The following is a 72089-nucleotide window of genomic DNA, read 5'->3' on the forward strand; positions in this document are numbered from 1 at the left end:
AATGCAGTCTTACCACCAGCAATGACATGGATGGAACTAGAGGGTGTTATGCTAAGCGAAATAAGTCAATCAGAGAAAGTCAATTATCATATGATCTCACTGATATGAGGAATTTGAGGAACAAGCCAGAGGATCCTAGAGGAAGGGAGGGAAAAATGAAACAAGATGAAACCAGAGAGGGAGACAAAAAATAAAAGACTCTTAATCTTAGGAAACAAACAGGGTTGCTGGAGTGGAGGGGGTTGGGAGGGATGGGGTGTCTGGGTGATGGACACTGGGGAGGGTATGTGCTATGGTGAGTGCTGTGAATTGTTTAAGACTGATGATTCACAGACCTGTACTCCTGAAATAAATAATACATTATATGTTAATAAAAACAAAAAGAAGATAATATTTTTGTTTTTAGGAAACATTAAGGGAAAAATTAAGGGGGGTGGAAATCGGAGGGGGAGACAAACCATGAGAACTATGTACTCCAAGAAACAAACTGAGGGTTTTAGAGGGGAGGGGGATGGGGGGATGGGTTAGCCTGGTGATGGGTACTAAGGAGGGCACGTATTGCATGGAACACTAGGTGTTATATGCAAACAATGAATCATGGAACACAACATCAAAAACTAATGATGTACTGTATGGTGACTAACATAACATAATAAAATAAATAAAAAAGAAAGAAAGAAAGAAAAAGAAAGAAAGGAAGAAATAAATAAGAAAGAAAGAAAAAGAAAGAAAAAGAAAAAAGAAAGAAAGAAAGAAAGAAAGAAAGAAAGAAAGAAAGAAAGAAAGAAAGAAAGAAAGAAAGAAAGAAAAAGAAAGAAAGAAAGAAAGAAAAAAGAAAGAAAGAAAGAAAGAAAGAAAGAAAGAAAGAAAGAAAGAAAGAAAGAAAGAAAGAAAAGTAAATAAAATAAAAGAATTGTTTATTAAAATAAAGAGGATATTTGAAGGGAATTTATAGGACCACAGAATTTTTTGGCATTTCCCACATTAGTCCTCACAAAAAAACAAGTGCATGGTCAGCAAGGGAACCCTTTTTTTTAAAATTTTATTTTATTGTTATGTTAATCACCATACATTACATCATTAGTTTTTGATGTAGTGTTCCATGATTCATTGCTGGCATATAACACCCAGTGCTCCATTCAATACATGCCCTCTTTAATACCCATCACCAAGCTAACCCATCCTCCGACCCCCCTCCCCTCTAGAACCTTCAGTTTGTTTCTCAGAGTCCATAGTCTCTCATGTTTCATCTCCCCCTCCGATTTCCCCCCCTTCATTTTTCCCTTCCTACTATCTTCTTCTTTTTTTTTTTAACATATAATGTATTATTTGTTTCAGAGGTACAGGTCTGTGATTCATCAGTCTTACACAATTCACAGTGCTCACCATAGCACATACCCTCCCCAATGTCTATCACCCAGCCACCCCATCCCTCCCACCCTCCACCACTCCAGCAACCCTCAGTTTGTTTCCTGAGATTAAGAATTCCTCATATCAGTGAGGTCATATGGTACATGTCTTTCTCTGATTGACTTATTTCACTTAGCATAATACCCTCTAGGTCCATCCACGTCATTGCAAATGGCAAGATCTCATTCCTTTTGATGGCTGCATAATATTCCATTGTGTGTGTGTGTGTGTGTGTGTGTGTGTGTGTGTGTGTGTGTGTGTGTGTGTGTGTGTGTATACACATCTTCTTTATCCATTCATCTGTCGATGGACATCTTGGCTCTTTCCATAGTTTGGCTATTGTGGACATTGCCAGCAAGGGAACTCTTTGGAGGTTTTTGGGGAAGGGGTTTTCAGAAGGCAAGTCTGGAATTTTACTTGTTGAGCTTCAGAAAACCATAAGCCAGCCCCAAGCTGCCACCAGAGCAGAGCCTAAGCAAGGTCATATGTTAACTGGCACATGACACTTTGAGTTTGCAATGGCTTAGAAATTCTTTCCTAACTTGGCCCCAAAGAAGTCTGAAGGTAGGACATTGACAAACTGTTGTCTATGGCAGAGGAACCTAAAGAGTAGGGCAAGCTACATTTGGATGCATGGCATTCATATGGACCAAGAGGCTGCTATAGGAGGTAGCTGCATTAGCATTATTTAAAAAATAATAATTGAAATAAATTCACATGACAATTTTTTTCTGATTTTTTTTATTATGTTCAAGTTAGCCAACATATAGTACATGGCAATTTTGAGGATCAAATTATCTTTAAAGCAAGAGAAAGGGCCACAGTACTAGTAATCTTGAGTAGAGACTCCAGACTCAGGCAGAGGTAGGGTTGAGTCCCATTCCTTGTGTGAGCTGGGACCAGTAAGCTCCCCGAGCTTCAGTTTATTCACCTGCAAAATGTAGATAATATGTCATATGATTATTGAGAGGATTATCTTAAATAATATACATAAACTGTTTAACACTGTTAATATAGAAATATTTCAACAGGAAGAAATATTCCCATTAATACTAAAGAATTCAGAGAAGAAAGACAATAACAACAAAATGTTCATTGGATTTAGCCAGAAGGTCATTAGTCTTCCCTAACCCTGGTCTCAACTAATTTCCTTTCTCTAGAAGCAAGCATTTAAATTTTTAGTTGTTTCATTTTGTGTTTACTTCCATAGCTCTAAGCCAATGTATTTATTTATTTTTAAAAGATTTTATTTATTTGAGAGAGAGAGGAAGGGAGAGCACAGGCGGGCTGGGGGAGGCAGAGAGAAAGAGAGAAGCAGACTCCCTGCTGAGCGTGGAGCCCAACAGGAGGCTGGATCCCAGGACCCTGAGATCGTGACCTGAGCCAAAGTCAGATGCTTAACGGACTGAGCCACCCAGGTGCCCCTAAGACAATGTATTTAATACTATTTTTAATTTGGGGCTTTTATAACTAAAGCCCCATTATTGAAGACAACGGACTAACCCCTACGTCCTCCTCCCTTACTCTGGATACCCCTCCCCACAATAACACTTTCTTTTCCCTCATCCTCCCAATAGAGTTTTATCGTAATTTTTAGTTGGATCGATAGATGGTGTTTTAGACATTAATAGCTAAATTACTATGCCTGTTATAATTGTATCTTCTTTCAACCATTTCTTTTCCTGGAGTCGTATACCTAAAAGGAATTAATTCCCAAATACCCCACCATGAATGCAAATCTCTCAATGTCTGCAGACTCATAGGATAATACATCAGTTTCATTTATTTTTTTCTGGAGACATTCTTTCTGGAACCCTGTATTGTTGTTCCAGTTAGAAATGATTACCCTCTAGGCCTTCTGAGATCTGAATTCACTCTTCCTAGTGAATTTACTTAATTTACTAATGCACTAACTTCTTAGAACCAGTGCTTCACCGTGTCCAGTGATACATCCAGCTGGAGGCACTTCCAATTCTTGAGACTTACTGACTTCTACCAATGAGGATCAGCCTTTTCCCAGGCTTCTAGCTCTATCAGTAAGATTTACACTTTCTGTGGGCTGCTAAGTTTTTTACTACTTACCCGTTTGCTTACTAACATTTGAAAAAATGTGACACCATTTTCTCTCATATTTTTTGGATTTGTAGATTTATAACTTTCTTCCTACCTCTTACTGTCATTTTTGTTAGGTTTCATGAGGCAACAGAATTAGATGTGTTTAATCTGCCAAGATTAGCCATCATTTAAAAATTATATGTTTTCTTACCAGTCTATTATACCTCTGAAGATGGGAATGTATCTTATTTATTTTTCTGATTTCACTTAATGGTATCCGGTACCACAGGGGGACATTTCTATTGAATGCTATTGGGTCAAAGGAGGGAGTGGCTGTAGGTGATGCATTAGGAGGGAGTTGAGATATATCATCAGAGGAAATTAAATTCCAACCTCAGCAAGAGACAAAGGAAAAGCCTCAGACATCTGGTATTAAAGATCAGAGCAGAGGGAAAATGTGAGGACAAATATATTAGAAACTGAGGGTCATGTAAAGTTGAGGTGATATATTTATTAACTGCTCTTCATTGTGTTGAATCTAGGAAGGATATTGCTTTGCTTTCTCTTAATAAAAGATTTTTTTTCTGGTGTTTGTATAATTCCAAATTAAAAGCACAAACGTAGCATATTTTTCTGTGTAGGCTTCCTCTATGATTATGAACAAAATGGTTCTGCAGATAGCAAATATGCAGGAAAGAAAAGTATTATTCCTAAGAAATCACTCTGAAAATGCTTACTATATAACCTCAGACACTTGTGCCTATACATGACTAATACATAACTGTTAGAGACCCATATGGACAGAGTCTGTTTAGTGACAGTAGCCCAACTAACCACGCCAGCATCAAAGCAATATACACACATTACAGTCTTCTCTTCTCTTCTTTACTACTGTCAGCTCACTCAACTCTGCTCATTTACTGCTCTGCAATCATTTTGTAAATTAGGTTTTTACCTGAACTTCTTAGAGAATGTCTTTTAGATCAATCAAACCACTCAAATTGAACATATGTGTGTGTGTGTGTGTGTGTGTATGTGTGTCTGTGTGTGTTTTAAAAGGAAACAGTAGCACTGCTTCTTATTTTTTTCAAAAGGTGAATTCTAAAGGCCTACAATTTCAGGGAAATCTAATCTCACTTTTTTTGAACGAGTTTCACAGCAAATAATGAACACCAACAATCTATGGCAAGTAATTCCCCCCAACACTTCCGTTTTATCAAGAGTTATAAAGACATATTTTTGGTATGCTGGATTTTATCTTGTAACCTTGGAGCAGGAAAAAATAAATTCCACAAAAAGCTAAATAAAAGATCTTAGCATTTCTCCAAATCCAACTTCAGTGGCTTGATAACAATATTTCTCCCGGTGTCATTTCCTCTAAATTCTGAACCTGGAATGATCAGTTATCTCAAGTTTCGTCTAGTATATTCATTAATCCAAACAAATGTTATTCTCCAGCAGCCATTCATTATAACTTGTTTTAATAAATAAAATAGTAGATGACTTAAAACTATATATAAACTTTTTTTTTTCTTTTCTTTAAGCCAAGGGGACTGGGGCTGTGGGCTGAATGTGCCATCGCAGTAACAGAGAAGCTGACTCAGGGTATCAAGGGTCTATTCTGAGCAGGGTGCTAGACCAGATGCTTTCTACATATCTCCTTTAAGTCTCACAACAACTGTACAAGGAAGGTATCATTAGCACCATGTCATGGCTGAGGCTCAGAGAAGTTGGGACACAAAGCTAGGATCACAAAGCACATGAGGGCTAAGTCCAGATTTGAAACTAGAGATACGGGTCTTTGAAGAGCCCCCACTCTTCATCGGTAAGGACCTGTGCCTCCACGCCAAGCTCACGGGGGAGCCCCAAGAGTTCTTCAGAGCCCCAGCCAAGGAATCTATCTGCCCTCCTGGGCTCTGGTGTCTGTGATAAAGAGAGACAAAGGGTGTGAAAGTGTTTTGAAGACTGTTAAGCACTATGCAAATGCAAGCTGATTGCAACTTGTTCCCCTGCCACCCCACCACCCCCAGCACAAAAGCTCTCCCAGTGAGTTATGAGGTTGGATTTCTGCATTTAATACTTCTTTTTTTGAGACATAGCTGACATATCACATTCTATCAGTTTCAGGTGTACAGCAGAATGATTTGACATTTGTACACACTGCAAAATGATCACCACAACGTCTGGTTAACATCTGTCACCACACATAGTTACAAACATTTTTTTTTTCTTATGATAGGAACTTTTAAGATCCACTCTATATAGAAACATTTTGATAGGCCAATGAAGCCTGATTCAATAAGATTTGAGCTCTTGCTATGAGTTTTAGGAAAAGGGTACGAAAACCGTACGAGCAGGAGCTAATAGGGAGCAGAGATGGTCAGTGGTAGCAAGGGAAAACCAGAACACAGAGCACCTCCTGGACTCTCTCCCAGAGCTTGTTGCTGTGAAGACTGAGAAGCAAAGGGGCCAAAGATGAGCAGCTACAGGACTTCCCAGTGAGATGGTCCAAATTTTCCTTTCTGCTCAGCTGCTAAACTCAAAGTGACACCAGTGAGGTTTTTTTCTTCATCGTCCAAGACCGGAACCGAAAGAGACATATTCTAATGACCAGCCGACCTGAGCCCCAGTGATTCCACATCTGGTTAGCTGCCCCCATAGCTTCTCGCTCTTCCTATCTGACTGTCTCCTTGTTAGTATGGACCGGCTAATCTGAACACCTCCTCCCCTGCCAGCAATGCCACCTTCCACGTGTAGCTCGTGCCTGCTCTTTCTGCAAACCTGAGCACCTTGATCCATAAAGCCCAGGCCTTGACACACACTAGGGCCCACAGAACAGGCTCTTCACTCTTCATCTGAGCTGTGTGCAACACAGCAGCACACACAGGCAGGACTCCACGCTGCCAGGTCAGCATCTTACCCAGTCACAGTGTGTCCTGTAACAAAGAGCAGATGGTGCCTGAGATAAGCCAGAAACACAAGGGCATTTTTCTCTGGTCTTTACCCTGAGAACCTGGTGGGACTCCTAGACGTAAAGGTCACAAAATTGCACCCCCTTCCCCACTCTAGGTGAGCTGCAGCCTTTATCCTCTATTAGAAGGCGACTCTAGATACAAAAGCTACATAAAACATCAGGGAGAGCCATGGAGATACCAGCAGACCCAGAAAGCTGCTCAATCCAAAACTGGGGTTTAGACTCACTGTCACCTCTTTTTTTCTCTCTGGAGGAGAGTGAAGGGAGTGAGCAGATACTGTGTCTTCTCACCCACCTGTACTTCTAGTTTCCACGTTTATTATCCCTGTGAGCCAAAGCCAAGTTTCTCCCAGGATGGGGGCCCGTGTGGCACAGTGGAAAAATCCCAGGGCAGCAGATGTGAGCTCTAGACCTAATCTGGCCACTTACCAACTGTGCCTCTGGGAAAATCTCCTCCTGGCTCTTCTGCTGATCCACTCTATGGCATCGAGCATCTGTTCTCATCTGTCGGCTTCAGTGGAAATGAACAGGTTGGCTCAATCCCCTCCAAAGACATTCCCAGCCCCAGAGATCATGAGTTATTCCAAGGTCTCTCCTTGACATATTTCCATGATATGTGTTCCAGATGCCCAAGTCCTGGTATGCAGGAGCCTCGGGGTCAGGGTCAGGCTGTTTTCTGCATCAGAGGCCAGTGGCCTCCACTGAGAGGGAAGGAAGCCAGGCGGTGGTGCCACCTGGCCAGGCATCCTGGAGCCTTCCCCAACCCTCACCTCCTACGGCAAGGTCCACTTTCCACAAAATGGAAAATAGGACATGGCAATGTCTCTGGTGCCCCACCCACAACCCAAATCATACAGAGTAGGGGATCAGGTGAGATTTTTGTCTCAGTCTCTCCCTCTACCTTAATCCATGCTCTCCTTCCCCTGGCAGGTGCTCAGACTTTCCAGAGTATGAAGATGGAGTAAAGAGGAGACCGGAGTACGTAACAATTAGACCAAGTCCGAGTGATTGCTTTCACCTCACCCACAGTATAGGGATGAGATGGGCTGGAGGGCACAAAAAGCGCTCTTTGAAATGAAAGCATTATCGCTATACCTGTCGGCATCACTAACACCCATCTTGAGATTCAACTTCGTGCTAAGCTTTTTATCTGCAATCTCCATTATCCTTACAAACATCTTTCTATAGAATAGTATCTCCTTTGAGCAGATGAGAAAACAGAGGCTCAGATGAATTAATTTATCCACTAAACCTTCAGGTAATATGGGATAGAAATAGGATCCAACCAGATCTAGTACACGCACCACAGCTGTAGGTCTGCCTTCCCAGAGAGCCTCCCGGAGCCTCCCCAAGACACTGGGAATGCCAAGCACATTTCCCTGCTCACTGTCTCCCTCTTGTGGCTTCATTAAGTATGCCAACTCAATGTTAAGGAAAAGAGGCAGGTTACTGAGGAGAGAGTTGGGGAAACTGGTTGTAAATCCATTACCTTCATGATACAAGCCACTTTCTTTCTCGGGGTCACAGTTTTCTCCTATTTCAGTGTAGGGAGCTCTCCAAGTCCCTTCTAGCTCTGATTTCTGTATTTCTAAGCTGCCTATTGTTTTCCCAGGTAGAGCCCACTCTGGCACCTTCACATTATATGTGTGTGCGTGTGTGTGTGTGTGTGTGTGTGTGTGTGTGTTTTATTTAAGCGACTCCTCAGCGAGGGTCTCCATGACATTAGCACTGTTCTAGCACAAAAAAAGGAACTGGTGTGTGCAGGGCTCTGAATTCACCCAGTTTATCACGCGTTCACAAGGGGGCAACCCAGAGCCTTTCAGGGCACTGCCTAACCTCAGGGAACTTGGTCAAAACGGCTGGTAAGTGCAAGATCCAGCATTGGAACCTAGGTTTTCTGGCTCCAAGCTCAAGTTTACCCCTTCCACACATACCTGTACCAGACTGAATAAACTTAGTAATGAAGGAGGCCGCAGACAGGAAGAGCATTTACGTGAATCCTGTCTTGGTGTCATCCAATGCGTTAAACATTCCCTGGAGGTGAGTCATGTGCACTGTTCCATCACATATGCAAAGTTGACTTAATCACTGAATTGCAGAATCGTTTAAGGGTTGATGCATGGCATAAGAAGGTGCTTGGCAAGTGGCAATAAAGATGAGTGTTTTTCTAAGCTTAGAGAAAAGCTACCCAAAGGAAACTGACTAGGAAGTCCCACGCGTAGGAAGAAAAAAAAAACACACAAAAACCAGAATTCAGGAGAAGAGAACTGGGTGAAGCAGCCCTCGGGTATAGTAATAGGCTAAGCCAATAGCAGAAGTTTTGTGAGGGGATATTCGGGGACAGAGAGTGATGAGGAGAGGCAGGGAGATGACAACAGTCACCATCACAAGGCAGGCACCAGAACTGTGTGCCTTTGTATTTCTGGACACCTTAAGATGGTGCACTGTTTTCCACACATGTTTGTAGTCAATAGGGAGCAGCTCTGTCTGAGATGCCAGTGTTTGAGGGTTCTCTTGCTCCTCCATCCTAATTCACCCCCCAAACCATGACACCCTTTTCCTTTTGTTGGAGGAAGAGTGAAACGTGCATCCTGGCTTATGCTCCTGAAACAACCAGCCCCAGGAAGGTCTATAATTTTAAGCCTGGATACTGTCCTCTATCAGATAAACTCTATAGGGCTTTCTTTATAAAAGGGGAGCTGGGCTGGATTCTGAGAACTGGACCAGTTTTCTTGAGGCCTAGCTGTATTTTTTTCTCCATGGTTTGCAAGTAATTTATTGAGTACATTCAATAGACATTTACTAACATTTTTCAAATACTATTTTCATATAGAGAGACAGGGCTGCTGTCTGGGATTTCTACTCTGTCTTACCATTCAGTTTATTTCAGCAACACACAATTGGTATCTTTTAACACATACTGTATTTTAATTTCTGATAATATGGTCCTTCCTGCAGCATTTCTCTTTTTAAAATGCTTCTGGCTAGATAAACTCATTCCATATGAACTTCAAATCATTGTCAAGTTCTACAAGAAACTTTGTTTCGGAAGGATATTTACATTTGAAATAAATTTTGGAATAACTGACCTCCAGAAATATGTTAATGTAGTCAAGGCTTGTTTATGTTCCGTAATCAAAAACGTGTATCTTCCCTCATATAAGTCCTTCGTGCTTCAGTGAATTCCTGATTATTTTACACTTTTGTTGCAATATGGACAAAATATATTCACTTCATACTTTAAAACTGGTTATTGAAGGTTTGAGAAGCTATACATTTTCATTGGGCTTGAAACGTTTTATAGTGGTAACAAATGTTTGTTATCTATTTCCCCCTTTATTGCAGCGTGATTAGTGAATGTGACCTGGATTTTTTTTTTTTTAATTTAATGAGGTTTTCTTTGGGATGAATTTATGGTGGATTGTCATCAATGTACCGAGTGAGCTTAAAAAGCATGTTTCTTTTGGGGTGCCTGGGTGGCTCAGGGAAGATGATCTGCCTTCAGATCAGGTCATGGTCCCAGGGTCCTGGGATCGAGCCCTGCATCGGGCTCCCTGCTCCGTGGGAGGCCTGCTTCTCCCTCTCCCTCTGCCCCTGCTTGTGTTCCCTCTCTCGCTGTCTCTGTCTCTGTAAATAAATAAAATCTTAAAAAAAAAAAAGCATGTTTCTTTTATACTGGTTTATTCAAGCATTTTATAACTCTATGTTTTTTGCTTATATTTCTCAAAACCTGCATGTTAAAAACTCTCGTGACTATTGTGTTTTTGTTAGTTCCTCATACCTCTAGGCAAATCTTTAAATCATTTTTTATTATTTTTTTTATTATGTGATGTGGTCATAAGGACTTTTTGTTGTCTAATGTTAACGCGGCATCCTTTGACCTTTTTATTTTGCACTTTCTGACCTATCTTTGCCTCTCCTCACCTTTGCAAACACTACTGTGCTAAAGACCTCTGGAAACACAAATGTGATTTTGTCACCACACTGCTTAAATCTTCCTATGGCTGCTTATTACCTTTAGGGCAAAGCTCGGTGCCTCCAGGAGGCATTCCAGGACCTTGCCTCCCTCCCAGTCGGGTCTCTCACTTCTCACTCTGTGACAGAATCATAACACGTTGCTTCTTGGTCCTGACGCTTGCCTACACTGATCTGCCCACCTGGAATCCATATGGCCACGAGCACCTGGCTCTGAGCACCTGGCTCTTCTTTGAAAGTACCATCTACACGTCACCTGGAAAAGCCTGTTCTTCCCCTTGTTAAACTGGCTCCTCTCACCTGTGTGCTCCCACAGTGCTCTGCACACAGTGCTTAAGCGCCAGGACAATATCTTATGCATCATGTGTCGCTGGTCTCCAGCATAGCTGGCACATGGCTGGCACCTCATAAATACTGGCTGGATAAGGTAATTACCTGTAAAAGGCAGCTCCTGTAGGACACTAACCTAGAGTAGTTGTAGCGTGGTAGGGCAAACCTGTAGGATTCTGCTCACACAGACAGCCACTGGCACTGAGGACTCCCTCAACTAATATTTGCTGGATGAATGTTGAATGGATGGACAAGGGCGTGACCACCTGTCAAACGCCAAATATGTAGCCTGTGTGAAGCAGGGAAGAGGAGCTTTGACAAACCTGTCTCCAGGCACGTCTTCACTCATGGAACAAAATCCCATCATATTAAGAGAGTAGTGAAGTGACAGGGAAGATGATCTGAATTTGGAGCAAGAACAAAATAAGACCAGGTAGCAACCGTAGGCGGAGTACTTACTTGGTATCAGTACTAGGCATCCTCTTAACATAGTTCTTCTGCACAATCTAGGGGAAATTAATAAATAACAAGTAAACGTCACAGCCTTTAATGGATTCCTCAGCTTAATATCAATTTTCTACAGCCTAGAAAAAAGCTTACCAGCTGAAGTCCCTGGAGGGGAAGCCAAAACTCCTGGTGGGAGGGGCGCCAGTTTTTTCCTTGGTTGTACTGGAGAAGAAAACCTTGACTGTTTCTCTCCAGCTCCTCTTCCCATGTCTTTCCCCAAGAACAGCTTGGTTTCCTCTCCTCATTTTCTATCCTTCATTTCTAGGGTCTAGAGTAAAGGATTTAGATAATTTATCTACCTGAAATAAAATCTGAATTGGAGAGACAGTGGTTTTTGTGACAGCAGACAAATCATTTTTGTGTTTCTAAAAGCAAAGCAGAGAAACTACACTAGTTATCATATAAAAAAAGCTTCAAACACACATATAAGGCAGAATATTTAATTAAACTATTCTAGATCCAATGGAATACGGGTATCTCCCATGTTTCAGAAGTTTGCATTAGGCCACTTTGCTTTTATGAAAGACCTCCATTAGTACCTGTTTTCACTAACTAACAGAAATTCAAAGAGGGTTTTTGCTTTTGCAGAGGGCTCTGTGGCTCTTAGCCTTGTGAGGTTTTTGTTTTAGTGGCTCTAGGAGGACCTCTCAGTCCGTTTCCCTTGTGCCACACACCAAGGACTGAAGGAAGCAAAAAATGATAGTCTGTATTCCTGACTGATCACACCTTAGACATTCGGATTTTATACCAAGGGTTCTTATTTTTAAACATTTGTTCTGGCCTGAGGCTTCAAAACTAGACTACCGAGAATCGCTCCGATTAGAATGATTGGAAACTTGGTATGTTTTTATGAGACTTGTCTTTCAACTATTTTCAGGTTTTTGAGACGAAATCTGTTTCTTAATATTCTCAGGCCTTTGGATTCAGAGGAAATTACACTACCAGGTTTCCTGTTCTCCAGCTTGCAGGCCGGACTGCGGGACTTCCCCGCCTCCATAGCCACGTGAGCCCTAAAAAAAAATAAAAAATAAAAAAAGGTTCATACACACATATAAGGCAGGATATTTAATTAAACTATTCTAGATCCAATGGAATACGGGTATCTCCCATGTTTCAAAAGTTTGCATTAGGCCACTTTGCTTTATGAAAGACCTCCATTAGTACCTGCTTTCACTAACTAAAAGAAATTCAAAGAGGGAAAACTGGAATTGATTGGCATCCTTGAGGGCGAAAGTCGAGGTTTCTTTTCCTCCGTCCACCCTCCTTCCTTCCGGTACTTCTGAGCTACTACTTTGGTGCTGGGAAACAGTGTCGTAGGTCTAGGTTAACTATGGGGCTCTAGAAACACAGCTTTTCATGGGATAACTGTTCAAAAGACTTGTTTCGTGCTTGTTTTCTAAATTTTGTGAATGTGGAGCTGAGGAAAGTTGAAATGCTGCTAAAAGATCTCCAACTCCATACGGACTCTGAGGGAAGCATCTCTGGGTGAGAGTTGGTGAGATCAGAAAATGCGGCAGGATGAAAATGGGGCTGCATACTGTGTCCTCAGATCCATTTTCCACTTTGGGCTTCCCAAGAGCCGATGACTTGTGCTTGGAGACCCCTGCGGTTTTGAGGCACTGACCACCGCTCTCTCCAGAGTGCTCTGGTTCTGGGCTGTCAGTCAGCGCCTTTGGTCCCTCCCACCGCAGTGATCGGTTCAGCATGGGCCACTAAAAACCCTCAGTGGCAACCCATTTGGGACCCCTCTCACTCTAGAGACCTTTTTCTGTATCCTTGCTTAATAAAACTCTATCACTTTGATCACTCTCCTTTGTCCGCAAGATTCATTCTTCCCTTCCGTGAGACAAGAACCCTATGATCCTGTACCACCAGCACATGGCAGCAAAGTGGCCCAAGGAAGGGCAGAAGGCACCGTGAAGGCTAGAAACTAAGCTGCCCATCTGGATGTTAACAGGACTCACCTAGCCGGAGATTGTTCTCCGTCTCATCTGAGGCCCAAAGACAATAGATAACACAGTGTTGTGCCAAGGGCAGAGCAGTGGGAGAGATCTGCCCCAGGAATACGCCACTTTTATATTAGAATTTTTATCAATGAAAGATTTTTTCTCAGAGAGCATTTTATTATCAACATTATTTAGAATGCTTGCATGTGGATGACATAAGGCAGTTGGCAATTTTGTAATTATTTTAAAATTTTCTACAGACAATTCTTCCCCCTATTGCCTGCCCTTGGAGGGACTATGCCCATCACCCCACCCCCATCCCAATGGAGTTGATAATTGCCCCCAACCTACAGAATGAAATGCCATTCACCCAAGCAGAAATTGCAAAAGAAATAGCCAAAAAGAGTTTCTCAACCGGCCTATAAAAGAAATTTAAATACTGAGTTGGAACTCAGAGAATTTCATTAGCCACAGGATATCACTTGAAAACTTTACAGAGAATTTCATTGGAAGAAACTTGTTGAGGTTCTATGGGGTTTTCCCCCCCTCTTCCCACCGTAGGAGAAGGAAGGAGGACTTCTTCCTCACCTCTAGTCTCAGAAACAGATGTTGCAATGGGACCATGTGGGGAACTTAATGTGGAGACTCACAACTTGGGGAAGACGGTAGACTTGAGTCTAACAGACTCCGAGGAACCAAAAGAGACTAAGGTTTGGGCTTTTAACTCTGATGGCTGGTGTATTATCTATCACTGTATACCAAATGACCACAACCTTACAGGTTTAGTACAACACACCTTTATTATCTCACAGCTTCTACAAGTCAGGGCTGGGCATGGCTTAACTGGGCTCTTCACTTCAGGGTCTCACAAGGCTGCAGTCAAGGTGTTGGCAGGGCTTTGGTCTCAGATGAGGCTTGTCTGGGGAAGGATCCACTTTCAAGCTTCCACAGTGATGACAGAATCCAGTTCCTTGCAGCTGTAGGACCAAAGGCTCCATTTTTTTTTTTTTGCTGGGTGTTGCCTGGAAGTCTTTGTAGGTTGTTGGTTAGAGCCTACTCTAAGTTTCTAACAGCTGCCCATAGTCCCTGGCCATGTGGAACTCCACAACATGGCTGCCTGCTTCCTCAAAGCTAGCAAGAAAGAGAACGAGACACCAGTAAGACATGCCACAATCTCCTGCAATGTGATCATGCAATCACGTGCACATAGTCACGTACATTCCGTCACCTTGTATATTCTATTTATTTAAAGCAAGTCATAGGTCTCACCTCTACTCAAGGGGAAGCAATCACAAAGGGCATGAACGCCAGGAGGCAGGAAGTATTAGAGCACCCTAGAGTCTGTCTGTCACAGCAAAGCAGGAGAGGGTTGTATTGGGAGGGCCTGTCCTTCCACAAGTCAGGCATGTGAAAGAAACCCAACCTGAGTGGTCTTAGACCTTGCTCCAAAAGGATACCAGGAGAAGCAAGGAGACCTTGAAGAGAATGAGGCTGGAGATTTTCGATGGACACCCAAGGGTGGGACGCAGGAGGAATCATGAGCCACTGGCTGAGTAAATGCATTAGAGTACTGAAGGGGGCCAAGCCAAGGAATCCCAGTGATGGAGCCCCGGGGCACTCAGCCCCTTGCAGCCTGACATCAGGGTGGGAAAGTACCAACTGATGTTCTCTGCCTCTCAGCACTCTTCATTTCTGCCCCTGACTGCAAGGAACAGAAATCCCTGTCAGCAAGCTGGGGAGGATGGTCAGAGAGAAAAAGAGAGTCCTCTTTCCTCCTTCCCACAATAGACATCCTGTCTAGAGCAGACTGACACTGACAGAGAAGCTTTCACAATAAATGACAGCTGAAATTTTATTCTTATGTAAAACAGTACATTTTAAATATTCAAGCGGCTAGAATTCTCTACTCCCTGAAAGCAACTTACCTGAGATTTTAAATCAGAAGCTGGGGACATCTAGTCCTACTGAGGATGTCTGTCTGGATAGCACAGTTGTGAGGAGAGAATGAGGTTGTTTTCTTTGAATTCTATGAGTCCTGCTTATTTAAGTACAAGTAGCAAAGATTTTGAAAACCCAAAAAGAGAAAGTGCTATATTATTTTTTTAATAAAGATTTTCTTTAGTTATGAGAGAGAGAGAGAGAGAGAGCATGAGAGAGCACAAGCAGGGGGAGCTGCAGAGGGAGAGGGAGAAGCAGGCTCCCCGCTGAGCAGGGAGCTGGTTGTGGGGCTCAATCCCAGGGCCCCGGGATCATGACCTGAGCCGAAGGCAGACGCTTAATCAACTGAGTCACCCAGGCTCCCCAGTGCTGTATTATTTTTGTGCTCTCCATGTTGCATATACTCATGCTTGAGAAATTGAGCCATTAAATTCCTTAACACCATGGGATGCTTGGAGAAGAACCGGGATTTTTCTAAGTGCCCATCTTAGAAAAGTGTTCTATCCCCAAATTCTAATTAAAGAACCATGGCTGTAAACCAGTTTTTATTTAGCTATTTTAACTAACTCCCTTTTTCTACTTAAATAAATGCATTAAAAAATAAATGTCATCACTGTACATTTTTGTGCAGTATTATTTGTTACAATAAAAATAACCACAAGTAAATGTAATTTTATATGAAAGTCATTGCATATTAAATAAATAAGAAATATCTGTAGCAATAAATCTAGTTGACTATTTAATGGCAAGAATCAGTATGATTATAACTGGTTAAGTGGTGAAGGGATTTTGTCTGAGTACCACTTACTTAAAATGAAGGCAACATTTCATATCAATAAGGTAGCTTTTTCAAAATTTAAGCGATATTAAGAATCTCAAGTCACAAAGATAAAATAGGATTTTATCTGATAAGATTTGACATGTGTCAGAGTAAAAAAAAAATCATCAGAGTTACCAAACATAGGAAAGAAAGGAAGGAAGAAAGAAGGAAGGAGGGAGGGAGAGAGGGAGGGAGGGAGAGAGGGAGGGAGGGAGAGAGGGAGGGAGGAGGGAGGGGAGGGAGGGAGGGAAGCTGAGTTTATGTGTTTGTACATGTGCCTGGTAAGGAAGTACCCAAGAGAGGAAATTCATTAAGAAATCACTGAGTGGGGAAAGTAAGGATTTTTCCACCTAGTAAGAAGGACATTTCATGGTGGTTATGTAAACTGAAGACTGAAACCTAGCACTCTGGATGGGGAAAACGAGTTGCTTAGAACAAGTCCTGCTGTTCAAAGTTTATAATCATTTATTAGCCTCAGTTGGTTGAATCAGTTGTTATGAGACACAATATTCAGTTTAATTTATTTCCTAGAAATATTTGCCTTTCACACTTAAAATTATTTGCTAGCCAAAATTATAGGAAAAAACTGATGAAGAAATTTTGGTCTTCAAAATGCCATTAAAATTTGATATAATGGAGAGGTGTGTGTGTGTAAGCGTCTAAAAATGAAATGTAAAATTCTTCCAAATGCATTTTAATAAAATCTGCAAATAAATGGTAAAATGGTTTCATATCCTTACACTGCTACTATCTGGTTTAAGAAAATAGGAAGAAATCTTCTCAAGCCTTAAATGTGTCATTTCATAATTTTTCAAATGTTTTCAGCTATATCTTCCAATGAGTTCATAACCAGCTTATGTGAACTATGCAAAGAATCCAGCTCATCAAGATGAATACACACACCTCAACAGAAATTACCTTGCAAATTCAACACTAATTGTAGCAAGATAATTTGCTTCTTCATTGTAGGGTCTCCCTATCTTTCTTACAAAATCATGGTGACTTTATTCAGGAATGGTGTAGTGCACAACTGAAAAAAATGATATTTTCTAGCTTTTCTTATGGATGGAAATGGCAATGTGACATGGTTCTGGCCAATGAGACTTAAGAGATTCTTGGGAATGTGTCAATTTCTACCTTCCTCTTTGTTATCTTTCTTCTGCCTCCTGATGGTGGAGCCCCAACTTGCTACTACCATACAGCTCCCATGAGGATGAAATCCTAGGTAGTTATGGATGGCTGAGCAGAAAGATGGAAAGGAGGAGCTCAAATGTCAAAGAGGACAATGAACCATGATCTGGGGAACCTCTCCTGGATAGTCTGCATCCCCTGTTTCGGGAGAAAAGAAATCTCAGTCATCTCTGTTCCAGATCATAGATCTGAGATGCACTTCCCTGTTTACTAACTTCAGGGTCAGCCTGGGCTGGGGAGGGTGAGAAATTGGGAAATTCCTGGACTTCACCCTTGAAGCAAGCTTAGTACCAAGAGTCATTTGCCGTCTAGAGCACTAGGACTCTGAAAAGGGCTGAGGATATTCCAGTCAATACACAGGAGCATGGATTTAGAATACAGGTAGAAAAACTACACATAGAGCCCAGAGATGAACCTAGACATGAAATACATTTTCCTATAAAGGGGGTGGGAGAAGATGTTGGGCAAAGAACACAGATTTTCATGAATTCTAATATATGAGAGACTTTATGCTGGGCACATCATATAGACTTATATACATGACTTAATATATGACTAAATCCTCACAGAAATTCTGAAAAACTCTTTGTTATCATTTTATATATGAAAAACTGGTTATTTTAACTGATTTCCCCACAAATTCCTTCTCAGACTCAGAAGAGGTGTGAGAGAATTCCACTGACCAACATCCTTCTTTGACAGTTTGTTCAAAGCAGGTCACAGACCCAGAGGAAGGTCTGGACCATGAGGGTTTTCCTCAGTGATGATGACGTTGGCCGTGGGGATGGAGATGATGACAAAGTGACGGACGATGGCCCTGATGCACACCTGACCCAGATGCCAAGAGACTTGGATTCTAGTCCTACTTCTTCTGCTGACATGACGAGTGATCTGTGGTAGGCTCCTTCAGTAGTATCACCTCATTTGGAGAACAAAAAGTTGGACTAAAATTCTCTCCAAGGATTTTATGAGTTTCTTAAATACCCCTGGCTTAGATTTGCTCCTCTCTCAGGGGACAGCCTTGCGACCTTCAGGAAATTGAGAAAATATGGAGCACATCATGCAGCCAGCTATTGCTGCAGGCCACACTTCCCAGAGCCATCTTAATCCCTGCCCTTCTGAGCAGAAGCTGTTCTCTCAGCAATCTTGAAAGGAATGCTAAAGGGGCAACAGTGTCCCCTCAATACCCAGTACTTCCCGGCATGTGAGCTTGTCTGCAGCCTTGATGGCTGTTCCCAAGGTGTGCCTGGACTTGCCTGAGCATGAAGTTATTTAGGAAGACATGAAGCCAAAGGCAGAGAAGAAAGAGGCACCCAAAGAAGTGACAGTTGGGCAGCAAGTCCCCATAGGTTGCTTTCAGTTTGCCAAGAGCCTGGGAAATGGGAAAATAAAGAAATTCTCCCAAATCCAAAATGAACATCATTGTTATCCCTAGTTACTGAGTACCTACTTTTTGTAAGCTCTTTGCATCCTTTCTCTTCAGTCCTCCCAACAGCCAATGGTGGAATCATTATTATCCACCCCTACTTAAGCAGACAGAAAACTCAGGCTAAGATAAACTAGTTGACTTAACTACAGGAATGGGGGAAATGAATTCTAACCGGGATCATGCAAGTCACTAGTCTTCACAAGCTATTTATTCTTATGTGTTACTGTGTTTTGTGTCAGTTTCCAGTCCTTGAAATTTAGAAAAAGGAAGCAGAGGTACTTTTCACAGCATTGGCCAAAAGTACAGCAAAGCTCCTATCTTGTGTAATCATAACTAGTGCTCTGAGAAAGGGGCAGGAAGTCTCAGAGGCTGGAGAGCAGAGGAGCAAGATCATTCTGGCAGGAAGAGCCCGTAGGAGGTTCTGCCTGAGGACTCCCCAGCAGAGAGCTGGCCCACCAGCCACCACTTACAGGACTGGGCTACAAGAACAGGTGGGCACCTTGGTTTGAATCCTGAATTTGGGGGGGAGGGGGAGATGACTGTCCTTGGAATAGCCAGACAGGAATCAGATTTTTATTCTGTCTTTCTTCTGAGTAACTGCATGACTGATGAGTTAATTCCCTGTTCTGATCAATAGTTTACCCACTTTCCAAACAAAAGAATTGGGTGAAACAATCCTTAGGTTTCCTTCAAGACTTGGGGTGATGATTTTCTACAATTCTCTGCATTTCTTCATATGTCACTCAGTCTTAAACAGAATATGCTCTCAGAAAATACTGTGTAGGGCGCCTGGGTGGCTCAGTTGGTTAAGCGACTGCCTTCGGCTCAGGTCATGATCCTGGAGTCCCGGGATCGAGTCCCGCATCGGGCTTCCTGCTCAGCAGGGAGTCTGCTTCTCCCTCTGACCCTCTTCCCTCTCGTGCTTTCTATCTCTCATTCTCTCTCTCTCTCAAATAAATAAATAAAATCTTAAAAAAAAAATAAAAAAAAAAAGAAAATACTGTGTAGTTAGACTGAATCCTGCGTTAGGACCCTAAGGTTCCATTCTATTTCTGTCATAGAGAAAATTGTTGCATGCAGAGCAGTTGTCTTCTAAGTTATGATTTGTCTCCAAAGTGGGGGTTTTAGAACTGTCTGGAAAAGTTGTGGGCCACCGCAAGTTTGACTCCACTTGATGAATGTGGGGGGACCAAGCACTCCCTCTCACCTTAGACTGTGGAGTCTGGGGATGATGGCATCAGTCTGGAGACTTCCAGTGAACCATAAAGAATGCTGGCTCTATAGAATTCCCCCTAAAAAGTAGCCAATACATGTATCATAGCCTTAAACTTCATAAATCCACTTCTAAATGTTACTCTAAGGAAATAATTGAATAGGTGAGGCACCAGAGAAGTGCAAAGATGTTCACTATAGCATTGTTCATAATGGTGAAGAGAGAGAGGGAGAGAGAGAGAGAAACAACCTAAATAAACTTCACTGGTTAAATGAACCTTGAAACATCTATTCATTTGGATACATTGGCTTTTTTATTGTGGTAATATATATATATATATATATATATAAAACACAAGATTTAGCATTTTAACCATTTTTAAGTGTATCGTTCAGTGGTATTTAGTACATCCTTATTCTTGTGCAACATCCCCACAACTGAACTCCAGAACTTTTTCATCTTCCCAGACTGAAACTCCATGCCCATTAAGCACTAACTCCACATTTCCCTCTCCTCCCACCCATGGTATCCATCATTCTACTTTCTGTCTTGATGAACTTGAGCACTCCAGCTGCCTCCCAGAAGTGCCATCATATAATATCTGTCCTTCTGTGACTGGCTTATTTCACTTAGCATATTGTCTTCAAGTTTCATCCACACGGTATCATGTGTCAGAATGTACCATTTGGCTTTTAAATTTAGGATTTTTATTGCTTACATTCATTAGTGTCAGAGATGTTCACAGAATAATGTTGAGTGCAAAAAGATTTCTAACTGGCATGGATGGAATGATTCTGTTTATGTAGAACGATGAATGCGTGTAAACACATATAAAGAAAGAGGGGGGAGAAAATGCGAGAATGAAAGGATATGTATGAAACACCTGTTATTGTGTAGAAATTGAGATTTAAGGAACTTCATTTTCTTCTTCAAAATGTATTTCCTTTTTCATTGTATTTGCTATGTTACACACTCTTTTTTTAAATAATTTTTTATTGTTATGTTAATCACCATACATTACATCATTAGTTCTTGATGTAGTGTTCCATGATTCACTGTCTGTGCACAACACCCAGTGCTCTACGCAGAATGTGCCCTCCTTAACACCCATCACCAGGCTAACCCATCCCCCCACACCCCCTCCCCTCTAGAACCCTCAGTTTGTTTTTCAGAGTCCATCGTCTCTCCTGGTTCGTCTCCCCCTCCGACTTAATCCCCTTCATTCTTCCCCTCCTGCTATCTTCTTCTTTTTCTTTTTTCGGAACATATGTTGCATTATTTGTTTCAGAAGTACAGATCTGTGATTCACCAGTCTTGCACAATTCACAGCGCTCACCATAGCACATACCTACCCAATGTCTATCACCCAGCCACCCCATCCCTCCCACCCCCCACCACTCCAGCAACCCTCAGTTTGTTTCCTGAGATTAAGAATTCCTCATATCAGTGAGGTCATATGGTACATGTCTTTCTCTGATTGACTTATTTCACTCAGCATAACCCCCTCCAGTTCCATCCACGTCGTTGCAAATGGCAAGATCTCATTCCTTTTGATGACTGCATAATATTCCATTGTTGTTATACACTCTTTTAAACAAAACAATTAAAAAATAATAAAAGAAAATAAAGGTACATGGTATCCAGAGTATCATAAGTGTACCAACAAGGCTTCCAGGTCCTAGCGTCAGGACTAGAATCAAGTATATGCTGTAGTCCTTAGGTATGAGGACTGAAAAATATAGGAAGGAATCCTATAGAAATCCTATAGGAAAGGATCCAGAACTAGAGACTTTTGTTTTTAAATCCCTAAGTTGGGATTTTATTTTTTTAGTTTTTTATTGTGGTAAGAACACTTAACATGACACCTCCTCTCTAACAGACTTAAATGCACAATACCGTCAGTCTACCTATAAACCCAATGCTGTGGAGATCTCTAGAACTTACCTTGCACAACTGAAATTTTATGCACGTTGTACAACAACTCCCCATTTCTTCCTCCCCAAGAGCCTGGCAACCACCACTCTAGTCTTTGCCTCAGTGAGCCTATTTTCGATAGCTTATGTAAGTTCAGTCACTCAGTGTTCTGTCCTCTGTGGCCAGCTTACTCACTTAGCACAGCGTCCTCATGGTCGGCCTTACAAAGGAAGAAATCCTGCAATTTGTGACAATGCAAATGAACCCCGAGAGACTGGGGATTAAGACTAGAAAGAGGAAGGGGTCTACTTAGCACATTTGGGCTAGTAAACCACAGGAATACAGCAGAAACCAATTTACCAGAATATGGGAACAAATGTCCAAGGTCAGAAATGCAAAGCTGGAGGCATCACAATTCCGGACGTCAAGTTATATTACAAAGCTATAATGATCAAGACGGTATGATACTGGGCACAAAAAGAGACACATAGATCAAAAGAACAGAATAGAAAACCCAGAAATGAACCCACAACTCTATGGTCGACTAATCTTTGACAAAGCAGGGAAGAATATCCAATGGAAAAAAGACAGCTTCAACAAATGGTGTTGGGAAAACTGAACAGTCACATGCAGAAGAATGAAACTGGACCACTTTCTTACATCATACACAAAAATAAATTCAAAATGGATGACAGACCTAAATATGAGACAGGAAACCATTAAAATCCTAGAGGAGAACACAGGCAGTAACCTCTTTGACATTGGCCACAACAACTTCTTACTAGATACATCACCTGAGGTAGGGAAAACAAAAGCAAAAATAAACTATTAGGACTTCAACAAAATAAAAGGCTTCTGCACAGTAAAGGAAACCATCAACTAAACTAAAAGGAAACCTATGGAATGGGAGAAGATATTTGCAAATGACATATCAGATAAAGGGTTGGTATCCAAAATATGTAAAGAACTTATAAAATGCAACACCCAAAAAACAATCCAGTTAAAAATGGGGAGAAGACATGAACAGATATTTTTCCAAAAAATACATACAGATGGCCGACAGACACATGAAAAAATGCTCAACATCACTCATGATCAGGGAAATACAAATCAAAACTATGATGAGATATCGCCTCACTCCAGTCAGAATGGCCAGAGAGTGGTAGCCAATGGACTTCGGCTATGAGGGAGAGAGGATAGAGGGGCTGAGCATTATGTGTGGCAAGGTGGGCAGGCCCATACCTACTGGGGATATAGAAGAGCCTAGGCATTACATTGCCCGTTTTCAAATCTTGCTCCATTATATGCTAGATATACAATCTTAAGAAAACCATTTACCCTCTCTGACCCTCATTTTCTTTTCTTTTTTTTTAAATTTAAATTTTTTTTTTAAAGATTTTATTTATTTGACAGAGAGAGACACAGCGAGAGAGGGAACACAAGCAGGGGGAGTGGGAGAGGGACAAGCAGGCTTCCCGCCGAGCAGGGACCCCGATGAGGGGCTCGATCCCAGGACCCTGGGACCATGGTCTGAGCTGAAGCCAGACACTTAATAACTGAGCCACCCAGGCACCCCTAATTTAAATTCTTCTTAATTAACATACTGTGTAATATTAGTTTCAGGGTACAATTTAGTGATTCAACACTTCCATACAACACTGGAAGCTCATCACAAATGCCCTCCTTAATCCCCATCACCTATTAAACCCACCTCCCCCACCTCCCTTCTGGTAACCATCAATTTGTTCTCTAAGGTCAGGAGTCTGTTTCTTGGTTTTGCTCTCTTTTCCCCCTGGCCATGTTCATTTGTTTTGTTTCTTCAATTCCACAGATAAGTGAAATCATATGGTATTTGTCTTTCTCTTACTGATTTATTTCGCTTAGCATAATACTCTCTAGCTCCATCCAATTGTTGCGAACGGCAAGATTTCAATCTTTTTGATGGCTGAGTAATATTCCATTGCGTGCATGTATTTGTGTGTGTGTGTGTGTGTATGTGTATACACACCTTCTTTATCCATTCATCACTTGATGAATATTTGGGATCTTTCCATAATTTGGCTATTGTAGATAATACTGCCATAAACATTGGGGTGCATGTATCCCTTTGAATTAGTATTTTTGTATCCTTTGGCTATATACTTAATGGTGCAATTGCTGCATCATACGGTAGCTCTATTTTTTTAACTTTTTGAGGAACCTCCACACTGTTTTCCAGAGTGGCTGTGCCAGTTTGCATTCCCACCAACAGTGTAAGAGGGTTCTTTCTCTTCCTCCTCACCAACATCTGTTGTTTCCTGTTGTTAATTTAGCCATGCTTTTCTTTTTCAAGATTGTTTTGGCTATTTAGGGTCTTTTGTGGTTCCATATAAATTTTAAGATTGTTTGTTCTAGCTCTGTGAAAAATGCTGTTGGTATTTTGATAGGGATTGCATTCAATGTGTAAATTGCTTTGGGTAATATAGACATTTTAACATTTGTTCGTCCAATCCGTGAGCATGGGATGTGTTTCCATTTTTTTTGTGTCATCTTCAATTTCTTCCATCAGTGTTTTATAGTTTTCAGAGTACAGATCTTTTACCTCTCTGGTTAGGTTTATTCCTACGTATCTTATGGTTTTTGGTGCAATTAAAAATGGGATCGATTCTTTGATTTCTCTTTCTGCTGCCTCATTATTGGTATATAGAAATGCAACAAATTTCTGTACGTTGATTTTTTATCCTCAACTTTACTGAATTCATGTATCAGTTCTAGCAATTTTTTGATGGAGTCTTTCAGGTTTTTTATATGGAGTATCAGTCATATGCAAATAGTAAAAGTTAGATTTCTTCCTTGCTGATTTGGATTTGGATACCTTTTATTTCTTTTCGTTGTCTGATTGCTGTGGCAGGGACTTCTGGTACTACGTTAAATAAGAGCGGTGAGAGTGGACATCCCTGTCTTGTTCCTGACCACAGAGGAAAATATAAGCCTCATTTTCTTATCTGTAGAATTCAGGTAACAATAGCACCTATCTCTGAGAGTCGTTGTGTAGGCTAAATGAAGACTCTACACAAAGCTCTTACCAGAATGCCAGATTCACAGTGGGTGCCGAGTAAATGTTAGCAATTATTATCATTTTATCAGGAACTACTGTTTGATTTTGAAACCCAGAATCTCTCCTAACCTGATACTTTTTCTACCTTTCTGGTTTTAAAGATGTGCTAGAATGCTCACCCATGGCCCCTCTGCCCCAGTTCTACCACAAAGGATTCAGCGTCAACACTATTCCCCTCCTTATTCATGTTACCGCGACCATACTTCTGTTCAGATTCCAAAATCCCCAAAAAAGAAAACTCCTTAAACAAGGAGAACTGTATTTTTAATAACTTTTCAAAGGTATCTGATGCCCAGAGAGCATAAGAAATGACCAGGGCATGGATCTATGAGTGGAAATGGGGTGGAGTCACCAATCTTCTATTGAGTGATATGGAGCACCTGATAAAGATCACAGGGACACAACAGGGCACTCATCTAAATCATGTCATTCAAATCCTCACAAGAGTGCTTCATGAGAGCATTATTATTATCCCTATTTTATACATAATGAAACAGGATAAATGAGGGGAAATAACCTGCCTGTGGCCAACTGATAAATATCTGAGCTGGAATTCCAGTGAGTTTAGATATAACTAATATGTATTGAGAGTATATCATGTGCCCCTGTTCTATGTTGAACCCATCACATGCATCATCTCCTCTCCCTCACCATGAACCTATGAAGTGGCTAAAACAACTTGCTTATGGTAAGCTTAGTAACAACTGTTGTGTATAGAATATAAGCATAGGACTGGACTCTAAGACACATGCTCAAATGTGCAAATTGATGCTAAGGCATTCTACTTCCAGCTCAATGTCCTTTCCCATCTCCCTCACTAGTAATGAGATTGTAGATGCCAGTTCCCATCTTTATATGTTATGCACTCCCTCCAAGAGAACCTTGACATTGAGGAGAAGGACTGGGGAACAGAACTGTGGCACCATTGTATTATCACAAGCCTTTATCCAAACTGTGGCCGCCAAGGGGGAGAATGTTGTGCTGAGAACAGATCTAAGGAGCAGCCCAGTGGCTGGACTCTGCTGCTCATACCACAGAGGCTCAGCAACACTGCTGAGCTGGTGAGCAGCAGACGATATACCCTTGAGTCTACATTGGAACTGTCAATGTTAAGAAAGAAGGGAAGATGAGGAGAATTAATGTGGTATTGAGAAAACTATCACAAGCTTCTGAGCCAGATCGATTTGGTTCAGACCGTGACGCAAATACAGGATAATAATAATTATATTTGCTACACCATGTATTAAATACTCTCAATGTGCCAGGCTAAGCACTTTGTGTATTTCAGATAATGAAAATCACTTGAACTTACCAGTCCTGAGTTTCTAATGCATAAAGTGGAGTTAATAACACCTATGTTGTTATAAAGATTAGAGCTACTACGGCCTAGTGCCTGGAATGTAGCAGGAGTTAAATAAGTGTTTATATTAACAATCATTGAGCTAGTATAGACAAGGGGGTCATTCCGTGTGGGACAGGACCTACACAAGAAAGAGATGTGTACTAGGATTAACCAACATCTGAGGGAAAGAAAACAAGACTATGATGGGAGACTGAGCAGTACAGGTGCAGCCCAAAAGTACAGTATCAGGACATGTGGCATGGGAATGCGGCACAGGTGAAGCAGAGGTACACGGGTGCGAGAGGGAGGCTGGAAGCAGGGCTTGTTGGAAGGACAGCGACGTGGAAAACCTCAAGGCTACAAGGCAAGTTCTATCTGAATTGTTTACCTCTCGAATGTGGGACTCCTCAAAATGTTTAATTTTGTCCCAGTGATATGCTTTCTGTCCACAATGGATGGACTCTGCCAAGCAGGCTGGTCTTCCGGTGCTTCCACTACTCCCCACATTCAGTTCTGTTCCCAAAGGACAGGTCACCCCTTGGACAACGGAGAAAAATCTTAAATGGTTTCACATCTTCAGGTTGAACCTCGGGTCCTAACTGAGTTCACTGCCTCTTCCAGCGTCATCAGCATCATGCTATCACAGCCCAAGACCAAGGGAGCCTTTGACTCCTTTACTCCAAATGGCATTATCATCCTCAAAAGAGAAAAACCAAAACACAGCTACCAAAAAGAAGATAACCCACAGAACAGTCTGCAGAAAGAAGCTACAGTCCTTGGAGTAAGTTGATGTCATTGTAAGGGGAACACTGGGGAAAATGTGGTGAATGTCTTTAGACTACAGATCTACAGTGGATCTGGGAGAGTCTTTCATTTTTTTTTTTTCCTGTCTGACTCCAGGCTAACTGGGACATGAAATGGAGCTTTATGGGAAGACGCTATCCAACTCAGGCCTCTCTGTACACTAAAACCACTAGGTGTCTACTTGAAATCTGTACAAGAAAGTCTCTTGCAATTTGTCTTTAACAGAGTAGATTTCGGATTTAACCACATGATTTTACTCAATAGGATTAAATTAGTCTGTTTTGAGCTCATTTCTTAACCATTTTGAGATGAGACAGTCTGGACTAACCTCACTGTACATTTTCTCCCTGTTTGCCTAACTATAACCATGTGTTCCGGGTCATCAACCTTCATATCCAGGACTTTAATTCCCACCTGGCTCTGAATATCCTCTTTTAAGACCTGACTCCTATTCATTTCCAACTTTGGAAACCTGCCTAGTTGGGGCCTCTGGAATTCAGGATCAGTTAACCACATAATCCTCTTCATTCCCCAATTTGTTTCTCAAAGGCTTCCTCATCTATTGTACAAACAGAAACCTAGATCCCAAAGGCACTGTTTCCCCTGCGACCCGCCATTTCTGGGCCTGGAAGTGAAGGCAGTCTCTTTGCTTCTCAAGGACACTTCAATATCAATCTTCTCTCATTCTCTAAAAGCTCCTACTTTAGAATCTCATGTCATCCAAATAAGTAATTCACTCCTACTTTTTTTTAGAAGATTTTATTTATTTATTTGACAGAGAAAGAGAGCATGAGCAGAGAGGAGGAGGAGAGGGAGAAGCAGGCTCCCCGCTGAGCAGGTAGCCCCAATGTGGGGCTCAATCCCAGGACCCTGAGATCATGACCTGAGCCGAAGGCAGACGTGTAACTGACTGAATCACCCAGGCGCCCCTCATTCCCACTTTAAAAAAACAAGCAAACATAATAACTCTTTTTATGTATTATTTTAAAAAATCCTAATTGAGTCTTCTACCCCTAAAAAAGATATTTTTAAAAAGTCATCTATATTTTGAGCAAGGGAAAGAATAATTATCTCCAGCAATTTAAACACTTATGAACTTCAAAACATTCTATTAGGTAATTCTAGTATTAGGAATAATCGAGAATTGATAGGAGAATTAAAATTTCAGAAGACTGAGTTTAGTTTAAAAACGTAAAAATAATCAGTGTTTTAGAAAATAAAATTAAATGATGTACTGGCAAATTTGAAAAGTGATCATCCTTAGAAAAATCGTTTGATGAACATGTTGCTTGAAAATAAAACCAGTTAATGTTTGTCCTCCTGCTATCATTTACTAGTACTCACTCCTCAATTTACTTCTTCCAAACAACAGTTTCCTTGCAGGCTTACCCTGTTCCCTACAATCTAGCCTACATGGGCCTAGAATCGCAAACACGTTTTACTGTGTTTATTCATTCATACATTCAGCTGCCATTTTTGAGCGCCTAAAATGTCCCGGCCACTATTTTACACACTTAGGATAATAGGCGAAATATACAGTTAAAAGAAAAAAGAACCAGAGCCCCATTCGCAGAGTCCTCTTGCTATACAGGAGGACTCCAGGTCATTGCCACTTTTTCTACTCTCCTGGGTAATTTGCCTTTTCTTTTCGAGATACTGTCCTCAATCACCGTCACTCCTTGCAGGAGAGGTCTTATCATAAGCCTTGACCGTTTCAATCTTCGCGTTTACGATCCCTCCAGTATCACGTCCTCTCTGTTCCTTGACCTCTTCTCCGCGGGTATCTTGCCCATCCTTCCTTAGACAAACATTCTGCGAGTCATACCCTGGGCCTTATCAGTACTGAAAGCAATAAAGCCACCATTACTTACATTTCAAGCATCCCATACTCCACCGACTCTGATCTTTCCAGATCACTCCCTCTGACTCTATGTTGACTCTTTCTTTAACCTCACTGAGACTTACTGAGAATATTCCTATTTCACAGAGCCTTTCTCACCTAGCCAAGATCCCATAGTTCACTCTTGTGAACACCCTCAACAGCCTTGTGCTCCTCAACTTAAGGCATAATCTTCAGGAAAAACTGCGACAGTGGTTTAATTCTAGCTCTGCCCATTTGCTTATTCTACACCTGAACCCATGCAACTAACCTTGGCTGAAAACACACACATGGACTCCACTTCTGATATGTGACCATAACCTCAAATGGACTGTAAAAGCTGTCTAAAAAGAACATGACCTTTCCTTCCTCCATTCACTCTCCTACTACCCCAGAAAACTATTTCATACATTCTATCCCCTGAAACCTCTGAGGTTTCGTCCCTCTCTACTGATTACCTTGCTTCCTAAAATACTACAAAAATTGAGGCAATCTGGAGAGAATGTCCACAAGCTGCTACACATCTGAAATTATTCATATCTGTGCCATATATTCTTCTCTCTCCTCTCCCCATTACCAATATGATGTCCATCTTCTAACTGATGATAACCCTCCCTTTGTGCAGTAGATCCCATCCCTTATCACTTGTTCCAGTAATTCTTCCTATTCTCTCTGCAAATCTTTTTATCATTTCCATGAGCACAGAATCTTACTGTAATTTCTCCCATCTTGAGAACAAAAAAGCAGAAACAAATACCTATAACTTCACACCCCCTTCAGCTACTGCCCGCTGGTCACTTGCCTTCCCAGCAACACTCCTCTAAGGGGTAGAGAAAGTCAATGTTTCCAAGTCCTCTGAAATGATATTCTCTCTTGAATCATACCCCATGGGACTTGTCCCATTGCTCCACATTAGTAACCTAATTTCCAAGTCTTAGTTATTAATGTTCTTGAACTAGTAGAAGTGTTTAATGCAGCCGACTACTCTCTCCTATTTGAAACATTTTACTCACTTGGCTTCTTGGACAACCACATTCTTCTGGTTTTCCTCTTTCCCTCTTTGCTGCTCCTTTTATTATACTCCTTTACTATTTCTATTTATTTCTTGGATCCTACCTTTGGAGTATTTGATAGCTCAGTCCTTGATTCCATTTTGTTTCTGTATCTGTTGCAATGGTGATCCCATCCAGTAATATAGTTTTAAATATTATCTTCACTTATGACTTGGGGGAAAAAGACTATATATCCCTTACCTGGTTCTCTCCTCTAAACTTAAGACTCATATGTCTAACAGCCTATATACATTTCCACTTGGATATCTACTAGACATCTCTCCCCTAACCTGTCCCAGACTGAAATCCTCATCTTTGTCCCCAAACCCACCCCTCATACAACATTCCCCAGCTCAGATCAATGTCAATTCCATCATTTCAGATGCTCAAGCCAAAACCCTTGGAGGCAACTTTCATTCCTATGTTTTATAATCCACAAACTCTCAGCAAATCCTACAGGTTTAATCTTCATCATGCATCTAGAATCCAACTACATCTTACTATCTCCACTGTCAACATCTTCTTTCAAGTCAACATCATCTCACATGTGAATTACTGCAACGCCCTCCTTATTGATCTCCCTGCTCTGTTTCCTTATAATCTGTTCTCAACACAGCAGGTAGAATGATCCTTTGAAAATATAAATTGGATCATGTAATCTCTTCATTCAAAATTATCCACTTCACTTCCTTTTTTACTCAGAATGAAAGGCAATGAAAGGTAAAATAGCCTACAAAGCCCTATATGGTTTGCACCCTGCCCCCAGTACTTCTCGGACCTCATTTCCTACGACTTTGCTCTGAACTCATTCTATACTTTCCAAGGAACGTATCTGTAAAGTACATAATACATGGCCAGTGGCAGTGATTTTCATTTGCTTCATTTCCCTGGTGCTGGCCCACAACAGATATTTAATACATATTAATTATATGAATGATGGAATTCTCTTGACTTCAGGTTATTTCTCCTATGTTTGCATCATCTTTCAATTGCATGTGCATTAAACAGTGGGTTAGAGTGTGGGTTCTAGATCAAAGTAACAGGGGTAAATCCTAGATCTTCCACTCGGCCATTTGTGTGGGCTTGTACAAACTATTTTTATCCGGGTGCCTCATTTTTCTCATCCATAAAAAAGATGAGATGAATAATCAGAGTATAGAAAGTGTTCAACAAATACAGATTATTATTATTATCATTGGTGTCGTGAAAATAGTAATTATTATTAAAATCCAATGATGCATAAGATGGATTATGCACTAGAGACTTTCTGCTCTATTTTATTTCAAACGAAATTGAGTCCTTTATTCACTCTTCTTTGATAAGTTTGCTTTCTACATTCATCTAACTGAACTAGTGTCCAGAAAAATTTTCTCCATTTGCTTTTCCTAGAACAAGAACAAATTATCAACTATCTTTTTCAAAATACAGTTAAAATGTACATATGATCACTTCCTGACTTGCTAGTTTAATAATCCTATCAGAAGAGAAGAGGTTAGTTATACATGACTTTCTTTCTCTTAGAGAATGCCTACTGGCTCCTTGTAACACCTTTTTTTCCTTTTTATTAATTTGTGTGTGAGAGAGAGAGATTGAGCACACATGAGTGGAGCAGGGGGAACAGAGAGAAAGGGAGAGAGAGAGAATCTTAAGCAGGCTTAACTGACTGAGCCACCCAGATGCCCCTTTTTCTCCTTTTTAACATGGCCAATTATAGCATATTTTATACTCTTTACAAACACAACTTATATTCAAACAATAACTTTCATCTGTTCAAAGTGTGTTCCTAGAATTTTCCTTCTTGTCTCTTGTAGATTATCCAGATCCTGTGTTGCCTGTTGATTTCAAGTTTGGGCGCCATTTTGGTTTCTGCTCCCCACTCTTCCCACTTCAAGCCAACAATTTCCACCATTTTGATGTCTGGGTACCCATTTGTAGGAGCTCTATGTGTGAGTAGAGTGGGGTCTCCAAGAGAGGATATGCTTTCTAAATGCTAAGTAGGTGCTAAGTCACTCCATGACTCCCAAGAGGTAGGGATAGAGGAGAAGGCAGCCAAGGCCTCTGACTTTCCCTCTGTCATTGTCCCATGTCACGTTTCTCTAATTCAGGAAGAGCAGCAGAGGGGCTTAATCCCTCCTCCTGTGTCAGCATCCCAGGGAGTGGCTGGTTGGGGCAGGAGGCGAGAGGGTAATACAGTGGGCATACCAGCACAGTATTTCGTACCTGGCCTCCCAGCCTATCTCTGGAAAAATGGAAAATGTTTCACATTCTTTTTTGGGCCTTTGATCAGGTCATTGGATTTCCTTCAGTTTAAGAATCATCCACCTGCCAGGTAACGAGTGAAAAGATCATTTTTAAGATAGAATGAGCACCACTGGTAGATGCCACAGGTTGCAGAGAATTAAACTGGTAATGAAATTCATGGGAGGCAAGGACACTTGTTATGTGTTCAGAAGTAATCCTGAGAATTTGGAAAACTTTTTTGCTGGCTTCCATCTAATTACTCATGGAGAAGGGCCTAGTCAATCCTTTTCTTTGGAGATAGCCAGGGCCTAGTCATGCCTCCCACAAAGGGCCACTTATTTTCCACGTAGTATCTTGTACAAAGGCGGGGGGGGGGGAAAGCACACATTCTGGGCAGCTGATTTCTATGAAGGCACCACCACTGTATGGATAGAGCCTTTGTGTAAACACAAACTATGCAGCCCTTCTCTTGTCCCCAGAGCATAATTTGCCCGTATATCTCTATCTGATCAGTAGTTGTGGCTCCCACATTCCCTTATGAAAGGTATAAATAGGTCATGCTGGACCCTCTTTGTCTGTGACTACCAATTCCTAAAAGCCACAAGCTTACCCAGTGTTTCAGCTTTTCAGACTATTCTCCCTCCACCAGCTGGATCCTGACCACCACTGGGCTCAAATACTGGCTTCTGGGGCTTCAGTCTGAAAGACTCCTCACACCTATCCTCGTACTTCCCACCTTCCTCAGCTCCCAGTCTAACTCAGGCCCCCTACACCAATACTTGAAGCCCACATGTTTCTGTACCTTGTGCCGTCAGAGCCCCTTCCCTAAGTGTTTCTGTTGGCTGCTCTGACCTTCCTATCGCTTCGAGTCATTGGTCTTTCTCAACCTCCTCTCTTCCCACCTTGTAATTCAGCACTACTCTCTTCCCTCCCTGTGCACCTTCTCTCCGGGCCACCTCAGCTCACAGTGATTTTTGCTAACAGAAACCCAGATCCTATGTGCATCTGCCTATTTTTCAAAGTCAATGTAAGCATCCTGAGAGTGGAAATCAGGACTTTATCAATATGGACCCACACCATTCCTACAGTGTTATCTCCCCTAAAAGTTTTACATTACTTATTGATTGATTAATAGTAACATGGTGGCCTCATTTCCACAAGACAACTGAACTGATTATTTCTCTCTTTTCTGAGCAGTTTGCCATTACTGGATTCCTCTCTATTATTTCTGGGAAAAAGTCAACTAAGCCCTTTGTAAGTATGAGAACTATCAAATCTCAGCTCATGGGAATAAAGGGAACTTGAGGATTAATTACTCTAGTTTAAAGTTTCCATTCACAACTTAGGAAAATAGGGCTCTGAGCAGGGAGAGAACCCAAGTTCTCACTGCTGGTCCACTGGTGAACTGGGTGTAAACCCCCAGTTCCCTGCCTTCTAGACCAGTGTTCTTCTGCTACACAGTGTAGGCCCGGATCATATTCCCAGCCTGGAGATTTACCTCAGTTGCTTAAACAGTAGAAATTTTTAAATATACCATGGAGTCTTTATAGTTTATTATCTTGGCCCTGAATAGGGTAGATGACCATCCCAGCTAGATCCTAGAGATCCTTTTTCTGGAAAAACCGGTCTCATAATGAGTCAATTTCCCTAAATGGCAAGATCAGAGGCACAGGTGTGTGGGCTTAGAGCCTGTGGTTAGCTCCTCCACCCCCTCAGAAACAAGGAATTATCAGACTGTAGCCACTTTCCTGACAAAAGTCAGGAATGTGTGGGTGGGGTCTTTGATGTTCTCCATAACAATCTTTCCCTTTTTCCCCTGCCACACACTCACAAAGATGACTTAGGGAAAAGCCACATCCTGACTCAGGAAGATCCAGGGTGTAGTTAGCTATGGATGAAGGCACCTAAGATGCTGTATGAGGCTGGTATATGTTCCTGATACTTGAAGCTAGAATCTAAACCCCAGAACTAGTGGACAGAATTTTGAAATGTTCACCTCATTGGACGGAGTCAGAGTTCTGGACTTGGAACCAGGAAACCTATACTCTCGTCCCAGCTCTGTCACTGACCCATCTGTATGCTCAAAGAAGTTCCTTCCTTCTCTGGGCTTCACTTTCCTCATTTATAAAATGTGGAAGATGGACATGTGAATTTCACGGGTGGCTTCCCAAGTGTCCTGAACACCCTAAAAGGGAAAACAATACTCGGGATGACCCGGTATGATATGGGCTCCACATATAGGACGCAAGACAATATGTGGGCTCCATTGCCCATGTGGCAGCCCTGGGCAAATGCACTGCTCATTCTGTCTGCTCTTCCTTTGGTAACTCAGCACTTGAAGCCACATAGCTACCAGGTCCAGGGAGTAGGGGGCAGAGCAACCATCCTCCCAACCCACAGTATCCTACAATGATGTTCAAATAGAAAAGAGCATATGCTGGGAACCTGGCACAGAATCCAGCACATCAGTGTATTTGCAGAGGAACCAGATTCTGTGAGAACACTTTACCCTGAAATGTAGAATATGACCCAGGAGAGAGTGTGGTGCATGTGGTTCTCAGGCTTCATCCACCTATAGGTAGGTATTCTAGCTTCTCCAGTTTTCTCTTTTACGGAAAGAAAAGCCATAGGTTGGTCTAGGAGGGACCAAAGGCCATATTCTAGAAGATCTTAAAGCAAAAGAATGATTCTAAGGCTGTTGAGGAAGTCAAGGAATGTACTGGTAGTGGTTTGAGCAGTGTCACCTCTGTCTGCAGAGAGCCAAGGGGCCAGAACCCCTATTCTGAAGGAGGAATTATTCATGCATTCTTGCACTCAACAAACATTTGCTAACTATATCAGGTGATAAACAGATAGTGGAGAGGGACATACAGAACACAATCTGTGCCCCCAGGAGTACGCAGCTTAGAGGGGAAAGAGATTCAGGGAAGCATCACTGTAGTGTAGTGGATGGAGAAATAACTGTATCACATGCTGCTTCTGCCATGAAATCCCAATGCAGAATTTCTTTTTCAGGCCATGAGCAGCCTGACCTCAAGTGCAGTAAGTTTTCTCGCTGCTGGAGCAGGCCTCTTCCTCCTTGCTGATGGCCTGGCATCCCTGGAGATTGCCTCTCGACGGTGCGACTCAGAAAGGGAATATCTATCCACACTGCCTTATTCGATGTACTATTATTCGATATATGAATTCAAGGACTGTCTCCTGGCTAGTGTCAGTCTAACAGTAAGTAGCCTCAGACTCAATATCCTGCCATGTGAAATCTCAGCTTCTCTCCTTTGCATAATTTCTGCTTTTTCAGCAGTCTGTATCTTGTTGATCTGAATGCCTGGAAGTAGACAGAAAAAAAAAAAAAAACGTGGTTGAAAGAGTCCTGTCAGCAGACTGCAAAATATAAGTTTGACTTTGACATTGTGCGAAGTCAAAATAGGAAATCAAGAAGGGCTGTGGGCTCAAGATATGTCTCTTCTGGCAAGAGAAATAGGCAAAAATAAACTATTGAGACTACACCCAAAATAAAAAAGCTTCTGCACAGCAAAGGAAAACATTAACAAAAAGAAAAGGCAACCTACTAAATGGGAGAAGATATTTGCAAATGACATATTCTATAAGGGGTTACTATCCAAAATATATAGAAACTCACACAACTCAACACTGGAAAAACAAATAATCCAATTTAAAAAATGGGCAGAAGACATGAATAGATATTTTCCCAAAGAAGAAATACAGATGGCCGACAAACACATGAAAAGACGTTCAACATCACTAATCACCAGGGAAATGCAATTCAAAACCACAATGAGATACCAACTCACATGTGTCAGAAAGGCTAGTATCAAAAAGACAAGAAACAAGTGTTGGTCAGGATGTGGAGAAAAGGGAACAATATGCACTGTTGGTGGAAATGTGAATTGGTGCAGCCACTCTGAAAAACAGGATGAAGGTTCCTCAAAAAATTAAAAATAGAAATACCTACAATCCAGTAACTCCACTACTGGGTATTGACTCAAAGAAAACAAAAACGCTAGTTTGAAAAGATATATGGACCCTTGTGTTTACTGCAGCATTATTTACAATAGCCAAGATATGGAAGCAATCTAAGAGTCCATCCACAGACGAATGGATAAAGAAGAGGTGGTCAGCAGTCTTTCCTACATAAAAAAATATTCCATTCTCAATAGGTTTAGTTCTCAGGGTGCCCCCTTTGTTGGGCAGGCATTTTTTCCCCCTTGACACAGGCAGAAATATCCCTCTTTATTTGAATTTTATTTGATTTGGGATTAATGTAGCCACATTAAATTAGCTGTCGAACTTGGACTTTAATTATTATAACTTTGGCCCAGCAGGGCTGGCAGAGGGAGAAGGGGATGGGAGATGACCCACCCATGGATTCCACTCCTTGCAGAAATGCCAACATCTCTGGGCAGCATTTTCTTGCCAAAATTCTTCCCAAGCTGGATGGTCATCACCTGTTGACGGTAAAAATCCTGGCTTAGTCAATCCTCTATATACAGGCTCATAGTTTTAAAACCATAAACTTTGGCCTTTTAAGGAGAAAAATTTCTTCCTTTGTGACTCCACTAGCAGGAGCCAGGGAGACAAATGTAATATCTCTTATTCCCTTGGATCTGTCTCACAAATCCCAGAAAATGTGTGCAAGTTTCTGCCCATTCAACCTAGAGGTTGTCAAAAGCAACCCCTTTGATCCTGGAGCTTGAGGAAGTGAAAAGGCACAGAAATGCATCTGATTAGAAATCAGTGCAAGGAAGTCCAGGAGACAGCATAACCCTGGTGCAGGCAGACATCAGGCAAAGCCGTGAGGGTGAGGGAGACATCCTTCCTGCCCAGACTTTGACGGTTTAACTCAATGAAAACTACTCTCAATACATCAAACTGTCTCCTACTCCCAGACAACCAGAGAACATCCTGCAAAATCAGAGAAGTTGCACCAGGACTGACCCCAAACACCCACTCTTTATTAACACAAACATAACCTGAGCAAAGTAATGCATCAAAACATTTGAAATATATATCTGAGGTTGGAAGAAGAAAGGAAGGGAGGGTGGAAAGAAGGAAAAAAATCAAGGAAGAAAGGTATCTTATATTCCAGGAGCTAAGAAGGATCCTACAGCCAGGTAACCAAACAAGAGCTGGGACCAGAAAACAGAGAGGTCTGGGCGGGAACACAGGTGCTACCAGCTGGGATAATAGTATTTTAATGCCCATGACAAATCTGAAGTTCTTCAGGCCCACACTGAGTGACCTGCAAAAATGTTAGAAGCAGAGACTGAATATTTACCCTATGTAGAAAACAGAACAAGGAAAACTCTGCCCAACATCCCACGAAGCTTTAAAAACTCTGCCATAAAGGTTTCTAGGATGAATTCATCTCACCAAGCCATGGGCAGGAATGGACGGTATCCAAATCCAAGATTACATATAAAATAAAGGAACCTCAAATACAAGGATTAATGTAAAAACTTCCTGGGTCGTGGAACTCCTGAGCTTCCAGCAGAATCAAATCTATAACTTCCACTAGGGAGGCATCCATAAACCCAACCGATGGGTCTCCTATATATTAAAAAATTTCCCCATCCACCTATATACTGGCATCATCTAAGAGTAAAAAATTCTTAAAAACATGAGAAAAAATGGGGAACAGCCCAAAATGGAACAAATATTAAAGTTAGTTGCTCAAGAATTAGAGGTTATATACTAATTTGGAAGACTATAATGAAAATATACTTTAAATGATTAAAGGCATAAAACAGGAATAAAAACCAAAATGAAAGAACATGACAGTAAGAAAAAAACAAGTAGATTTGAAAAAAAACTAAACAGTATGATCAGAAATGCAAATTATACTCTTTGAAACTAAAAATTTAGCATATCAGTTAAACAGTAGATTCAACATATACAAAGAAATAAATAGTGAGGGGAGGGGGAAAATATGGCGAAGGAGTAGGGGACCCTATTCCAAACGGTCCCCAGAATTGAGCTGGATATCTACCAGACCACTCTGAACAACCCTGAAATCAGCCTGAGATGTAAGAAGATAGATCTGGATCTCTACAAACTGAATATCACAGGCAGTTGGTTTTGAGGTTTGAAGTAGGAAGACGTGATTCCACGGGCAGATATCAGAGGATAAATGGCAATGGGAGGGAGCCTGGCCGTGGGGATCCTGCACCACCAGTGAGCAATAGCCTCCCGTGCTGGTGACCGGGCACAGACTCGCAGACTGGTAGTGGTGAGGAAAGGACATTAGGGCAGCCCCTCTGACGGAAACCGGATTGGCAGGGTCATGGGTGTGAACTGGGGGCGGCTGGTGGTTTTAGAAACACAAAGGGCAGAGACATGCCCCGACCTGGAGGTGAGGACTGGGAGCCCTGCTGAGGGGCACACAACCCAGGACACTGCAGTTTATAGAAGCACAGACAGAAATGGAGATAGTGTGGCCTGGAGAATTCCCTGAAGAACAGACTGCGATCTCTTTGCTCTGAGGCAGAGGGTTGGAAACAGTCTCTTCTGCTCTGACTCTCAGAATAGATGTGGAAAGCCACCAGGGAAAGCTGCCGGAGAACAAAAGCCCCCCAAAACCAGTTTTCACTGAGCCCCTCCCCCACCACAGGGGGCAGGGCAACTTTGCCCAAACAGGGTTGCCTGAGTAACAGCATAGCAGGCCTCTCCCCCAGAAGACAGGCTGGGAAAACAAGAGGCCAGCAACCTTAAGGTCCTTAAAAAACAGGTGCATCTTGCTTGGGTTGTGGTCAATAATTTGGACTCTATACATTCCCTCAAACACCCCTCAACAAAATGACTCGGAGGAGGAACCCCCAAAATAGGAAAGACTCAGAGATTATGACTTATGTCATAGATTTACAAATGGATTCAGATAGGGTGCCTGGGTGGCTCAGTTGGTTAAGCGACTGCCTTCGGCTCAGGTCATGATCCTGGAGTCCTGGGATCGAGTCCCGCATGGGGCTCCCTGCTCAGCGGGGAGTCTGCTTCTCCCTCTGACCCTCTTCCCTCTCGTGCTCTCTAGAGAAATGAAAGCTGAATTGGCAGAACTTAAAAATGCTATCAATGAAATCCAATCTAATCTAGATAATCTAACAGCTGGGGTAAGCAAGGGAGAAGAACGAATTAGTGACCTGGAAGACCATTTAATAGATAAAAAGGGAAAAGAGGAGGCCAGGGAAAAACAATTCAGAATCCATGAAAATAGAATGAGAGAAATAAGTGACACCATGAAACGTTCCAATGTCAGAATTACTGGAATCCCTGAGGGGGTGGAGAGAGAGAGAGGACTAGAAGATATACTTGAGCAAATTGTAGCTGAGAACTTCCCTAATCTGGGGAATGAAAGAAATATTCATGTCCTAGAGGCAGAGAGGACCCCTTCCAAGATCAAGGAAAACAGGCCAACATGTTCCCTGGCATGTAATAGTAAAACTCGCAAATCTTAGAACCAAGGAAACCATCCTAAGGGCAGTTAGGGGGAAGGGATTCCTTAGTACAGAGGAAGGAACATCAGAATAACGTCAGACCTATCCACAGAGACCTGGTAAGCCAGAAAGTCCTGGCAAGACATATTCAGGGTACTAAACAAGAAGAACATGCGGCCAAGAATACTTTATCTGGCAAGGCTGTCATTTAGAATGGATGGAGAGATGCAGAGCTCCCAAGACGGGCAGAAACTGAAAGAATACGTGACCACTAAGCCAGCCCTGCAAGAAATATTAAGGGGGGTTCTATAAAAGGAGAAAGACTCCAAGAGTGATATAGAAAAGAAATTTACAGGGACAATCAATAAAAACAAGGTCTTCACAGGCAACATGATGACAATAAATTCATATCTTTCAATAATCACTCTCAATGTGAATGGCCTAAATGCTCCCATAAAACGGCACACGGTTGCAGATTGGATAAAAAGACAGGACTCATCCATATGCTGTCTACAAGAGACTCATTTTGAACCTAAAGATACATCCAGACTAAAAGTGAAGGGATGGAGATCCATCTTCCATGCCAGCAGACCTCAAACGAAACTGGGGTAGCAATTCTTATATCAGACAAATTAGATTTTAAAATAAAGACTGTAGTTAGAGACACAGAAGGACACTGTATCATTCTTAAAGGGTCTATCCAACAAGAAGATCTAACAATTGTAAATATCTACGCCCCCAACATGGGAGCAGCCATCTACATAAGCCAACTGTTAACCAAAATAAAGAGTCATATTGATAACAATACGTTAATTGTAGGAGACCTCAGTACTCCACTTGCAGCAATAGACAGATCATCTAAGCAGAAAATCAACAAAGAAACAAGAGCTTTGAATGACACACTGAACCAGATGGACCTCATAGATATATACAGAACATTCCACACTAAAACAACAGAATACTCATTCTTCTCGAGCACACATGGAACTTTCTCCAGAATAGACCACATACTGGGTCACAAATCAGGTCTCAACTGATACCAAAAGATTGAGATTATTCCCTGCCTATTCTCAGACCCTAATGCTTTAAAACTGGAACTCAATCACAAGAAAAAATTTGGCAGAAATTCAAACACTTAGAAGCTAAAGACCACTCTGCTCAAGAATGTTTGGGTCAACCAGGAAATCAAAGAAGAACTTAAACAATTCATGGAAACCAATGGGAATGAAAACACATCAGTCCAAAACCTATGGGATACTGCAAAGGTGATCCTAAGGGGGAAATACATAGCCATCCAAGCCTCACTCAAAAAAATAAAAAAATCCCAAATTCACCAACTAACTCTACACCTTAAAGAACTAGAGAAAAAGCAACAAACGATGCCTAAGCCATGCATTAGAAGTGAAATAATTGGGATTAGAGCAGAGATCAGTGAATTAGAAACCAGAAATACAGTAGATCAGATCAATGAAACTAGAAGCTGGTTCTTTGGAAGAATTAATAAGATCGATAAACCACTGCCCAGTTATATCCAAAAGAAAAGAGAAAGGACCCAAATTAATAAAATTATGAATGAAAGGGGAGAGATCACGACTAACACCAAGGAAATAGAAACAATTATTAGAAATTATTATCAACAACTATATGCCAATAAACTGAGCAATCTGGATGAAATGGATGCCTTCCTGGAAACCTATAAACTCCCAAGACTGAAACAGGCAGAAATTGACAACCTGAACAGACCAATAACCAGTAACGAAATTGAAGCAGTGATCAAAAACCTCCCCCAAAAAAGAGTCCAGGGCCTGATGGATTCCCTGGGGAATTCTACCAAACATTCAAAGAAGAAAGAATACCTATTCTACTGAAGCTGTTTCAAAAAATAGAAACAGAAGGAAAGCTTCCAGACTCATTCTATTAGGCCAGCATTACCTTAATCCCTAAACCAGGCAAAGACCCCATCAAAAAGGAGAATTTCAGACCGATATCCCTGATGAATATGGATTCCAAAATCCTCAACAAAATCCTAAGAGGATCCAACAATACATTAAAAGGATCGTCCACCACGACCAAGTGGGATTTGTCCCCAGGATGCAAGCGTGGTTCAACATTCGCAAATCAATCAATGTGATAGAACACATTAATAAGAAGAGAGAGAAAAACCATATGGTCCTCTCAATTGATGCAGAAAAAGCATTTGACAAAATACAACATCCCTTTCCTGATTAAAACTCTTCAGAGTATAGGGATAAAGGGAACATTCCTCAAGTTCATAAAATCCATCTATGAAAAACCCACAACGAATATCATCCTCAACAGGGAAAAGCTGAGAGCCTTTCCCTTAAGACCAGGAACACATCAAGGATGCCCACTCTCACCACTATTGTTCAACATAGTACTAGAAGTCCTAACAACAGCAATCAGACAACAAAAAGAAATAAAATGTATTCAAATTGGCAAAGAAGAAGTCAAACTTTCTCTTTTCCCAGATGACATGATACTTTATGTGGAAAACCCAAAAGACTCCACCCCTAAATTACTAGAACTCATACAGCAATTCAGTAATGTGTCAGGATACAAAATCAATGCACAGAAATCAGTTGCTTTCTTATACACTAACAATGCAACTATAGAAAGAGAAATTAGAGAAACAATTCCATTTACAATAGCACCAAAAACCATAAGATACCTTGAGAATAAACCTAGCCAAAGAGCTAAAGGATCTATACTCTAGGAACTACAGAACACTCATGAAAGAAATTGAAAAAGACACAAAAAGATGGAAAAATATTCCATGCTCATGGATTGGAAGAATAAACATTGTTAAAATGTCTATGCTACCCAGAGCAATCTATACCTTCAGTGCCATCCCGATCAAAATTCCAATGACATTTTTTCAAAGTGCTGGAACAAACAATCCTAAAATTTGTATGGAATCAGAAAAGACCCCGAATCGCCAAGGAAACATTGAAAAAGAAAAACAAAGCTGGGGTCATCACGTTGCCCAATTTCAAGCTATATTACAAAGCAGTGATCACCAAGATAGCATGGTACTGGCACAAAAACAGACATATAGACCAATGGAACAGAATAAAGAGCCCAGATATGGACCCTCAACTCTGTGGTCAAATAATCTTTGACAAAGCAGGAAAAAATATGCAATGGAAAAGACAGTCTCTTCAATAAATGGTGCTGGGAAAATTGGGAAAGCCACATGCAGAAGAATGAAACCCGACCATTCTGTAACACCATACACAAAGATAAACTCAAAATGGATGAAAGACCTCAATGTGAGACAGGAATCCATCAAAATCCTAGAGGAGAACATAGGCAGTAACCTCTTTGACATCAGCCAGAGCAACTTCTTTCAAGATACATCTCCAAAGGCTAGTGAAACAAAAGCAAAAATGAACTTTTGGGACTTCGACAAGATAAAAAGCTTCTGCACAGCAAAGGAAAGAGTCAACAAAACAAAGAGGCAACCCACAGGATGGGAGAAGATATTTGCAAATGACACTACAGATAAAGGGCTGTTATCCAAGATCCATAAGGAAATTCTCAAACTCAACACCCAAAAAACAAATAATCAAGTCAAAAAAAAAATGGGCAGAAGACATGAAAAGACACTTCTCTGAAGAAGACATACAAATGGCTAATAGACACATGAAAAAATGTTCATCATCATTAGCCATCAGGGAAAATCAAATCAAAACCACATTGAGATACACCTTACACCAGTTAGAATGGCAAAAATGGACAAGGCAAGAAACAACAAATGTTGGAGAGGTTGTGGAGAAAGGGGAACCCTCTTACACTGTTGGTGGGAATGCAAGTTGGTACAGCCACTTTGGAAAACAGTGTGGAGGTGCCTCAAAAAATTAAAAATAGAGCTACCTTATGACCCAACAATTGCACTCAAAGACACAGATGTAGTGAAAAGAAGGGCCACATGCACCCCAATGTTCATAGCAGCAATGTCCGCAATAGCCAAACTGTGGAAAGAGCCGAGATGCCCTTCAACAGATGAATGGATAAAGAAGATGCGGTCCATATAGACAATGGAATATCACTCAGCCATCAGAAAGGATGAATACCCAACTTCTACATCAACATGGATGGGACTGGAGGAGCTTATGCTAAGTGAAATAAGTCAAGCAGAGAAAGTCAATTATCATATGGTTTCACTTGTTTGTGGAACATAAGGAATAGCAGGGAGGACGCTAGGAGAAGGAAGGGAAAAATGGGGGGGGGAACTGGAGGGAGAGATGAACCATGAGAGACTATGGACTCCAGGAAACAATCTGAGGGTTTTAGAGGGGAGGGGGGGTGGGGGGATGGGTTAGCCCGGTGATGGGTATTAAGGAGGGCACGTACTGCATGGAGCACTGGGTGTTATATGAAAACAACGAATCGTGGATCACTACATCAAAAATTAATGTTATATTGTATGGTGACTAACATAATACAATAAAATTAAAAAAACAGTGAGATGAAATTTAGGTCTGATTAAATAACACAAGAGCACAACACATTATAGTAGAAATCTGACAAATATGAGTGACTGGTTAACAGAGAGGGAGGACAGAGTGAAGCAAAAAAGGTCAATACACATCTAACATGAACTCCAGGAGGATGGCCAGGGAGAGAGGAAATACGCAAAGAGAAATAACCAGCAAATTTTCATAATTAAAGACATGAGATTTCAGATGGAAGGTATGAACGGAGACTGTTCCTGGATAAATAAAAACAAATCCACACTAGAAACATCATAACAATAAAAACAACAGGGTTTACTTCTTTTATCTGTTGCTGCGTATTTCCCTGCTTCTGTCCACTGCTAGAGCTCTCACCCCCCAAGTCTCCTTGCTCTAGTCAGACACCAACCATCCCTGGTTTGATTCACAGGGGGTGCTGGTGGTGATGCTGGTCTTCACTGTGCTGGAGCTCTTATTGGCTGCATATGCTTCCATCCTTTGGTGGAAACAAGTGTACTCCAACAATCCTGGGGTGAGTATTCGACATGTCACATGACACCTATTGGGTCCCAATATGTGAGCTGTGATGATCCAGGTTGAGAAAAAGTGTCAGAAAGAGGAGTCAGTTATTGATCATGTGGTTCATGTAGGTGACTTTCATAGTGAGGAGAGAGTTCTATGAATGGGTTCCTTCATGATGACCCTGGTATCTGAGATTATTAGTGGGTGCCTTCTGGCCAGCAAGCCAGTTAGAGAACTGCTTAATATGAAGTTGGAATGGCTTTAGAAATTGCCTGTCCCAGATGGGTGTGTGGTTCAGTTGGTTAAGTATCTGCCTTTGGTTCAGGTCATGATCTCGGGGTCCTGGGATCAACCCCTGATTCGGGTTTCCTGCTCAGCAGGAAGTCTGCTTCTCCCACTCCCTCTGCCCCTCCTGTGCCTGCCCCCACTTGTGCTCTCTTTCTCTCTCTCAAATGAATAAATAAAATCTTAAAAAAAAAAAGAAATCACCTGCCCCAATCTCTTATGAAAGAAAGAACTGAGGCTTGGATAAAATCACTTGGAGATTGAGTGATACAGACCAACAGGCTGAGAATGAAAGCTTGCATCTCCTCCTTCTTGTCATGGACACAGCCACCTGCCTCCCTAGAGTCTCCATGGCCCCATTCCTTTGTTAATGTGATGAGATCTTACTAGGGCATCTCTGTTCTGTTTATGCTTTTCTGTGTTCTTTCGTAAACCCTCTTAGGGCATGTCATCACAATTTAAAAATCCTTGCCTTTCCTCTAAAAGCCATAATTTTTTTTAAAAAAGAAATTATTTAAAGGGACAGACTAATGATTCAATTATGGTCTTATTAGTAAATGGTAACATGATTAACAGATCGAAGAATGAAATTTGTTTGAAACTAATATTGATGCAATCATATATTTTGGTAAAGTTGGAAAGGCCACTACTGTACAACATGTGGGGGGAATGCATTCTAAATATGGATCAAAGAAAGCCTCCAAAATCAGACTTTTAATATCTGCTAATACACTTTCTCTTTTCTAGAGTGAATTTCCTTGCCAAGGTTATATCCAACACGTCAAAAAGCTCTTCAAGGTCATATCCAACACGTCAAAAAGCTCTTCAAGGTCATATCCAACACGTCAAAAAGCTCTTCAAGGTCATGGATAGAAGTAACGCCTCAGAAGAAAAAGGAGAAATGCAGTGCTCCTGGCAAAGTGTGATTAGACTTTCCTGAAATTTCAGCTACTTTACACACTGAAAGAAACTTTCAGAAAACAGCCTTTGTTTTGCACTAGCTCACTCTTAGTAATTTCATCGCTCTTGAAAACAATCTCTCAAAAGCCCAGGTGGGTAAACTGAACAGAAAGCAATTCATCTACCCATGAATAAGAAAAGAAAATGTGCACTCTTGTGCTAGTGTGAACTGGCTGAGTCTCGTGGCTATGCACGCCCCACTCCTGTAGTATTTTCACACTTATATTGCTTAAACATTGGATATTAGAGATTGCAAAAACTTTTAAAAGTACTTTAAACATACATGGCTCCATTTCTGCCAATTGAATGAAGTGAATTTCTGTCAACTGAATGTGGCTCAATATTCTGTCTCATTTAATGACTTTAATCTGGCTTCAAAGATTATTATTTATCATAATGCTCTTCCCCACCTAAGTTCTAGACCAAATAAGTAATTAGCCATATAGAAATAATATCTACTTTATTACTGTATTGGAATAAACAACATGACCTACCCGATAAAAAGGGTCCCAATATTGTCCCCTGGGTCTAGGCCTTGAGTCCTTATCCCAAGGGGAGGGTGCAGCAGCCATATAGATAAATCCCACAAACATGATGTTCAGGGGAGAAAAGGTCATGTATAAAAGAGTATATCCTGTATGTGATTCTATGTGTATAAGGTTTAAACACAAGCTAAACTAGTAGATAGTGTTAGAAGCAGGATAGTGGTTACCCTTGGGGGGGTAGGTAGTTACTGGAAGGGAACCCAGAGGGTCTATGGGCTTGCAGAAATGTTCTTTTCCTTGATCTGGATGCTGGTGTCATACATATATGACTTGTGTTCACTTGCTTCTATGTTATAACTGAATAAAAATGTTTTTGTAAAAGTTACTTTTGACCCCCTTGGTCTATCTAGTTATTAAGCCATCCCTCACTTCTCCATAGTCAATTTCCTTTGAAACATCATCTTCCAAAAACCTTGGAGTCATCTTTGGCTCTTCTATATTTTTCACACACCATTATCCAGTCTATCATTAAAACATCAAAAAATACTGAGTCTGATTACTTCTCACCATCTCACGAGTACTCTGGCTCATTTGTCTCCCATTGGCATTATTGCAACAGGCGACCAGCTGGGCACCCACACCACTCGGTTTGTTCTCTGTATAGCAGACAGCAGATTTTTTTTTTCCCCATCTAAAATCAGACAATGTCATTCCTCTGCTCAAACCCATTCCATTCCATTCCAAATAAAAGCTAGAGTCCCTAAATGTCCTTACAGGATCTGAACTCTCGTATCTGCTCTGACCTTCTGACTACTCCCCCTTGCTCCCTCTACTCCAGTCCCAGTCACATGGGCCTTTTGCTGTCACTTGACACATTTCTTTAGAAATTTTACCCTGGCGGGCTCTCTACCTGGAGTACTTTTCCTGCAATTACTTCTATTGCTTTATTTCTCACTTCTTTCAAGTCTTTCTTCAAATCTCTTAATTGCAGTAAAATTTCCCCCACCCACCTACATAAAATTATGGGCCTCTCTCCCAGTCACTTGCTTATTTTTTCCCCAAAGCACTCACTACCATCTGACATACTATGTATTTTCTTTGTTTGTTAATCGTATGCCTATCCCCACTAGTCTGTAAGCTAGGACACTCACTTACTACTCTCCACTGAGGTTTTCAGCTCCTGTTTATGTGTTTTCAAATGTGTGTGTGTGTGTGTGTGTGTGTGTGTGTGTGTGTGTGTGTAGTGTGTGTGTATTAGTATCTTACACTGGGGGTGGAGGGCCTTGGAGATTCCTCCTCATTCTGTAAGCCAAGCAATGCAATAAAATATTTAATCCAGGACCTATTTCTTGTTTGTTTCTCTGTTAATAGGAAGGCTCTTCAGAATATCTGAAGAATTATATTTAGAATTATCTGGAATAATACTTCAAGTAATACTATCTGGAATATATTCAGAATTATCTGGAATAATATTCCAAACTGATAGTAGGTGCAGTAAGGACAACGAATATTTCATTTGCAACATCCCTACACTCCCCCAGCCTGGCTGTCTTTCATAAATGGTATGTCCATCGACTCAATTTCTAAAGTCAGAAATTTGGGAGCCATTTTTGACTCCGCCTTTTGCCTCACTACCATATTCCCTTTGGGGACCCAATTAGGCAACAACCACTGACAAGAAAGGTGAATAAATTCATGGCAAGAAAAGGAATGAAGAGTTTCACCCAAGTCCAAGCAGACACTGCAGATACTGAACATACATACTAGAATTCTGTGTACTCTCAATGTTTTAGAAAAAAATTGCAGGTTCCCCAAAAGGCAACTCAAAATTAGTGGCTGAGCCGCACATACCCAAATCCTTATCACAAACTCTCTGTCCTTCCTCCCATCTTAATGAATAGGGGGTGAAAGATTCTCCCTGCTGGCCTGATATAAGCAGTCATGTTGAGAAAGCAAGGAACAGGGCATTCAACTGGCAAAACCCAGGGCCCTGAGTCATACAAGGACAAGGAAATGAATTCTGTCAATAACCTCACTGTGCTTGGAGGTGGATCTTCCCCACTTGAGCCTCTAAATGAAGATACAGGCTGTCTGACACATTGATTTTAGACATCCCTGTGAGACCCTGAACAGAGGGACCCAGCTAGGCCATGCCTCAACTCCTGATCCATGAAAATCATAAGATAATAAATACATGTTGTTTTGAGCCACTAAATTTGTGGTAATTAATAGCAAACAAACGAACAAAAACTAACACACACTAGATTGTTGCATGGAAAATGAAAGGGGGTAGGCCACGCTCAGTTTTGGCTTCAACCCTTACCAGCAGTAACGGTGGACCTCAGTTTCCTCTTCTTTAAAATGGATGTGACAGTATATGCAGAAGGAGTTTAGTGAGGGAGTAAATACCTCATTTTATTTAAAGCAGCATCGGCACATGCTAGGTGTTACCTGTCAAATGCTAAGTGTGGTCTTCTGCCGGTGGAAAGCAAGAGGGAATGCCATTTCCACCCAAAGAGTATCACCCAGCTTGCAGCTGTCCCACAGAGATCCTGTCATTTCACCTCTCCATGGAATAGCCTAGTTCCTGCCTTCTGGTTTGAGTCTGTGGACTGATATTAGCGGACCCATCTTTAAGAAGCTTGAAAGTCAGAAGCAGGGGCAAAGGGCTGAGGCTGACAACTATAACCTAGTTGAAATAATAAAATGAGATGCATTTTTGAAATAACCAAGGCAGATGAAATCTTAAGTGTCTCCTGCTTAATATCACTTATTCTTTCCTAAAAATCAGGTATTCTGCACGAAGACAGTTCTTTCCCACCATTTTATTTTTATTTTTTTTCAACTCAATCATGAAATAAATTTATTTACAAAGAATCTACCACCATGAGAAAACATTTATGAAAATCTTAAACAGCACAAAGCTCTGAAGCTCCACTTAGGTGCAACAAACATGGCTATGAGACTAAGCAACTCTCGTCTTTTCCATAAAGTGAGTAAGATGTAACTCTGACAGAGTACATTGATCCTTGAAGCAGCAATCCTCAGATTTCAGTATGGCCCTGTGTATTTTTAAGGCTAGAATGAGCAATAGAGTTTTTAAGAATATATTGAGTGACAGAGGGCAATTCCATCAAGTGATTGGAACAAATGTGCATAGGTAACAAAACACTTCACATAGGTAGAATATTTATGCCATTACCAACCCATTTGGTTCCCTGTTTCATTAAGACAACTCGATTCTCTGGAGGAGGATGAGGTGACTTTCTCAGCTTGTTAGTGGTTTAGGTTCTACTAAAGCTTGTGGTAGAACTACCTACCCTCAGGTAAATGCTTCTGTCTAGAAGAGGATTCCAGTTCTGTCAGCAGAGGGAACTTGACATTAAAAATCTAGGTCAAGAATCTATAGGATGAGTCTCATTAGAAAACTGAAATGTACAGAGACTTAGGTAAACACCATTTCAAAGAATTCGTGAGCTTTAAGGTCAATAACATCTTTTCAGGGATGTAGTATGTGAAAAGAACCACCAACGCTACGTAGATAGTGAACAAAGAGCAGAAAAAAGTCTTTTGACTAAAATGGGGAAGACGGTAGAAAAATATTTACAATAAAGAATGGGTTCAGAATAAAATACTTTTTACAGGATGTTAAAAAATTAATCTTCAGCCATAATGAGGCCTCTCTGAGCTCCTAAAACCTTTGCTTTCTTCTCCTTTTGTCTTTGCTCATATTGTTTCGTTGTTCCTCCCTAGTCTGTAGAGGAGGCTGTTCTTAAGTTTTCTTGTGGAAGGTAACTCTGTTTACATGCGCCCTCAGAGAATTATTTTCTTTAGACTGACCCCATGGTTTCAGCTTGCCTTTGTGTGGCTCATAGTTGAGGGGGCGAGACAGACTTGCTTTGAGATCAAACACTGGCTTCTTGCTGGAGACCGGAGTCTGTGCTGCCTGAGTTGTCAATTTTAATGGGCTAACAACAGAAGCAAAATTTCCATTTGTGGTCTTTAATCTGTACGTCCCGAGCGCAGCCTGGCCTTTTGGAGTACTCCCAAAGGTATGGTCACATGTGGAGACTTTCTGGCTGGAGTCTTGGTCAGTGAACACTTATGCTCATTATCTTTGGTAGCAGCTGAAAACCTGACGTTCATTTTAGTCGCTGAGAGAAGGGATTGCTTGGCGGAGCCCTTCCCACACAAGGTGCTCCAACCTGCAGCGGCCAGGGGCCGGCCCTGGTACAAGCCGCGGGGAGCCTTCCCCAGGGAGGAACTGGAGTCACCACTGCCCCCTCGGTGACCGGCTGCTTCTTCAGTTCATTAAATGAACTGTGTTCTTCAAAATGTTTCTTTTTTCTCTCAATGTATTGATCAATGGACTCCATTTCCTTAAAACGACCCTCATGAAGCTTCTTAAAGTTTGGAGTAGTGCTTATATTTCTTTTGCTTTTTCCAGGTTTCGAAAACCCATCTGTGTAGAGAGGCTTCTTTCTTTCTGAAGGTACCTTTGAATCTTCATTACCATTTATTCTTCTTTTTCCTGAGGAAACAGCATTCTCCTCTCCTTGGCTCTCCTTGGTGGTGGAGGAACTTCTGCAACTGTTCTGAGATTCTGGTTTTCCTGCTTCTCTTGATTCTGCAATTCAGCGTGATCACTTATTTTGATCTCTGAATCATGCTGCTGGGAGTCCGGGTTCCTGTGGACCGTCCTGCACCTTCTCCTGGTTTTGGTGCCATGGCCAACCGGCTCCCTCTCAGCTTGTTCCTGGCTGCCGCTCTGCATCTCAGCCTGGTCACAAGACGATGCGGAAGTTTGACTTCCATCCCGATTATCATTTTCTTTTTTTACCTCGTGTTTAAGGCGGGCTTTCAAGGCTTTTAACAACTTGTGTGCCCTCAGGTTAGCCCAGAGGCCCAGATTCTTGGCCAAGTTCTGCAGGTGGCTGTACTTGAAGGAGTCCAGCTCCTCAAGGGAGGGTCCGGCCACGGCGAGCTGCATCCAGGCGACCACGCAGAGGACGCCTACTCCAGCCTCGGCAGTGCAGTTCAAAACTCTGGTGCCTCTTTCCCACCATTTTAAAGGAAAAACCATATGCTATTAGTCAACCCAAACTCCCATCCAATGTCCCAAAGTGTAAGTAAGAGGCAGTAAAATATCTAGTCATAATAAATATTAAATAGTAATATTTAATAGTAAATTAACACATCGGGTTATAAAAATGCTTAAAAGTACTATAATTCCTTGATCACCAAATAATCACAATGGTTGGTAACAAACTGATGCTTTTTTTTTTTGCAGTGCATGGCTGCAGTTTGAGTCAGTACCATCCTGGGGACACTACCCCTTTATTGACACAGCATGCTTTTCAAAACTTCTCCACATGATTCTGATGATCTATCAATTCTGCTTACAATTTAAATACAGACTTGTCCCACACTTTGTTTTGTTTAAAATGCTGCCTTCAGGGTGCCTGGGTGGCTCAGATGGTTAAGCGTCTGCCTTCGGCTCAGGTCATGATCCCAGGGTCCTGGGATCGAGTCCCGCATCGGGCTCCCTGCTCCTTGGGAACCTGCTTCTCCCTCTGCCTCTCTCTCTCTCTCTCTGTCTCTCATGAATAAATAAATAAAATCTTTAAAAAAAATAAAAAAAATAAAATGCTGCCTTCCACTTTGGGTACCTAAATTAAAATTTACTTGAATAAATGTTGGTAGAAAAATGTTGTATTGAGAAATATGTACCCTCTCTGAAGTCTGGATGTGAAAACAAAGAGTCATTCTATCAGAAAAAAAAAAATTAACGAGAACACTGTCTGCAATTATTTCTCTACATCAGGGGTTCTCAACCTGAAATGATTTTGCTCCCCACCCCCAAGGGACATTTGGCAATGTTTGGAGACAATTTTGGCTGTCACAACTGGGGATGTGGTAGTAGCATCTAATGAGTAGAGGCCAGAGACACTGCCAAATATCCTACAATGCACAAAACAACTCCTGACAGCAAAGAATTAGTAGACCCCAAATGCCAGCAGGGCTGAGGTTGAGAAACGCTGCTAGCCATGGTTGCCACAAACTAGGAAATACTCAAGATAACATGTGTACATATAATTTTTTTGGATTTGTGAAACCATTTACCTTTGTGGTTTGAGAGTTAAAATCATAACAAATACAGGATCATAAAGGATTAAATGTGGGAAGCAAAATTCCAAAAGGCACTTTCTGTTCTTTTCATTGTACTTGCGTAGTTTAAATCAGGAGGGCTTTCAGCAGCATTAGCTTTACCTGTCTTTCTGAAAGCTAAAATATTCTCTGTTAAAGTGGCAACTACATCTGGTCCTATACCTCCTTAAATATGGATTTTGACACTACAAGGGAATAGGATTAAACAGCAAGTGAGACAATTCATCAACAAGTGGGAAACTCCTTTCGAAAGAGGGTGGAAGAAACACAGATTTTAGAGACAGGTGGAGTTTGCTTCCTTTCCCAATCCCTTAGTATGTTACCGTGGGCAACGTAGTCTTTCTGTACCTCAGTTTTGACACTACAGAATTGTTAACAGGGTTAATAGATATCAAAACAAAACACTCTCTACAGTACCTAGAACATAATGGATATTCCGTAAGTTTCAGTTCCTTTATATCTCATGAACATAGGTACTGGGATTTGTTTTCAAGTACATCATCTATTTATTTTGTGTTTACCAACTGCTTCTAATCAAATTGACAAGAAAGTAGGTCTTCTGGAAAACCAGACTGATCCTTTACCAGGATCCAGGGCCTGGATATGCCCTAGAATTCTAAGACTCTATGACTCAATGACTGTGATTCTGTGGTTCTAGGAGTGAGGAGAGCAATCACTAAGACTCATTGCTAAGGACTCCATGTGAAACTGATGGAAGACCATGATTTTAGCTGCAATGTTCAAGCACTCACTCTTCTAACAGAGTTCTACCATTGAATCATGGAGTCATCATCCGAGGTCAAAAGATCGACCCAAGTCATCACTATACAACCAAATGATACAGTACTGACTGCATTTCCCTATGAACCTCATACCTCTCTGTTGGATTTCCTGAAGGGAGAACCAAAAGTCTTAGGGGTAAGTCCTCTCCCATCCATGGGTTTTCCTGGAAGGGAGAAAAGAAGATATTTTTCCAGGTGTGTCTGCGTGGGTACTTTTTCAGGAAGGGATTTGATTCCCCTTCTTTTCTCTTACCTTTTGTCTATAGTGTTTCCATCTTGATTAATCATAAAAACCTCTAAGTCACTTGCTTGTACAAATAATTTGATCATCAGTAGAAGAGCCAATATGTAGCCAATAATACCATTTCCTTAGATTTTGATAAACAAGAGAAATAAAAGTTCTGCTTAGAAATGCACACAGTGTGCCTTAGAAATGTCTTATTTATAAGCATGTCTTAGAAATGCTTCTGGGGGATTATTTAACTCTGGGAAATAGAGCGTTTGTTTGTTTGTTTATGTATTTATTTAGAGGGAGAGTATAAGCAGGGGGAGAGGCAGGGGGAGAGGGAGAATCAGACTCCTCGCTGAGCTGGGAGCCCGGCATGGGGCTCGATCCCAGGACCTGGAGATCATGACCTGAGCTGAAGGCAGACGCTTAACCATCTGAGCCACCCAGGTGCCCCTATGTATTTATTTAGAAAGCATCTTTCTTTTTTTATTTAAATTCAATTAGCCAACATATAGTACATCACTAGTTTCATATGTAGAGTTCAGTTCATCAGTTGCACATCACATCACCTGCCCTCCTTAATGCCCATCACCCAGTTACCCCAACCCCCCACCCACCTCCCCTCCAGGAACCCTCACTTTATTTCCTATTGTTAAGAGTCTCTCATGGTTTGTCTCCCTCTCTGATTTCTTCCCATTCACTTTTCCCTCCCTTCCCCTATGATCCTCCACGCTGTTTCTTAAATTCCACATGAGTGAAACCATATGCTAACTGTCTTCCTCTGTCTGACATATTTCACTTAGCATAATCCCCTCCAGTTCCACCCACGTCAGTGTAAATGGTAAGATTTCATCCTTTTTGATGGCTGAGTAATATTCTATTGTAGATATAGATCACATCTTCTTTACCCATTCATTTGTTGATAGACATCGAGGCTCTTTCCACAGTTTGGCTATAACTTTCTAACAATAAGGAAATCCTCAGGCTACTTCATGAGGAGTTAGTACTGCTCTCTGAATCCTAACAGAGAGGATGCCTGAAACTGGTGTAATTTTTCCAAATATTTTATTGAGGAGGTGACTTCAGGGTGTGGTGGCACCTCCCTTGGAGCTAAAAGCCATTCACGGAGAGGTTCAACTTCCCTTTTGTGCTGTTATAGGCATTGAGACTTCTTTGAAAATTATATTCAAAGCTCCATAGTGAGCCACAAGGTAGACAAAAAATTCTTCAATCATAAATGTACCTAAAGGAGGGCTATACACACAGTTTTCATCCCTGGTACAAGAGGAAAATCACCACTTGTGGTGCAGAGCTATAGAGTTGTGGCCTGGGGAAAAACCCGGAATGCTTGAGGAGAAGCTCTGTCCTGAGAAGAGCTGCCAACCCCAAGACCACCACGGTGCAGACTCCTAACAGGCTGATGAAGCCACTGGATTACTCTCAGCTCTAGGCAGGCCCTTGCCTGAAGAGCAGATGAGACATAGAACTCACCCCAGCTTCTCCACTCTAGATCAGCAAACTTCACACTTTTAGAGAAGTGGGCTGAGCCGTAACTCCAGAAGCATATATTGGATGTGGCAAATGTGTGTGCTGGGGGTGGAGATAAAAGTAGGATGCTGCAGCTACAGAAGGAAAAAAAGGTAAGGGTGAATAGTTCGCAGTCTCTGTCCTCAAGAAGCTTGCAAGTTTATAGTTAAATCTGTCTGGTGCAAGGTAAATTGGTAATACAGGGGATATAATAGGTAGTGAAAGATGACAGTGACGAATGTGAACTTGAAGGACCCATGTAAGTGTGATGAGGAAAGAGACAGTGGACTTTCTGCAAATCTAAAGGCAGTTGGCACACGGAAGAGGAGAGGAAGGCATTCACGTGGAGGGAGGTGTGACACAAGCATAGCGGGTGCCCCGGGGATCTGGAAGAGTCCAAAGAGGCTGGGGCACTTGTGATCTCATGGACCCATTTCTTCCCTCACAGGCTATCCAGATCCTGCTGGCACTGATCACCGGGGGTGTCGGAACTATATTTGCATTTAATTACATCAATTTCTCCCAGAAATTTCCCCTCGTTTTCCTCACAGGATATCCATTCTGGGGAGCACTTATTGTGAGTACTGTCAGTTAGGAGCTTTTGACAAATTACAGTCAACTGGTTTGAACTGCCTCAGGTTCTAGAATAATGAATCCCATGAATATGGTCCCCAAGGAGACCAGATAACCAGTCCCTTCTGTGGCAAGAGAAGTGACCCCGTTTGGTCATTGTATCACCATCATCGCAGCAATAATGCTCTTAGGTGTGCAGTGTTTAAAAGTTTCCAAAGCCCTGTGTGTAGAACAAGTCATTTGCTCCTTACTACCAATGGGAGATCAGATGGGCAAATACCCTACCTTCTCCTTTGCAAATACAGAAATGGAGTTTGAGAGTAGATAATTTTTGAGTGTAGTTGACTCACAATGTTACCTTAGTTTCAGGTGTACAATATAGTGATTTGACAAGTTCATACATTATGCTAGTTCACCACAATTGTAGCTACCATCTGTCACCATGCATCTCTACTACAGTATTGCTGACGGTATGCATTATGCCACGCCATTTATTCCCATGGCTTCCTTATTCCATAACTGGAAGCCTGTTTGTCCCTCTCCCCTTCACCCATTTTCTCCATCCCCCTCCCCCCTCCCTTCTGGCAACTGTTAGTTTGTTCTCTGTATTTATAGGTCTGAATCTGCTTTTTGTTTGTTCATTCATTCTTTTCAGATTCGCATATGACTGAAATCACATGGTATCTGTCTTTTTCAGTTTGACTTATTTCACTGAGCATAATACCTTCTAGTTCCATCCATGTTGTCTCAAATGGCACAATCTCATCCTTTTTTATACCTGTGTAATATTCCACTGTATATATCACATCTTCCTTATCTATTTGTCTATCAAGGGACACTTAGGTTGCTTCCATATCTTGGTTATTGTAAATAATACTGCAATAAACAGAGGGGTGCATGTATCTTTTTGAATTAGTGGGGTTTTTGTTTTCTTTGGATAAATAATCAGTAGCGGAATTACTAGTTCATATGGCATTTCTATTTTTAATTTTTTGAAGAACCTCCATACTATTTTCCACAGTGGTTATACTAATTTACATTCCCATTAACATTGCGTGAGAGTTCCTTTTTCTCCACATCATCATCAACACACTTGTTATTTCTTGTCTTTTTGATTTTAGTCATTTTAACAGGTGTAAGGTGATATCTCAATTATGGTTTTGATTTGCATTGATTAATAACATTGAGCATCTTTTCATGTGTCTGTTGGCCAGGTGTATGTCTTCTTTGGGAAAAATGTCTATTCAGGTCCTCTGCCCAGTTTTTAATCAGACTGTTTGCTTTTTTTGGTGTTGAGCTGTATAAGTTCTTTATATATTTTGGATAGTAACCTGTTATTGGATATATCATTTGCAAAAATCTTCTCCTATCCAGTAGGTTATCTTTTAAAATTTTATTGATTGTTTCCTTCACTGTGCAAAAGCTTTTATTTTGAGGTAGTCCCAATAATTTTATTTTTGCTTTTGTGAAACCTCTGCCTTAGGAGACATGTCCAGAAAAATGTTTCTATGGCCAATGTCAGAGGAATTACTGCCTATGTTCCCTTCTAGGACTTTTATAGTTTCAGGTTTAGGTGTTTAATCCATTTTGAGTTTATTTTTGTGTACGGTGTTAGAGAAAGTGGTCCAGTTTCATGTAGCTGTCTAGTTTGTTTGTTTTTTTTTTTTTACATGTAGCTGTCTAGTTTTCCCAGCATCATTCATTGAAGAAACTGTCTTTTCCCCATTGTTTATTCTTACCTCCTTTGTCACAGTTAATCGAACATATAATCATGGGTTTCTTTCTGGGCTCTTTATTCTGTTCTATTAATCTATAAAACTATTTTTGTGCCAGTACCATACTGTTTTGATTACTGCAAGTTTGTAATATATCTTGAAATCTGGAACTGTGATACCTCCAGTTTGTTTTTCTTTCTCAAGATTGCTTTGGCTATTCAGGGAATTTTGTGGTTCCATACAAATTTAGTACTTTTGTATTATTTGTTCTAGTTCTGTGAAAAATGCCATTGGTCTTTTGATAGGGATTACATTGAGCCAAGACATGGGAGCAACCTAAGGGTCCATAGATAGGTAGGTAGACTCTTTATGTTCCAGATAAAGAAGTAGCTGAGATAACTATACTAGATTCAAGCCCCCATATCAGCCTTTAGAGAGTTCTGCCATGAGAAAGTCTCCTTCCATCAGCTACAGCAGACACAGCTCACCTGTCCCTTCCCTCCAGCAGGCCCAGAGCCCAGAATTATCTTTCTATTTAGAGCCCAGCTGGGCAAAACATCTGGGTGGTATGTCTGGGACCTTAAGGAGGGGCCTGCCTCTTCCAGATGACCCTGGCAAAAGGGGTGTTGTTCAGTGCTAAGTATGCCCAACACAATATTTCATCTTACATCAGTGCCTACTCTTCCTTCTTGATGCTTAGATGGAAAGACTATATGGTCAAGGATAGTCACAGACATATCGACTACAATATAATCTCCAAAGGAAATTATAATATATAATATTGCAATATAATTTACTTTGGAGATTATATTACAAGGGAATCAAACACATCTCCTGTTAACTTTTATTTCTTTTCTTCTTAACAGTATGTTATTACAGGATACCTCACAGGAATCAATGACAAGGAAAAACGTCTGGTAAGTTGCTTTTGTGACTTCTATGTAATTTATGACCTTCTACTTGTTTTACATCATCTTGTATGTAAAGCCTTTAGTAATAAAGGATCTCCCAGGGTGCCTGGGTGGCTGAGTCATTAAGCGTCTGCCTTCGGCTCAGGTCATGATCCCATGGTCCTGGGATCAAGCCCCACATCGGGCTCCCTGCTCAGTGGGGAGCCTGCTTCTCCCTCTCCCACTTCCCTCTCTCGCTATGTCTCTCCCTGTAAAATAAATAAAATCTTTAAAAAATAAAATAAAATAAAATAAAATAAAATAAAGGATCTCCCAAGAAAATCTTTAGACATCAAATTTGCAGTTTAAAGCATTCCTATTTGCCAATGTCACCATTAGCCTTCACCCTTCTACTAGTTTCCATTTCCCTGGTGAAGTAATCTGAAAGAGTTACTTGTTGGAAACCATTCTACATTCTTCTAACTCAGTGGTTCTTAACTGGGAATAATTTTGCCTCCTCCCCCCAAAATATCTGACAGTATCTGAAGACATTTTTAGTTGTCACAACTGGGTTGCAGGGTACTATTGTTACCTACAGGTAGAAGTCAGGAATGTGTCTAAACATCCTAAAATGCACGGAAAAGTCTACCATAACAAAAAATAAATGATCTAGCCCAAAATGTCTGTAGTGCAAAGTTTGAGAAACCCTACTCTAACCAAAACCAAATCCCTGTAATCTCCCTGCCCCTCACCGCTGCCAACAGAAGCTTTTCTTTGGGACCTGCTCAAAGTCTAAAGGAAAGAGTCTGATATTGATGCCAGAACATTCTGGGATGGGATCAAGGCTATCACTCATTGCTGTGTCAACCTGAAGGGAAAAGTACCTACTTCAAAGGGTTATTCTGAGAATTTAGTAAGATATTATGTATAGGGGTACCTGGGTGGCTCAGTTGGTCGGCTCAGGTCATGATCCCGGGGTCCTGGGATCAAGCCCCACATCGGGCTCCCTGCTCAGCGGGGAGTCTGCTTCTCCCTCTCCCTCTGCCTCTCGCCCCTGCTTGTGCTCTCTCTTGCTCTGTTCTCTCTCTCAAATAAATAAATAAAATCTTTTAAAAAAAGATATTATGTATAAAAGATACTTAAAAGTTTGTACTCCCTTCTAACAACTTATTTTTTTTTTTTTTTTAAGGCTCTGGAGATAAAAGGGTTCTCTTAAAGCCATTTTAACTGTGTTTTTATGGTCCTTTGCCATTTTCCTCTAGGAATAGCTATAGACCATAGGAAAGCTCTGAGAGGATGAAAGCTGCCATCTTTCTCTACCCGTAGAAATAAATACAGACAATGCAGATAAAGCCTAAATGCTGTTCTTCTCTCCATATCGATTCCCTTCAGAGCTGAGGAATAAACGAAGGATAGGCAGACTGACCCCTGACTCACTGAGCTCTACACAGCCAAAGGCAGGCAAGACACCACGGAGGCAGGACACTGAATTGGGCGTCGGAAGGTGTGGCGTTCCATCCCAGCTCTTCCACCAACTGCAGGATTACTCACAATCACTTAGTCCCTGAACCTTATTCAGCTGTAATGTGGGGATAACAACTGATCTGCCTACATCACAAAACCGTAACGAGGATCAGATAAGACAAAGGCTGGGTATATTCTTTGTAAACCATGAAGCCCACTACATATGGGGGATTGCTTACTTAGAAATCTTAGTCCATTAAATGTCCTACGGGAGCCAGAACAGAGCCCAGAAAGAGCAAAGGACTGAGGACAGAGATAGAATATCTGTATGTCCCTGTGCATTGTCTACCAAAATGCCTGTCTGTAGTAAAGACCTGTGCTTGGGGTGAGCATTTGTCATAGGTACACTTCCAAGTCCTGCCACACTAAGCCACAGCTGCTCCTGGATAGGACAGGCTGTGTAAATGCACCACTGCTTTACGTATCACAACAGGCATACACAATCAAGATATAGTAAGCATCTACTGAATTGAGATATGAGGCTTTTCTTTGTTTTTCATCTAAAAAAGCAATAGCAGTGCTGGGAGTAGGTATGAATAAGACAGTTCCCCCTTCCTGGCGTTTTCCTTTCCTTAAAGAGTGAGTGAAGGGAATTTGGTGGGGCAATCTGGACTTTTTATAACTTCCATGTTGAGACACTGAAGTCAAGAATGGAAATCATTAAGACCCCAGCCTAAATTTGTTGCCATCAGTAAATATTTTAGTGATTTGGTTGGTTACTGTTTGAATCCCTGGGGGAATGAACGTAAGCCTCACAAAGGGAGGACCTCATCTACTGTGTCGATCTTTGTGTCTTATGGGCCTAATGCGGTGCTTGGACACATAGTTGGGGCACACTAAACACTTGTTAAAATAAATGAATAATTGGATACTGCCCTAAAATGACGTTATTCTCATTTTTGGAGGTAAAAATTGAGAGTTCCAAGAGATTAAGTTACTTTGCACAAGGTCCTAGTTCCAGGACTCAAAATCAGGTCTAATTACAAGGCGAAGATATTTCCTAACACACCGTTTTGCTTGTAGATTACGAAAGACCACGCATTAGGAGAAAATGAATGTTTTCTTTAGCATTAACCATAGAGCACTCCTTCTTCTCTACCTGTTCTCTTTCTTGGCTTCCTGGCTCATTCTAAAATTTAGTTTGTCTTTTGACTTGAATGAATCAGGATTTAACTTATGCCTTTCAGACATACTGACCTGACGGAGCAATTCATCCCTGAGGGGTATCTGGAAAGACAAAGGCACTAAGAATGTCTTACAAGGTATTTTTGGTTCGGTTTGGTTTTTATTTATTTTAATATTATTTTAAAAACTATTTTTCAGAGACGAGGTGTCACGGCCATGAACGTTATCAGCTCCTTCGTTGCAGTGGCTGGGATTACTCTAACCATTATCAGCTACAGATACCAGCACAAGTACTGCCAGATGCCTTCCCTCGAAGGAATATGTGTTATAGGTAGAATTCTTTTCAATGTAAGTGGTCCTACTCTGTATGGTGAATCTACAATCTTACTTGGACTATGTTAATGATGCATCAATTCATTAATTTTGATTCCAATAATGGAAGTTGAGTTAGCATTTGAGCTGACTGTTGAGAAGTATATTGTGATTCAGGATCTGAATCCTGGTTTTGTAAGTTCTCTGAGCCCCAGTTTTCTGTGTGTGGAAAATGAAGATGATAAGAATACATCCTCCATTGGGTTGTCATGAGCATCACTTAAATTAGAACACTGCCCGCTACAGTGTAAACAGTCAACAGGTTTTGGCTATTACTATTGGTACTGACAAGGATTGGATTAAATTTTACCTTTAAAGAATTAGTGAGGAACAAAATGACCTAAATCGCGGCACCTGGGTGGCTCAGTTGGTTAAACGGCTGCCTTTGGCTCAGGTCATGATCTCCGTGTACTGGGATCGAGCCTGGCATTGCATCAGTCTCTCTGCTCAGTGGGAAATCAGCTTCTCCCTCTCCCTCTGCCCCTCCCCTAGCCTATGCGGTTTCTCTCGCCATCTCTCTCTCAAATAAATAAATGAATAAAATCTTTTAAAAAATAAAGTTTACCCAATTAATACTAAAAAAAAATATAGTGGGAGCAGATGTTTGAGCCACTTAATAAAGTATTTTAACAATTTTAGAACATAAGTCATTATACACAAATGTAGCAATTTTATTCATTACAGCAGATGAGATGTATCATTGCCAGGAAATACAACGGCAGGTGTAATTTTCAGTATATATCTAATAAGCATTCAATGACATCATCTTTATGCATGTCAATGACTCCAAAAAGCCTTGCCCTTTACTTCCCCAAGTAAATCCTGGGCTTTCATTTTATTTCTGTCAGCCACATCTTGAAGGCTTTGGTCCTAGAACGTTAATGAGGTTTGACCTGTTCGGATGGAAGTGAAAAAGAATCATGGAAAATTGTCTCCCCCAATAAAGAAGTAAAGAGAAAAGAGCTATCAGTTCCTGGATATGAGATTTTATTTAATCCTCACAATCACCCATAAAAGCAAGCCTAAGAACACTCTCATATGTTCTGAGATAAACTCCAGAATTAGACTAAAAAAAAGTTACTAAGGAAAGCCAGAAAACTGTATGAGGAATACAACCCTGTCCTAATTGGGCCGAGACATACAACATTATAATCCATCACTCTTTTTTCTAGTGGACTGGAGACCACTACTGTACATTATGTTAGTATGTATCAGGAAGAAACTGTATACTGAAAGATTTTTGACTGTGCATGGATGGCAACTGCAGGATTAGTTTCTATATACGGAATCAGGGAGAATCTGTTCCAAGATCTCACGTGTCTGACTCCACAATTCCTTGGTGTAATTTAAATGTCATAAATAAGTTTAAAAAAAAAAAAAAGCAGAACAGTGGGCTCTAGACATCTCCTGAATGGACCTCTGTCTCAAAAAATCAATCCACTGTCTGCACTATGGCCAGAGCCATCATTTAAAAATGCAAATCTGAGCACATTACACAATGGCTTCTTGTGGAACACAGAATTAAGACACAAATCTTAAAAGGCTTACAAGACTCTATAACACCTACCTTGCCTACATTTCCAACATCGTTCCAGGTCTTTATCCTTCTTACTCCACACATCCGGGACTTCCTCAAATTCCTTAATGTGTTAAATACCCACTGCCCCAGGACCATAAGACCAGCTTTCTCTTGCTTCCAATGTTTCCCAGCCTGGTGCCTACCCTTTTCCACCTCCCCAGTTAAAACTCCTCCTCGTTCTTGAACCTCAGTTTAAACTAAGCTTCATTGAGGAGTCCCTCCTGATTGCACCTCCACCCTTCTCAGTGCCAGCCTGTTTGGATCTCCCATTACAGTAGTACATAGCTCCCAATACTTTTTCATGGCACTTATTCTAACTTAGTTAAGTAAATAATTGTCTAATTATGTCTAATGCCACTGTTTGCCTCCCTTATTATGATATAAGTTCCACAATGACCAGGAGCATGTCTATCTTGTCCAACAGCAAATTTACGGTAGACACCTCATACATTTCAGTTTTACCAATAAATGGGGGAATACCCAAGCTTCTGAATTTGTTGCAGGGAAACCAAGGTTCAGACAGACTCAGTTGCTTGGCCAGGTTAAGTGTGGCCTGACCACACCCAGCTCTTCCAGTCTCCCCAGCCCAAGCTTTCTGGACACCATGCTATTTCTTACCCTGCTTTTTTGGTCTATCACCTTAAAGCAGTGTGCAAAACAGCAATCTGTGGGCTATATTCAGCCTGCAGATATGTTCTATTTGGTTCACACAAGTGAATGAATAGCTGGAAAATTTCACAAAAATATGCATATCCAGGAGCGCCTGGGTGGCTCAGTCATAAAGCGACCGCCTTCGGCTCGGGTCATGATCCTGGGAGTCCTGGGATCGAGCCCTGCATCAGGCTCCCTGCTCAGTGGGAAGCCTGCTTCTCCCTCTCCCACTTCCCCTGGTTGTGTTCCCTCTCTCGCTATCTGTCAAATAAATAAATAAAATCTTTTAAAAAACATGCATATCCAGCTTCCTTAGGAAAGAAAAAAAAAACATCATGGGCCCATGTTCCCACGTGGTAACTATTGTTCAGAACTGATTAACGGACACATTCTAGGAATACCCTTATTCTCTACTGTCTCCCCTCCTAACTGTTCTACTCATTTGGGATGGTTGCCTAGCCCCTATAAGCATTGGAGTTTGTTTTCTCTGCTTATCAAAAAGACATAAGATGAAAATTGTTCACTCACTGATGGCTATAGAAGCATCTAAAATGTGGATTTTCCCCTAGTTGGTCATACAGTGTTAAGTAGTTCTTGGCTTATATCTTTAATATGATACAGCTTTCATTCCAAATGCCATATATTTATCCTCATCTGCAGGGAATTTTGTCAGTCTTACTGATCATCAGCATAGCAGAGCTCAGCATTGCTGTGACTATCGCCTCCTTCAGAAGCAAGTGCTGGACAAACTCCGATGAGGTGCGTTCAGTGTTGTTTTAAGAACGGGTTCCCACTGGGACACTGCAGGATGACCTCTGGTCTATTAGTTGCCAGAGCAGTATTCTCAGATGCTGAACTAAAACTTCTAAGGTGAAGAGGGTCAAGGAGAGATAAGCTTAACATTGATGGCTCACTCCACACTTTGAGATAACTATGCTTCTTTTTCCTGCCCTCGACGGTATCCAGTAGACTCTGTTCAGACATAGCTCCTTATCTCCCTGACAAAATATATGAAGAGAAGCAGACTTAATGGGAACCCATATTACTATGTCATGGGGAGCTTATACCTCGGCCATAAGGATGTGTGAGACAATCCCCTCACCAGAGGGGAAGCAGGGAAGAAAAATCCTTAACAGCGATACTCATCAAAACTATCAACACTCCCTTATTTTACCTATGAAAGAACTAAAGCACAAAGAGTACCCTCTCCAGTGTCGTACAACATCATAGTTCTGACTAAAATAATGAGGCTCTAGAACCTGCTCTCTAAATCCCAAAAAACAGTTCCATGCCCTGTGTTAGGTGGAGTTTTTTCTTTTTTACATCAATTTTATAGAAGTATAATTTACTAACAGTAAAATGCACCCATTTTAAGTGTACCTAATTCAAGGAGTTTAGACAAATTGTAAACCCCTGTTTAGCTACCATCATAATCAAGATATAGTGAATTCCTGGGGCGCCTGGATGGCTCAGTTGGTTAAGGGTCTGCCTTCAGCTTGGGTCATGAACCCAGGGTCCTGGGATCTAGCCCGACATTGGGCTCTCTGCTCAGCAGGGAGCCTGCTTCTCCCTCTCCCTCTCTGTTGTTCCCCTTGCTTGTGCTCTCTCTCTCTCTCTCTCTCTCTCCTCAAATAAATAAATAAAATCTTTAAAAAAATATATAGTGAATTCCTATCATCCCAAAAGATTCTCTGGAACCTCTTCACAGTCACTATCTCTGTCTTGATAGTTTTTACTTTTACAAACTTCATATACATGGATCATAAATAGTACTTTTGTGTCTAGGCTTCTTCCACCGAGCAACATATTCATGAGCTTCATCCATGATGTTGCATGTCTCAATACTATGTTCTTTTTATGTGAGGGTTTATGTGAGGGTACGCCACAATTTGTCTACCCATGTACTTCCTGATGGGCATTTGGTTGCCATGAACATCTGAGTTCATGTCTTTGTGTAGACATATGGCTTCATTTCTCTTGGAGCATCGTATCTAGGATTCGGTTGCTAGGTCAGATGGCAAGTGGATGTTTAACTTTGTAAGAAAATATCAAACAGTTCTCCAAAGTGGTATATCATTTTGCATTCTTATCAGCAATATATGAGAGGTATATAACATTGACGGTTCACTCCACCCTTTGAGATAACTATACTTCTTTTTCCTGTCCTTTCTGCTATCCAGTCGTCTCTGTTCAGACATAGCTCCTTCTCTCCCTGCCAGGTTGCTCTATATAATCACCAACACTTGGAATTGCCAGTTGTATTAATAATTTTGCTCTTCTAGTGGGGAAAAAGTGGAATTTCATTGTAGTTTTAATTTACATTTCCCTGATGACAAATGATGATGAGTTTTTTTGTGTGTTTATTGTCCATTTGTACATCTTTTTTTTTTTTTTTGGAGATGTGTCTGTTCAAATTGTTAGCCAACTTTTATTGCATTATCTTATTGAGTTATAAAAACTTAAATGATTCTCAATACAAGTCCCTTTCTGAGATATGTGTATTGCTAATATTCTTCCCAGCTTTGGCTTGCCTTTTCATTTTCTTAATAGTTTCTTTCAAATAACAAACTTGTTGAAGTCCAACTTACGGTATATTTTCTTTTATAGTTAGTCCTTTTCGTGTTCTAACAAAGCTTAGCCTATACCAAGATTGTAAAGATTTTCTTCTCTATTTTCTTGTAGAAGTCTTATAGTTTTAGCTTTTGTGTTTAGGTCTGTTAACAGATTTCAAGCTAACTTTTACCTATTATATAGCTGTGAGGTAAGACGTTCATACACCCTCCACCATGGAGATATTCAGCTATGCCAATGCTATTTGTTGAAGATGCATTGTTTTCCCCCACTTCCTTGGCACCTTGGTTGAAAATCAATTGACCTCTTATTTATAAGTCTCTTTTGGACACTATTTTGTCCCATTGATCTGTATGTCTATCCTTCCACATATTCCACACTGTCTTAATTTCTGCAGCTTTAGTATAGTAACCTTTTTTATTGTGGGAAAATATACATAACATACGATTTATCATTTTAGCCATTTGTTAAGTATACAATCTAGTGGCATTAAATATATTCAGAATGATGTGTAACCATCACCATTATCTATGCCCCAAACGTTTTCATCATCCCAATACAAACTCTGTACCATAAACATAACTCCCCTTTCCTTCTCCTTCCAGTCCCTGGTAAAGTCTAGTCTATTTTATGTCTCTACACCTACTTTCCATTATCTACTGATTATTCTAGATAATTCATAAAAGTGAAATCATATAATACTTATCCTTCTGTATTTGCTTTACTTGACTAAACATAATGTTTTCCAGGTTCATTCATATTCACCTATAAAAATTTCATTCCTTTTATAGATGAACAGTAGTCCATTTTTGTGTATATTCCACATTTTGTCTAGCCATTCATCTGTTGATGGACACAGCTTTTTTGCACCATTTGGCTATTGTGAATAATGCTGCTAGGCACATTGGTATACAAATATCTGTTCTAGTCAATTCTTTTTGGATATATATATATATATATATATATATATATATATATATATATCTAAGAGTGTGATTCCTTGGGTCATATGGTAATTCTGTATTTAACCTTTTGAGAAACTGTAAAAATGTTTTGACAATGGCTGCATCATTTTACCTTCCCATGAGCAGTGCACAAGTGTTTCAATTTCTTCACATCTTCGCCAACATTTGTTATTTCCTTTCCTTTCATTATAATAACCACCCTAATGGGTATGCAGTGGTAGATATCTCATCGTGATTTTGATTTGAATTTCCTAGAATTAGTGATGTTGAGTAGCTGTTCATGCACCTATTGATTATATATCTTCTTTGGACAAATATCTATATAGTCCTTTGCCCATTTTTAATTGGGTTGTTTTCGTTGTTGTTGTTGAACTATAGGAGTTCTTTATACATTCTAGATATTAGCCCTTAGTATATATATGATTTGCAAATATTTTCTGTCATTTTGTAGGTGGTCTTTTCATGTTCTGGCAGTATTTTTCAATGCATGACAGTTCTTAATTTTGATGAGGTTCAATTGCTACTTGTTTCTTTTGTTGTCTGTGCTTTTAGTGTCATATCCATGAAATCACTGCCAGATCCAATGTCATGAAGAATTCCCTCAATATTTTCTGAGTTTTATAGCTTTCACTACTTTTAGCATAAGACCTTTGATCCATTTTGAGTTCAATTTCATATATGGTGTAAGGCAGGGCTCCAAATTCATTTTTTGCACGTGGATATCCAGTTTTCTAGCACTATTTGTTGAGACTATCATTTCCCCCACTGAATGGTCTTGGCAGTCTTGTCAAAAATCAATCTATGATGGGGCATCTGGGTGGCTCAGTCGGTTGAGGGGCTGCCTTCAGCTTGGGTCATGATCCCAGAGTCCTGGGATCGAGCCCCACATCGGGCTCCCTGTTCCTCGGAGAGCCTGCTTCTCCCTCTCCCTCTGCCTGCTGCTCTGCCTACTTGTGCTCTCTATCTCTCTGCCAAATAAATAAATAAAGTCTTAAAAAAAAATCAATCTATGAGGGTGCTTAGGTGGCGCAGCTGGTTGACCATCTGACTCTTGGTTTCAGTCAGGTCATGATCTCGGGGTGGTGGGACTGAGCTCTGTGTCAGGCTCCATGGTCAGGGCAGAGTCTGCTTGGGATTCTCTCTCCCTCTCCCTCTGCCCCTTCCCATGCATCTCGCTCTCAAATAAACAAATCTTAAAAAAAAATCAATCTACCATACATGTGAGGGTTTATTTCTTGACTGTATTCGACTCCATTAGTCTGTATGTCTGCCTTTATGCCAGTACCATACTGTCTTAATTACTGTAGTTTTGTATTAAGGTTCAAAGTTGGGAAGTGTGATTCTTTCAACATATTCTTTTTCAAGATGTTTTTTGACCATTTCGGTCCCCTGGAATTCCATATGAATTTGAGAAATGATTTTGCCCTTTTTGAGAAAAAGGCTGTTGGAATTTTGATAGGAATTGCATGTAAGCTGCAGATAGCTTTGGGTAGTATTGGCATCTTAACAATGTCAACTGTTCCTATGATGAACATGGGATGCCCTTCCATTTATTTAGACATACTTTAATTAATTTCAGCAATATTTTGCCGCTTTTAGCACAGAAATCTTTCATCTCCTTGATGATATTTATTCCTCAGTATTTAATTATTTTAGATGGAACTGTAAATAGAATTGCTTTCTGAATTTTCTTTTCAGAATGCTTATGGCTGGTATACAGGAACACAACTGATGGTTGTGTGTTGGTCTTGTATGTTGTACTTTGCTGAATTTGTTTATTAGTGCTAATAACTTTCCTGGGTTTCCTTGTCATGTTCCCTATATAGATTATGGCATCTGTGAAAAGAAATAGCTTCACCTATTCATTTCCAATTTGGATGACTTCTACTTTTTTTCTTGTTTAACAGTACTGTCTAGAGCTTCCACTACAATATTGTGTAGCAGTGGTGAAAGCCGGCATTCTTATCTGATTCTTGATCTCAGGGGGAAACAGTTCATGCATGGTGGGTTTCTACATTCTCCCATAAATACCATTGTTTTTAAATATCAAGAAAACAAAATAAACCAAAAAACCCAAAAAACAAAAATAGTTGGAAGTTGAATAATTTTCTCTAGAAGTGGTTTCAGCCAGTACGGGTTGAAATAATGGCATCTAGCCTCTGTGCCTACACATCAGTGATCAGAAACAGCAATCTGCAATAAGAATACAGAAACCTGATATTTGAGGGGTGCCTGGGTGGCTCAGTCGTTAAATGTCTGCCTTCGGCTCAGGTCATGATCCCAGGGTCCTGGGATCGAGCCCCGCATTGGGCTCCCTGCTCCGCAGGAAGCCTGCTTCTCCCTCCCCCACTCCCCCTGCTTGTGTTCTCTCTCTCGCTGTGTCTCTCTGTGTCAAATAAATAAATAAAAAATCTTAAAAAAAAAAAAAGAAACCTGATACTTGGAAGACATGATCCTAATTGCCCACCCTGGCTCCAGCAACATGGGTTGCCATCTCCCAGCTGCCTGTCAGGGGCTTGGAGTGGGAGATAAGTAGTCACTACCATGCTGAAGGCTTAAATTGACTGACATAACCCATGAATTTACCAGCCAACCTTTCCTCTGGAAGCTGCAAGTGTTCGCATAGACTCCAGAATTGCAAAGTAGTTTATTTCAGAGTGTTTCTGCCAGTACAATTGTTGTCTAGATGAACAGAGATTCCAGGAGCTTCTTATTCTGCTTCCTTCTCTGATGTTCCCCTAGAATAATTCTTAAAATTGGATAGTGTAAATCTTCTAACTTTGTCGTTTCCAAAATAATTTCTGGCTGTCCTACATCCTATACATTTCCATATAAGTTTTAGAATTAGTTTATCAATTCTTAAAAAATGTTACTAGGATTTTGATTGGAGTTTCACTAAACTTATAAATGATTTAGGAAAAATTTACTTATTAGTAATATTTAGTCTGCTTGCCCATGTCATAGAATACGTCTACATTTTCTTACATCTCCTTTCATTTGTCTCAGCAATATTTTATAGTTTTCAGTATATAAGTCTTTTGCATATTTTGTTAAATTTATCCCTATTTCGTGTTTTTTCTTGCTATCATACATATATTTTAAAACTTTATTTTCCTAACATCCATTCCTACATATAGAAATGTAATTTATTTTTATATACTGGTATACTAAGACTTTAATGAACTTATTAATTTTGTAGCTTCTGTATAGATTTCCTAGAATTTTCTAAGTAGACAATGGTTATACCAGTAAATGAAAACATTTTTATCTGCAAATTTTATTCTTTATTTTTCTTGACTTATTGTACTGTGTAGAGCCTCCAGGAATATGCTGGTTGTTTTTTTTTAATGCTGAGTATACCCAATCTTTTCTTGTTTCAAACCACAGATTGAAAAGTTCTACATTTTACCCTTAAGTATGATGTTACCTATAGGGTTTTCATAGACTAAACTTATCCTCATTTATAGAGAACATTTTATCATGAATGAGTATCAACTTTTATAATTTTTTATTTCAAGCTTGCATTTTTTTATTATATTATCTGAGCCCAGGTATTTGATGTATTGTTCTTTTCTTGATACAACCACAGAAGAGTATGAAACTTTTTAGGAGCAATATTAAAACAAATTACTCACACTGAATAACTAATCAATTTAATTCCACCAAAAGGGCTTTTTAATGGCATAGCAATGTGCAAAGTACAACAGAGAATGCAAAGGTACTATGTAATATGCACCCTGATCTCAAGAAGAAAGGGAAAGGGAACTCTTAATATTTACAGATCAACTTCTCTGTGCCAATCACCATGCCCAAAGCATTATTTTATATAGTCTTCAGTCATAGCCACCCGGAGTAAGGTGTAACTTAAGTGGTTATTATAAAGAAGCATGTATTAGAAATTAGCATAGATTAGATGGAGAGAAAAAAAGCACAGGACCTAGAATTCAACTGCAGTATATGACTCCTAGCTTCACAAGTTAATAGCTCTGTGACATTGGCTGGAACTTCAGTTCTTTCAAATAACCTCATAGGAATACAATAACTATTACTTGAGATGACTTTGGAACCTTGTCTAGCACCTGGTAATCACTGATGAGTACACTTAAAATCTTGAATAAAGTTAAAGAAATTATAATTCATGGTTCCAAATCTTTTAACAGTAATTTAATAATTACTATTCAAATGAAACAAATTTTGAGAGTAAAAATGCAGAAATGTCCCTTAAAGTGCTATTAATCCTCACATAGATAGCCTTCCAATGGCGATAAAATATAGATGTGAAAACCAATTAGGTGGGGAATGACAATGTGTAGTATAACAGAACATGAAGACTCATTTTAGGCCAGCCATCAATCAAATAGGTAAACATAATTAGGTCATTTAATCACTCAGAGTTCCAATCACTTCATCAAATAGAACAAGTAGTCTACTCTGACTCTGTGGATGACCTTAGAAAGGACACAGGCTGACAAGACTCAGTAGATTGGTCTGTAATGACAACCCCTCTCAAAAAAAAAAAAAAAAAGAAAGAAAGAAAGAAAAATTGTGAAGAATGGGAAGCATTGGCTAAAGGTGGTATCAGTTGCTGTCATTTAGTTGTTTAAAAAACTTTTTAAGCTCAAGCTCAAATTTCCTGGCCTAGTGTCTTGGTACATTCATGCTGCTATAACAAAAATACCATGGACTGGGTGGCTTGAATAACAAAAATTTCTCAGAGTTCTGGAGGCTGGAAGTCCAAGGTCAGAGTGCTAGTCAATTCAGAGCCTGGTGGGTGCCCACTTCTTGGTTCATAGATGCTGTCTTCTCATTGTGCCTTCACAAGGAGGGAAGGGAAAAGGCGTTGTCTGGGTTTCTTTTTATAAAAGTACTAATTCCATTCATAAGGGCTTCACCCTCATGATCTAATCACCTCCCAAAAGCCCCACCTCCAAATACTATCACGGTGGGGATTGAGTTCAACTTATGAATTTAGGGGGAACACATTCATTCTGTAGTATTCCATCCCTTCCCGCTCTCCAAATTCATGTCCTTTTCATATGAAAAATATATCATTTCCATCCCAATAGCTCCAAAAGTTTTATCTTGTTTCAGCATTAACTTTAAAGTCAAGTCCAAAGTCTTATCTAAAT

The 72089-nt window shown here is 40.7% G+C and overlaps 2 protein-coding genes, 1 long non-coding RNA gene and 1 pseudogene across 4 annotated transcripts in view; 2 read left to right on the top strand and 2 right to left on the bottom strand.

Moving 5' to 3' along the window:
• Window positions 1–2172: 2172 nt before the first annotated feature.
• Window positions 2173–6979, bottom strand: LOC113914239. The gene is made up of 3 exons (XR_003517418.1): window positions 6869–6979; window positions 6247–6401; window positions 2173–2341 (listed from the first exon to the last, which is right to left on the bottom strand). It is a non-coding gene; the product is annotated as an uncharacterized LOC113914239 (long non-coding RNA).
• An 11929-nt stretch (window positions 6980–18908) lies between these two features.
• On the top strand, window positions 18909–46676 carry MS4A7 (membrane spanning 4-domains A7). Of its 2 annotated transcripts, XM_027579290.1 has the most exons (7): window positions 18909–19066; window positions 26763–26922; window positions 31688–31822; window positions 33315–33371; window positions 35133–35339; window positions 44468–44569; window positions 45592–46676. In XM_027579290.1, the coding sequence occupies exons 2-7, from the start codon at window positions 26776–26778 to the stop codon at window positions 45715–45717; spliced, it is 774 nt and encodes a 257-aa protein (XP_027435091.1). In that variant the 5' UTR covers window positions 18909–19066; window positions 26763–26775; the 3' UTR covers window positions 45718–46676. The 2 variants fall into 2 exon arrangements, with proteins under 2 accessions (XP_027435091.1, XP_027435092.1); XM_027579291.1 differs by lacking the exon at window positions 31688–31822.
• A 3269-nt stretch (window positions 46677–49945) lies between these two features.
• Window positions 49946–51279, bottom strand: LOC113914232 (annotated as a pseudogene).
• A 1836-nt stretch (window positions 51280–53115) lies between these two features.
• MS4A14 (membrane spanning 4-domains A14) overlaps window positions 53116–72089 on the top strand; it is a 23922-nt gene continuing 4948 nt past the window's right edge. The window contains exons 1-5 of the mRNA XM_027579286.1: window positions 53116–53375; window positions 55444–55572; window positions 58150–58200; window positions 61021–61170; window positions 64085–64183. Coding sequence (XP_027435087.1) covers window positions 53238–53375; window positions 55444–55572; window positions 58150–58200; window positions 61021–61170; window positions 64085–64183 — 567 coding nt within the window. The 5' untranslated portion in view covers window positions 53116–53237. The remainder of the gene's footprint in view (window positions 53376–55443; window positions 55573–58149; window positions 58201–61020; window positions 61171–64084; window positions 64184–72089) is intronic.

Source organism: Zalophus californianus, chromosome 11 (assembly GCF_009762305.2).
Source record: "Zalophus californianus isolate mZalCal1 chromosome 11, mZalCal1.pri.v2, whole genome shotgun sequence".
In the NCBI taxonomy this organism is placed as follows: Eukaryota; Metazoa; Chordata; class Mammalia; order Carnivora; family Otariidae; genus Zalophus; species Zalophus californianus.

Excerpts from the sequence above, each read along its gene's own strand:
- MS4A7 (XM_027579290.1), top strand. The coding sequence starts at position 26,776 with ATGCTATCACAGCCCAAGACCAAGGGAGCCTTTGACTCCTTTACTCCA. Across the intron at positions 35,340-44,467 it reads TGGCTAGTGTCAGTCTAACA|GGGGTGCTGGTGGTGATGCT; the intron begins GTAAGTAGCCTC and ends TTTGATTCACAG. Across the intron at positions 44,570-45,591 it reads TGTACTCCAACAATCCTGGG|AGTGAATTTCCTTGCCAAGG; the intron begins GTGAGTATTCGA and ends TCTCTTTTCTAG.